The 58,301-nt window shown below is 40.0% G+C and overlaps 6 protein-coding genes and 1 long non-coding RNA gene across 15 annotated transcripts in view; 4 read left to right on the top strand and 3 right to left on the bottom strand.

Moving 5' to 3' along the window:
- Window positions 1–2,383: 2,383 nt before the first annotated feature.
- On the top strand, window positions 2,384–11,348 carry atp1b1a (ATPase Na+/K+ transporting subunit beta 1a). Its single transcript, XM_031311865.2, has 6 exons — window positions 2,384–2,741; window positions 6,592–6,720; window positions 8,079–8,234; window positions 8,480–8,664; window positions 9,799–9,882; window positions 10,000–11,348. Exons 1-6 carry the CDS (start codon window positions 2,648–2,650, stop codon window positions 10,255–10,257), a joined length of 906 nt encoding a protein of 301 aa, XP_031167725.1. The 5' UTR covers window positions 2,384–2,647; the 3' UTR covers window positions 10,258–11,348.
- Window positions 8,671–9,626, top strand: LOC116058907. Its single transcript, XR_004107147.1, has 2 exons — window positions 8,671–9,345; window positions 9,377–9,626. It is a non-coding gene; the product is annotated as an uncharacterized LOC116058907 (long non-coding RNA).
- On the bottom strand, window positions 11,151–30,670 carry nme7 (NME/NM23 family member 7). 2 transcript variants are annotated; one of them, XM_031311860.2, is made up of 12 exons: window positions 30,398–30,670; window positions 28,775–28,876; window positions 28,273–28,439; window positions 26,703–26,813; window positions 25,560–25,610; window positions 25,142–25,349; window positions 24,911–25,016; window positions 20,781–20,845; window positions 19,713–19,781; window positions 19,410–19,511; window positions 11,982–12,089; window positions 11,151–11,428 (listed from the first exon to the last, which is right to left on the bottom strand). In XM_031311860.2, exons 1-12 carry the CDS (start codon window positions 30,398–30,400, stop codon window positions 11,396–11,398), a joined length of 1,125 nt encoding a protein of 374 aa, XP_031167720.1. In that variant the 5' UTR covers window positions 30,401–30,670; the 3' UTR covers window positions 11,151–11,395. The 2 variants fall into 2 exon arrangements, with proteins under 2 accessions (XP_031167720.1, XP_031167721.1); XM_031311861.1 differs by lacking the exon at window positions 30,398–30,670 and adding an exon at window positions 30,198–30,217.
- A 144-nt stretch (window positions 30,671–30,814) lies between these two features.
- Window positions 30,815–35,498, top strand: zgc:172121 (uncharacterized protein LOC337599 homolog). The gene is made up of 8 exons (XM_031311864.2): window positions 30,815–31,048; window positions 31,799–31,866; window positions 32,212–32,384; window positions 32,486–32,589; window positions 33,168–33,329; window positions 33,429–33,634; window positions 34,532–34,611; window positions 34,698–35,498. Exons 1-8 carry the CDS (start codon window positions 30,944–30,946, stop codon window positions 34,784–34,786), a joined length of 987 nt encoding a protein of 328 aa, XP_031167724.1. The 5' UTR covers window positions 30,815–30,943; the 3' UTR covers window positions 34,787–35,498.
- Window positions 35,499–36,202: 704 nt separating this feature from the next.
- On the bottom strand, window positions 36,203–43,400 carry LOC116058901 (basic immunoglobulin-like variable motif-containing protein). Of its 5 annotated transcripts, none has more exons than XM_031311854.2 (10): window positions 43,199–43,400; window positions 41,797–42,357; window positions 41,133–41,262; window positions 39,184–39,279; window positions 38,986–39,090; window positions 38,802–38,896; window positions 38,591–38,723; window positions 38,202–38,285; window positions 38,013–38,109; window positions 36,203–37,547 (listed from the first exon to the last, which is right to left on the bottom strand). In XM_031311854.2, the coding sequence occupies exons 1-10, from the start codon at window positions 43,236–43,238 to the stop codon at window positions 37,245–37,247; spliced, it is 1,644 nt and encodes a 547-aa protein (XP_031167714.1). In that variant the 5' UTR covers window positions 43,239–43,400; the 3' UTR covers window positions 36,203–37,244. The 5 variants fall into 5 exon arrangements, with proteins under 5 accessions (XP_031167714.1, XP_031167718.1, XP_031167715.1 ...); XM_031311858.2 differs by having other exon boundaries at window positions 43,028–43,214; XM_031311855.2 differs by lacking the exon at window positions 43,199–43,400 and adding an exon at window positions 42,882–42,950.
- si:ch211-201h21.5 (uncharacterized protein LOC555526 homolog) lies at window positions 42,937–52,684 on the top strand. 3 transcript variants are annotated; one of them, XM_031311863.2, is made up of 6 exons: window positions 42,937–43,034; window positions 49,769–49,957; window positions 51,054–51,236; window positions 51,582–51,693; window positions 51,771–51,907; window positions 51,984–52,346. In XM_031311863.2, exons 2-6 carry the CDS (start codon window positions 49,775–49,777, stop codon window positions 52,344–52,346), a joined length of 978 nt encoding a protein of 325 aa, XP_031167723.1. In that variant the 5' UTR covers window positions 42,937–43,034; window positions 49,769–49,774. The 3 variants fall into 3 exon arrangements, with proteins under 3 accessions (XP_031167723.1, XP_035863216.1, XP_031167722.1); XM_036007323.1 differs by having other exon boundaries at window positions 43,005–43,129; XM_031311862.2 differs by lacking the exon at window positions 42,937–43,034 and adding an exon at window positions 43,324–43,492 and having other exon boundaries at window positions 51,984–52,684.
- A 1,830-nt stretch (window positions 52,685–54,514) lies between these two features.
- The window catches only part of tmem131 (transmembrane protein 131), a 36,000-nt gene continuing 32,213 nt past the window's right edge, over window positions 54,515–58,301 (bottom strand). Inside the window, exons 35-41 of one of the 2 annotated variants that reach the window (XM_036007321.1) lie at window positions 58,049–58,201; window positions 57,795–57,945; window positions 56,839–56,954; window positions 56,674–56,755; window positions 56,480–56,583; window positions 56,182–56,330; window positions 54,515–55,384 (exon numbers count right to left, since the gene is read on the bottom strand). In XM_036007321.1, the coding sequence (XP_035863214.1) occupies window positions 55,118–55,384; window positions 56,182–56,330; window positions 56,480–56,583; window positions 56,674–56,755; window positions 56,839–56,954; window positions 57,795–57,945; window positions 58,049–58,201 (1,022 nt within the window). In that variant the 3' untranslated portion in view covers window positions 54,515–55,117. Of the gene's footprint in view, window positions 55,385–55,913; window positions 55,925–56,181; window positions 56,331–56,479; window positions 56,584–56,673; window positions 56,756–56,838; window positions 56,955–57,794; window positions 57,946–58,023; window positions 58,202–58,301 lie in introns of those variants that run through there. The other variant, XM_036007322.1, reaches the window with a different exon arrangement.

The following is a 58,301-nucleotide window of genomic DNA, read 5'->3' as shown; positions in this document are numbered from 1 at the left end:
CATCCTAAAAAAATGTTGATATTTTTCAATTAAAAAAAATGCAATTTGACATAATTCTGGACTGTTATTATCACCATATCTGTGTCTAAAACATTGGAAAAGCTAGAGCAGATGATAAATAAAAAACACTCAAAAAGTGTTGTGCTGCCAAAAACAGCTTGGGTGCTGCACCTAAGATTTATAATGGTAGGGAAACCCAGGCATAACACTGGCACTTTTACTCAGGATGCTCAGACGAAGGAAAAAAGTTGTGGTTGACTCCATTTTGAAATGCGTCCCATTTGCAAATCAAAGAGGAATTTAGACCAGAGGTGCTCTTTTTATGTAATAGAAGGAAATCTGGTTGATATCATTTTTTGTCTCACAGCAGCCATGGGTGCTCATGGTGACAGCTGGTACTTTTATATACTTTATCAAGCAAACTACTGTTGCTGTCTATTGCTGCAGAAGCATTAAAGCACTTCCTGTGAGCTAGATGATTTGGATATACCTGTTGTAAAACCTTGTACGAGATATATGTTCAGTCAATGCTGTGTTTTAACAACTGGCAAAATAGTGTAACAAAACATAAATGCATCTATGCGTACATTTACACAATACACTTGTAGTGAATTTGCTTGACTTCCCTCACAGAGTGGAGAGAAAGTAAACTCAGAGAGTCAATAACTCATTTATATGATGTCTTTTTCAACTCCATAACTTACAATGGTGAGTTCATGACTTTAAACTATGAGCTGACAGGAGACTTGTTAATACTTACTGGGCACTGATTCCACTGATGATATCACAGTTTAATAAGAAACACTGTTAGTGTAACAGCATATTTTGTTCTTGGGCTGCGCTACATTTGAAGCAACTCTCCAGAAACCCTCCCTTCACTCTCCTAGCATGGATAAAGTTACTTTAACTTGTATTTATTTATATAGCACTGTTCATGCAAGCATGCAGCCCAAAGTGCTTCACAGAACAAAATTACAAAATTAAAACGCAGATGAGAAGAAAAAAAGCAAGACTAAAATTGACAACAATAAGACAATGACATGTTAAAACCAACAGAATAAAATGAACACAAGGGGTAAAAAATGATTTAAAAAAAACAATTATTAACACTTATAAAATAATGCAATAACATTACTCCAAATTGAAAAGACACGTTTTTAGAGCTTGCCATTCTTATATCCAAAGGCAGTGAGTTCCACAGTTTAGGGGCGTAAAAACAGAAAGCACTTTCCCCGGTATTTTTATGGGACACCTAAGGATAGACGTATTCTGTACTGACTATGCCATTACCATTGACTCATGAGATCATTTATGTTAATAGGAATGGAATGGCTATGATGAACAGTAGTATTATGCAGTTCAATTCAATCCTCTGTGAATGTTTTAATCTTATACAAGGTGAAGTATTCACACAGTCAGCGGTGGTAAGCACCTCCTCTGTGTCTCATCACTTTGTGACTCATGACCAAGAGACACTGAGCTAGAGTACCAGAATACACTTAACCAAATTCAACTAGATTCAACTAAATATGGACTACTAATCACAACAAATCAAGACTTTCCTGATGGTTTTAAAACAGAAAATACTCTATAACCTCCCTTCCTGTTTAGCTTTAACTTTTGCCATGAAAGTTTGTTTCAGTTTGAATTTGATAACAGGCTGTTCATGTTAAATAAAAAAACAACCTGCTGGACAGTAATATTTGAACACCTCCTAATTTAGCCCATTTTGCAAGCATTTAGCAATGGCATTAGCTAGGTGCAGTATCAAAATGTATATGCTAAGTGCTCAACAAATTATTATTTTATTTTATTCAAGATCTTCTTCCTTCGTGCAGTTAATTTACATTTGACTACACTATGTTCCAGTCAGTTCCCCATATTAAATACATGTTCAGTGTATCTATAGTTTGGCTTCTTTGTAAACATTTTGTTTGGTATGACCATCCTTTGTAGCAATGTTTAAAATAAGTTCCTTTAGAGTTGAAGTAGACTACTTTTAGATGCCATACAGGTGGGTCTGAATGTACAGTAGCCAATAACAAACTTCTGTTTATTAAGTCGTATTAAGCTACTTATCGGCACACCTGTGGTTAAGGCTAATCATAGCTAAAAATCTGTTTATGCCCTTTTTTAGAAGAAATAAGTTTATCCACCTTTCCATACATCATTATAAACACTTAATGTATTTCGGGAAATGCTATTTTTCTTAGCTTTGTCCTATAATTATTACTGACAGCACATTTTTTGCTTAATTTGTCACCAAATAGAGTTGAGAGACTTAAGGGACCGCAGTGGTTACCATGACGCTGGCATCATATGAAACTGCTCTGTAAGTCATTATTGTGCTAGCCTGTTAGCAAACCCCTCCGTTTACCTCTTACGCAAAAAGCATAGCAAGATTGTGATTTGCTAGACTGAGCCCTCCCTCTTCGAGGGGTAACTTATTACGGGAGTTTGCAGGCGGAGCTGGTTTCCATGAGAGATAGATTGTGCGTGGTATTATTGGAGGAGTCTGGTACGAAGCTGTCCTTTCGCGTTTCCTGAGGGGGACAGTTAACAGTCGGAGCTACAAGTAACGTTACCTGAACCAAACCGTTAAATCAAGCCCACCGAAAAACGGGGATATCACCGGGGAGTTGTTAATATGTCGGGAAACAAAGACAGCGACGGTGGATGGAAGTCATTTGTGTGGAATTCAGAGAAAAGGGAGTTTCTAGGACGAACAGGGAGCAGTTGGTGTAAGTATTTATTTCCTTATTTTACAGAACTTAGAAGCTAGCTACCGTTTAGAGACGGCAGTACAATGTCAAATAAACAGTGATGGAGGTTAAGTTAGCACGTTTGGCCGAGAGAGTGGAAACTGTTGGGTTTTTTCCCTCTTATTTTCTGCAGCACCTGTTAGATCTGACTGGCTTTGACATGGTGCGTCGTGACTTCGGTTTTCAATGGAGGCTGTGTGTGAGTGTAACGTTAGAAGTTGGTCTGTCAAATCTGGATATACAGTCATTTGTGAAACACGAAACGGGCGTATGACTTAGCCTTTTAGACACGCTACAGGTCGAATATAGTTTAAAAAATAACTAATTACGTTTTGTTTTTCTTAACAATTAACTCGCTATAAATGAATTGTATGTGTCCCCTTACATGCGTACTTTGACTGTTTAACGTTAACGTTAGCTCATATGAGTTTGATAAGATTTAAAGTAGACAATTGGTTTTATGGTTAAAACATTGTGAAAGGGAAATGATTACCAAAGGCGTCGGCCATAACGTTACCGGGCCATTAATTAATAAACGTCCTTTATGAAAAGGTCATGTTGAAGGACAGTGTGTGTGTGGTGGGCCAGGACTTTCCACTAATCCAAATGTTAAAAGTTGGGTTGGGTTGTTGTGTGCCTCATTGGTCCACCTCTTGTGTTAGCCTCCTAATGAGAGTAGAAGAGAACAGGACATTTTATTCATATCAATAATAAGCCGAATAGCTAATCTCTGGCTCCTGTGCAGGCCCGGCTATTCTGCCCCCCCCCTCCCTTTTACTCAAACCCAAGATTAATGGATCCAGCTCTAATCCTTTTACCCGTTTTCAATACTTTAAGACGGGGGAAGGCTCGCCTAATACGGTCAGGAGTGGTTGTTGATTAGATAGGATAACTACACGCCATTATACAGTACCCAATAAGCTCGCTAAACCGTTTAACAAATTATAAATTACATTTCCCCCCGTGTGAAACACAGCCGTGTTCGGCTTGGTAACACGGTGCTGAACCGATCACGACTCACATGTCTCAGGGGCCGCCCCCTCCCCATCTACTGAAAGAAATGAGACATTGGTCTGCATGTCTTTGCCAGTTTACAGCGCTCATTCATCAAAGCTTCATGAAAGCTCAAATACGAAAAATCACGGTAATGCTGCAGTACTATGTCGTCACAACTGGTCTGTAGTAACAAAAGTCAATGGCGAGTTTTTAGCGAACTTACAGGAGTTATAACTTGTTATTATTAGTGTAGCAGGTAATAATACCACTCGTGTGGTTATACTGTCAGTGTGCATCTATCACAGGCTGTTGGTCTCTGTCGTGATGGAGGGAGAGTGATGTCGCACTAACTAAAAGCGAGCGAGGTTGCTCTAAAAGCAACAGGTATGTCTGGACTGTGCCCTTGAGTTGCTGAAACCAGCGCGGTCTGTCATTTAGAAAAGGTGCATTACTAATGCTAGACGATCTTTCAATGAACTTCGGTGTTTGAATGAATTTCTGTTGTTTGTCAATATGTGAAATATAGGAAATGATGAGCTTCAGTGTCATACAGGTGACCGTGGCTCATTTCTCCGCTACCAGTGTTTTCGTGACATTTAAGTCCGCTGAATGTGTCAGAAAATGCACTAAAGCGTTGATGAGGCTGCAATAAAACCGTCAGTAGAGGTGGAGAGACATCAGTATGGTGTGAATGTGGTGACGGTTTCTGCAGCAGTCTGGTGGGGGAGGTGCTCTCCATTCAACCTCTGCCTGTCACCACCAGTAGGCCACTTTCTGAGCTACACATGTCTGGGTAACTAACAGTGTTCACATCCGGCATTTCTGCCTACAAAATGGTGTTGTGAACTTCTGTCACGTGCACTCACAAAGAATTGATGTCCTGTCTTTTCAATAAAGTTCAGGTTATTGGCTATAACTATAATCATGCCCCTTTGATGCCAACATAACTGCTTTTAACCAGCTAGGAAATGTTATTGATAGTAAAAGAAATAGTCACAGGGCCACAAAGGGTTAACTCAATGAAACAATGGCTGTAACTTCATACCATCTGACACGCCTGTTTGCCTCCGTCTCACACGTATCCATGAGAAAAAATTAATTTGTTTTGCAAATACTTCTCACCGACTAAACAGGTGCTGATTGCATCATTTTTATTTCTTATATGGCCATTTCACAAGAAATGAATGCACAAAATCCTACACAACTCGCCAGCACAATTGTCAGTGTATAGTTTTCCTTCTCAACAGGTGCGTCTCACAGCGTGCTTTGGTTGCAGACACCTCACCATGCATTTACGCTGGTAGCAGGTGCTGTGACAACCAGCAGCCATTTAGGAATGCAAGGCTGTCTGTCTCCATTGTACATTCAACATTTTTCTGATCTTGATCACATGTGCTGCAAACACTACTTCTATGTTCTTAGTGTGCTTTATGCCAAAACTCACAGGCATGGGGAGGGCGAGCCCAGTAAGCCAGAGGAGTCTCCTGCAGACTTGTCAGTTAACAGTCTGTAGCAGGAGATAAGGCTGTGGAGTAGGCCTAGTTGATGCTGGATGTTATCATCCCACCAGACTGGTTTCACAGTGGCTAATTTGTACATGCAACTGGAAGTGGGAAGACATTTTGGGAAGGTGCCACAACAACGGCAAATACACGAGGAATGGGAACATTGATGGCTGTCTGTCGGTTTTCAGGAACCCAAAATCTGAAACAATATTAAGCCAGAAGATTGGCTGTTACTGTATGTCAGTGGTAGAAAAAGATCTGGCATCAAATACAGAATAATATTTGATATCCAAAGGCTTGTGGTGTATACAGTAGGTAGCCTAAAGATGTTTTGTTTCAGGTTTTCAAGGCCCTATGTTCTCAACGGTCCCATTCCATTCCAGAAACATACACATGCAAACATTTTAAATCTTTCAATGAACTCAAAATGTATGTTAATATATGAAATAGTAAAATTACTCCCAGAGGTGCATTGGAGATCAGATGAACCTGGAGTAGGATCAAACTAGGAATACAAGAAATGCTAATAACAAGTTTGTGTCTTCAACAATGGAATGAATAAAGCCAGAGAAAGAAAAAGTGCCGTCTTTTTGTTCAGTTATGTGAGGACTGTGTTTATAAGACAAACCTGTTGTAAGTGGAGAAACAATGGGGGAAGGGTCTGAGCGACTGTGAATGACTAGTGACTCATCCTGTTGAACTGAGGCTGCAGCCCTCCTGCTGCTGCATAATTGGAGTAAATTTTAAGTTAGTTTGAAAAAAAACCCCACATGCAGTCATTGTTGTTCTGAAATGGCTTCCCTAATGAGAAGAGAAAGGTGGTGGCAGATTATGGAGGGGAGGTGTTTCTTACCTCCTGACAGCCCTTGAATGCTAACAGTTGTTTATTGTTTGTATTATGTTGTAAATTTAGCCGGCACATTCACCTATTACTCTACGGTGTTTAATCAAGATAACCTTTACTTATTTTATGTTAATTGGTCATTGAATCAAAACGTGTTTCTCTACTGTAACATTGAAAAAAGTTAATAAATTTCTCGATTGTGATTAATGTGATTTTGGTTGAAGGTCTTCAAATGTCTTGTTTTGTCTGAGCAACAGTCCAAAGCCTAAATCTATTCAGTTCACAATGATATTAAACAGAGGAAAAAATGCAAATCCTTACATTAAACGAGCTTAAGTCAGAGATTGTTTGAAAATGTTCCTGCATAAATTACTGAAACTATAAATGATCAAAATGGTTCGCCGATTAATCGGTTAATCTACTTTTTGTTGCAGTTCTAATCCTTTTCCATTATTATTAATGAAGTGTATCTTTTCCCCTACAGTTAAGATCCTCCTGTTCTACTTGATATTCTATGGATGCTTGGCTGGGATTTTCATTGGGACCATTCAGGCGTTGCTGCTCACGTTAAGTAACTACAAACCAACCTACCAGGACAGAGTCGCTCCCCCAGGTAAATAACATACTCTGTACTTTTTTGCCATTTTGAGTGATCTGCTGCAGTAATGGATGTTTCCGTTCTGGCTAAAGCAAGAGTAGTTTTGCTTTGGGCTCTATCACACTGATCAGAAATGGTTTTGGCTAAGCCTCTGGGATGCTGTGGCTGTCTGTGGTTCATGCAGTTAAAAATGACTGTCGGGGGTGCGCCTTTAAGCGGCTACTCAATCAGAGGTCTTTCTGACCTTAGATAGGTTCAGCCATTTTGTCCTTCACTCCTCTCAGCCAGTCAATGTTTCCCCCCTCAGGCTACAGGGGAACTGTTGTAGCTTACACCCATTGTGACTGAAACGATTCATGTGTGCTATGATTGTGTCACCGCCAACGTGTTTACACACACGTGTGTGTGTGTGACAGGCCAAGTTTGTAGTTGATTCTTTGTAAGAAAAAAAAAAGATTTTGTTTTGTCTCAGCTTAGAGGCCTCTAAGCTTGTTTTTTCTGCAGAAAAATTCTAATCTGTAATCTTGTGAGAACATCAACAACACTAGTACAGTCACATTACGAGCGTTTTGAAATTTCCTGAAAGCTTGGAGACGGTGCAGATTTTAATACCCAGCCTTGTCTTGTTGTGCCAGTACTTGTTTGCACCGCACGCGCTGTAGCCTTGGCGGTATTTTTAGCCGTCATTGTTAATGACTGGCTTCATGAACACGGGTTAGTGTGCCTGCCGATTTGTCTGTCAGCCGTCCACGACTGTTGACAATCAAAGAGCAGCCTGGAAGAGAAACAAGTGTGGAGCGCTTTGAGCTGAAGTGAGTTTCCAGTAGTGGCACGATAAAGGAAGCAGTTAGGGAGTAGTTTTTTTTCTTCCCTCAGAGCTTAAGCCCGCCTCTCACTCTGGGGCTAAAAGTTTCCATTGTGAGAGAGACACACGTGAGAGTGTATGGGTGGGGGCAGGGGATCGGTGAACTTTCACAAGCCTCCGCTGAAATTCAGATGACTAAATGTTACTTCTCGGTGTCTGCTTCTCAAATAACTTGAATCTTGCCTAGAACTACTGCAACAAGTAAACCGATCCAGCACGAGGCTGTAAAAAGGCTCATTAATGTCATGTTTCCTTCTCTAAATGCCACGCCTCACTGAGGCCTTGTGCACAAGGTCTGTGGAAAACTACTGCTATAAAGAGCTGACAGGGACCATCAGAGGAAATCCCCAAGACCCTACATTGTGTGTTGTCCTAAGATAATAGACCAGAGACTCTCTCTGGGTTTTACAAAGAATAGCTCACATGATACGCAGTGTAGCTTCTGTTAAGAATCAATATTGCCCCTTTTATTTTATTATCTTCTTATCAAAAACAATTTGTTTTTCAGGTCTATCACACACCCCGCGCTCAGAAAAGTCTGAAATTGCTTACACCAAGTCTGATGAGAGTACGTTCAAGAAATACACCGAGGCCATGATGAGTTTCCTCGAGAAGTATGATATAGAGCGTCAGGCTGATCAGATGCAATTCGAAGACTGTGGAGGCAAGTATAACATTTATATTCATACTGATCCCTGATTAGCATGTAACAATCAAGATTTGTCACTGATATTTATGTATTTAGATCTGTTAACAATTTTCTAATAATAAACATCTAACAACACTTATCTTATTTTCTCTTAATTTGATGTAAATACTCATACGAATGTACTTGAAAAAAGAGTGTGTATAATGTATTCACTTGTAGTTACAGGTCTAATGTGTTTTGTTGTTTTGTACCGTTTGCAGACGTTCCTCATCCATACACGGACCGTGGCTCTCTGGACAGTGACCTTGGACAGAGGAAAGCTTGCCGTTTCCACAGGTCTTTGCTTGGTAGCTGCTCAGGGGAGACCGACCCCCATTTTGGCTTTAAGGACGGAAAGCCCTGCATTATTGTCAAGCTTAACAGGATTGTCAACTTCAGACCAAGGGTAGGTTTACTGCACACTTGCAACATTATAGCTTTCATTTTCGTAGGGGCATTCACACCGATAGAGGCCACAGGGTTTGGCATTAAATGAATGAAAATGTTGAAAGAAACAAACAAAATAGTCATAAAACCTGTAAATGTGTAAGAAAAAACTATTTAGGGGTAGCATCCCAAAGACTGAGGTTTAACCTAAACTAGTTAACTAGCATGAAATGTCACCCACCAACAACTTGTGTAAAGCAAACTGTTAGCTTAGTCAGCAAAGACCCTTCGTTGTTAGATGCGTTATATTATAACATTTTGGAACTTTCACTACTTTATAGAAATAAACTACTAGGGACGTAAATCAGCCTTATTCAGTAGCAATAAATCAGGCACTGCTCAAAAACATACATGTAGGTAATATGCATACAGTACATGTTTGCCTGTTTTGAAAATGTCATATTTGTTTTTCATTAGTGACAGGCTAGCTTTACATAGGTTGACATACTTTCCATGCATTCAGCTGCAGACTTACTACAAGTTGGATGTGGTGGCTTTTTCAGTTTTGATGTCACTTGAATGCAGCAAAGACTTGCTCCATTTCCAGCAATATTGCATATGACTCATCAAAGCCCGTTTACAGGCTTTAGTGTCTCCAGAGGGAGTGTGTGAATAAATGTCCTCAAGTGATGTCACTTGAGTCAGCATCAGCTGGGACTGAAAACTACAAGTTTGAAAAATGACAAAATCTGGAGGTGTGGAGTTAGGCCACTGTAGCCCGCTCCTTATCTTTGCTCAAGGCTATATTAGCTACTACTAGCGTAACACATGACTAAACTGTCTTCAGTCAGAGTTGCATTGTGGGTAATGTACAGTAGGTGGCAGATTTTAACAAAGGAAGGAGAAGAAAGAAGAATGCGTTGAATAAAAAGGACAATATCTCTGGTTTTGTATCCTTTTTGTTTTAAACTGTCCAAAAACTTTGCTGCATTCAAGGAGGCAACGTGTTCTAAAAAAACCCCCCAAAAAAAAACTCAAATCCCACCAAGATGCACAATGTAAACCGTCTGGTTCTGATGCCAGCCACAATCCAACCTAACATAACCACCAGCTGAGAACGTTGTTCATCAACCAGTCTCTCTCTTTTCTTTAGACTCCTTCTAACAATCAGTCCCTCCCAGAGGCTCTGCAGGCCAAAGTACAGCCCAACCTGATCCCTATTTACTGCAAAAATAAGGTACGTTTGATTTGACAGCATCTGGCCATGATGTATTACTACATATGTACTATTATGTATTTATATATACTGTAAAAATGTTAGATTTTAATTCATATTCAACTGCTGTGTCTGCAGAGAGAAGAGGATGAAAGCAAGATTGGAGAGATCAAGTACTATGGCTTGGGCGAAGGCTTCCCTCTGCAGTACTACCCGTACTACGGCAAACTGCTGCACCCCCAGTACCTGCAGCCTCTGGTGGCCATTCAGTTTACCAACCTCACTCTGGATCAGGAGCTCCGCATCGAGTGCAAAGTGTACGGAGCAAACATCGACTACAGCGAGAAAGACCGCTATCAAGGACGCTTTGACGTTAAGTTCACAATCACCTCGTGACCTCAGCCATGACGAGCACTCTCATTTTGAAAAACAAATAAAATGTAGAGAGAATAAAAAGAGTTCAGATAAACACCACTAGTCTTTGAACATTCATAATATACAGGACCTACACTTAATCTGTGTGCTTTACACTAGCTTTTCTGTGCGTTTGTCGAGGATTAGAATGTAAAATACATGAGTAGCAATAGCAAATATTTATTCTACTGTACATGAAAATATTCCTTGAGCCATGGGATGTGTTCATCTATTACTGTAAAACCGCAATTCCACTACTGACGTGTAGCGAGCTGTGTTTCTGTCCCCAAAGTGTTAAATCCTGACGTGGTTTCGATATATTTTTGGAGTGTCCAGTGCTGTAGTCTAGTCCTGTTGTAATCTCTCCTGTCTTATGTCAGCTTTAGTGGTCCAAGGTGTGTGCGCGTGTGCCCGTCTCTGTGTGCAGGTGTTCCTTTATGTGTGTGTGGAGTGTGTTAATGTGCTTCTCTGACTAACTGAATACTAGCACGGTACTCTGAACCTTTAAGGCCCATGAATGAGTAAATGACTGCGCTCCATAGAATCTGTTTTTGTGTGTGTTTCTTTTACCCAAGTTGACTGTGGAAGGAAGTGATTTGTACACCTTTTATTTGTTCACCTTAGCTGTAGGATATGGTTTGATGACATTTTTGTTTAATACGCTTACATCTTTTCATTCTTAATTCATAGTGTAGAGCTTTGTGGGTCCAGCCTAGAAGACTGTCATCACGGAAACAGTGGCAACTCAGTGCTTTGAAATCTGTTTTGCTGGAGACATTACATGACGTGATGCAACTTACTATTGAATGTTTTAGCCATTTTCATGGTGGAAGAATTTTATATTTATGCAGTTGTACATTTTTTTCAAAGTGTAATGTATGAATCCAATACCAAAGTCGCTGGTCAGAAAGTTAGAGAATATCAGAGGCAATGCAGTATCCCGTGTAATAAGATGTTTAGTTGGTGTGAAAATACTTAATTCAATGTTGAAGATCAAAACACTTGTCAGGAGTCTGCTCTTGTCACTTTATTTAATCTGAATAAGGCTGAAAACAATAAACAGAAACATGAGACAACTGTGAAGTCTTTGAATATGTAGTTACATGTTTTCTTGTTCCATTCACCAGTCCAGAATCTTGAAGAAATATTGCACCTGTAAAAGAAATGACAAATTAATGACTACTAATTACCGACTGTATTAAAACTTAACATAACAATCAGCCAGTCCTTCCACTCTGATATCAGAATAGTGACGTTGTAAAAGTTCAGAGTAAATTTTCCTCTGCACTAGCCCACTTTGTCCCAGTGTTGGGAAATGGCAGCTCAGTCAGTCACAGGCTAATGTTTAACAAGGAGGCATTTGTCCAAGCAACAGATCAGGAGTGAACAATGACGCTCGATGGGTCAGACCCACTCCCTACAAAACAATGGTTTTGTTTCAAATTCCTCTGCCATTCTTGTTCTCCTCAAAACCAGTGCACGCTAAGGTTGCCCCAGCCCACAGAGCAGAGTCATAAGACCCGTTTACAGACACGGCTTCACAGAGTCAGTGGTTTTGTTCTTGGCTAAATGAAAGGTAGTTATTTATGCATGGACTGAAAGACAATGAGGAAACCTATGTGTAGGATCAGAGGAACTACACAGATGAAATAATGTGGGTGAATTCTACAGTCCATGGCAGGTACAATCAGTGACATACCACCCACCTCCAGAACACCGTCTTCAGGCATGTCTGTACAGTGGACTGCGTTTTTCACTTTGTCTTTGCCATAAAGAGCACGTAATGTGGTTGGACGAAGATGCCGTGAAATTTCCTGTTGAATGAAAACATCTTGATTATGATTTATTCGCTCATAAAACAGAAAAATTACCTTATTAGCCTTGAACTCAGTATGATAAACATTATCAACTAAAAGCAATGACATGAAATGTCTAAAAACGAAAGTCATGGGTGGATGATACAGTGGAGTTTGAAACTGAACATCCTGTACTGTTGCATGATGTTACTAAGACAGTGATTACTCAGCAACTGGACATGTGATCTTGTAGAGGAAGTGACAATCCACAGACACTCAGCAACCTTTTATTACATAACTAGTGGGATAGATTACCAGTACTTCCTATTTACATTTCAGAATTTAAGAAATGTTAACTGTAGCATAATCTCCGTATCTTGCTATAATTCTACAACAGGTATTATTATACTTCTCCTTCAGTTCTACTAGGCTTACGACATGATTTCCATGATTAAATTACATTAGTCCAGATAACAGTTTCCATACATTTCGATAGTAATTCTAAAAGCAAATCAAACACAATGTCCTTACCTGTAAATATTGTGTCATTACTGTACACAACAAATACATTACAGAGACACAAAGTTCTCCTTTTCAAATGATAAGCACTTTTTTTTTTTTTCCAGGCAGTAGCTTTATCTTAAGTGTCTGTCTATTTCAACATCAGACACTCCCAGGATCATAGCCGGGCTCTCGTTGCATTATGCTCCTCCTGGTGCCTGCAGGAAATACAACCCTCCCACAGGATCCACCATCACGAGACGGACAATTATGTGAATAATTAATTCACCAAGACAACTATTAACTCTACAGGAATGCACAACGTGCATCACGTATGGTGCTTAGTTGATACATTGGTAGAAGCAAATCATGTGATATTTTATGCTTTCACACAGGTATGTTTGATCTTGTTAGAGCGGTAGGGTCAACATCGGAGCAAATATACTTAAAACTGATCAAAGCCAACCCTGTAACGGAACATCTTTTCTTTTTTTAAATCAGAGAATCAACAATATAACAAGTTACAAATACATTCACATACTGTAACATCATCTAAGATTTGTTTTGTCTCAGATTGTGTCGAGAGAAGAATCGGACTGTGTCTTACAGGAGGGCAACATTTCTTGTGGTTTAAGAGAGCGCACGCAAAAAGGCAGGTACAAGTTTCAAGGTCATAAAGCAACCTAATAAAAAACCTTGTGGAAAACCAGTCTCCTGGTTTAAATGTTTGATTGTACTTAACAACACTGAATTGACTACGAAAGAAGAAGAAGAAAACCCTGCAAGGTTCAAGGTTCACGGGAACTGTAGATCACCGGGGAACTACGGGCTACCTGACTTCTATTTGAGCTCTTTTCCAAAGAGTGTTGCATTTTTACACATTTGCTAAGGATGACATATGTATTTTTCCAAAAAGGCAGGAAAGAAACATCACAAAAAAGTACCACGAAATAAAATATAAAAATACATTTTGTACAACATACAAAGGTTCAAGATCTATAACTATAAAATACTTTATGGTACTGGTTTTATGAAAACTGAAAACTGCTGGTACTCAGACAGTGCTTGCACATATTTCAAGATGGCCGACAAACACAACAGTGGCTGTCTCAAACCGCCTACTTGCACACTTCAAACACTTAGTTTTAAGTATTTAGTGGAGATAACGCAAAAAGTCAGTGTACTGAAAGTACCCGGATGACCCCCTAAAAACGGTCCAAAAGTTCAGTGTGGAACGATGGACACTACGCGCACTAAACGGGCGCCATCTTGACTACAACGCGGAAAGGGGAGGGACCAGGGACGTCGACTGGCAGATTGGACGAACGCGTCACGTGGCTTTGGCTTCTCCCGGATTTCACAACCGAGCATAATGGCGGCTCTTTCAGAATACGATCTCGTATTTTACGAAAATAGTTCACCGAAACGTGTTTCTGAAAACATTTGAAGCGAGAAATAGGCCGTGCAGTTGCTGAATCTGTCTTCATTTCAGATCAACAAAGGTCAGTTTGAAAGATTTTCGTCAGATTTTGAGAGGCGGCGAGCCGAGCCGACCGCTCGTCATTTCCGGTAAGTGTTTTAACGTAAGTGTTCCTTTTGGGACAATACTAACCATCCAAAGTGGGCACTACAGCAGTTAAGTGGTCAGTGACCATTAGCAGTGTACTGACGGAAGTAGGCGGTTTGAGACACAGCCAGTGTCTAGGTAATGATTTTTGGACAAATGGTGGCCATATTTTTCAGTCAATCAACTTGATCTCATCAGGTCAAAGTAACAGGTGAGTGCTTTTGGGGTTATAGTATTTTTAGCCATGCTAGTGGCATGGCTCTAGGGATGGCAATGCTGGTCTGTTGGTCGCTCAACCAGAGACTGACATATCTCAACAACTACTGGCTGGATTTCCATGAGCTTTGGTACAGACATTCAATCAATCAATCAATCAATCAATCTTCTGACTGACACAATCTAATTGATTGATTGAGTGCCTTCTTTCTAGAATGTGAACCAGAAGAAACAATAACAGGACCCCTAATATGGCTGCTCAGCTGTGAAATAATCATTGTCAGTAAGATACGTGTCTGTGTCGAGGGTTTCTGTCTCAGGAAGATAAACACAGCAGCCTGCATACAGTAACTATCTGCAAAATGCAGCAGCCTGTTGTATATGTGTCCCATGCCACATGAGACTAAAGCCAGTTATGGTAAAGGGGAAATTAGGGGGGAGATTTACTTAGTGATAAAAGAAAGCATTGTTCTCTGTAATTGCATTAGTTGCCCATGGGTGACTTACTGTCAGAGTTTAATTTGATTTTAATGAGTCCATAGTGGGCTAGATCGATGTTCACCTAATGACTGCTGGCTTTTGTGGACAGTAAGGGCAGGGGCAGAGTGACCTGGTGGTCACATGACCATCCAGAAATCCAAAAAGTCTCACGTCTTGCACCGCTGACTGTCCAACCCAGTCGCAATGCATATGGCTGCCAGTGGGGTTTGGGCACTTTTTCTTTTTAAAGGCTCACTCCATTTCAGTCACTGTTATCAAAAGGATTCTGCTAACCTTGCTCTAACCACTTACAAACACACAGACTTTTAAAATACTACTCATATCTTTTTAACCACATATAGCTCGGTGAAAAAAAGGCTTTTGGTTGGATTTTCCAATTTGATCAAGATGTGTTTTATCTCTGCACATCACAAAAGATGACATCACAAGGATTATTATCATGTCATTTTAACAATGAAGCAGCAGAATAAAGGTGCCATCTCCATGTTGGACAAACACCTTACCTATGAAAATACAATTTGACATAATACTGTGTGGGGGCGACTTTACATTTAGAGTTTTAGCCTGTTAGAAATAAATGTACTATAAAATCAAATTACTCAGAGTAACACACGTCTTGCCATCACAAATAAAAAAATTAAACTTTGTGCATGTTATTATTAATGACACAGATGTCTAGCATCCTCGACACCAAATAATGGACTTGCTTCTCTGTATATAAAATGGGAATACAAAAAGGCTCCCAATCAGGCACAAATTAAAGTCATACCTTCTTCAAGAGTAGTCATAGTTTCTCTGTAAACTCCACTGATGTTACAGAGCTTGAAAGGAGCAATGCCAATATTTCGTTAAAATGCTCACCATTAGGTTTAATCAACAAAAAAGGGAACAAAGGGAAAATCAAGCATCATTCTATTCTACTCTACTCAGATGGATCTTTTGAGTGCACTACAGTGCACTAAATTTAGCATAGTGGCCACTAAGAAGAGCTGATATCTTTTTCTACAAAAGCATTACACAGATGGGTCAAAAATCAATCAGAAAAGTATATTTTTAACCAACATGATGCACGGATAGTATCTTAGCCTTGTGTAACAGGAAGTTCAGGCCTATTTGATCATCTCTTACACTCATCATCTACTGTAAGACAAAGTGAGGCAACACAGCTTGTTGTGACCACCATGCGCTGCTAAGAGGGGACTGTTAAATAGTAGTAGTAGAAAAAGTAGTTTTGGACAGTCAGTTTTTTTCTTTTCAAGCAGCCCAGACATGGAATATCATACCCACAGAACTAGGGAACATCACATCTATCAAATCCTTCTCCAAATGTGGAGAAATGTGCTGCCATAATCCGGAATAATGTGTTTGTCGATGTAGTAGTGTCTCTATGTGTGTTTATGTGCTTGGTGTTGTTGATGTGTCTTAATGTGCATCTATGCACTTTTACCTGTGTCTACTGTATATGCTACTTGTGTTATGTTTTTCTCATGCCATCAACATGCCAGCTGTCATGATCTGGAATAGTGGTTGTGTCATTTTACTTGTCTATGCTTGTGTTCTTGTTTTATGCTTATGTGTTGTATTGTTGTAGCTTATCTAATGTTTTAAGCCATCAACCTGCTAGGGACTGCATATGAAAATTAGCCTACATGGCTAAATCTGACACAGTTACATTTTAGAATTTGAGCTCATGTTGATTAATGTGCGTTGTCCCTTTAAATCAAGTATGTAGTCAGGGCCCCCCAATGCTTTATTAAGTTACTGATTTAAAGGGAAAGTAATGGAACACTATGGAAGAGGGTAGAGTACAGCCTGGTTCAAGAGGACTTGCTAACAGAGGACCGTTGTGTCTCTCCCCTCTGATATGAGGACACATCACAAGACACAGCACAATCTCGTGACTGAGTTGCTGTAATGCAAGGCAGCTAAGGGTGTGGAGGTGTGAACACATGAGGATCCTTTATGGCAAGATATATGACGCCTAGTTAAAAACATAATATCTTGTATCACATATTTTAATGTTTCCGTTCTTTTCTGTGAGGAAATATCACAATTTAATTTATCTACCATCAACTCTATGATAAAGTGTGTTTGAGGTCACTTATTCAAGCCATTCAGCTGGTCATGTGTTGTTTATGTATTAGTCTTAAGTCAACTGGAATAATCAAAAGCCAGCTCTTACCACAAACAACTAACCCTTATCTATTACAGTATTGGTCCGAATATAAGACGACCCTGATTATAAGACGACCTCCCCCTTTTCAAGACTCATTCATTTTTGGAAAAATACTTTATAAAAGCCAAATATTGTTTTCATAAAGAAAATCATTTTTTTTGAAAATAATTCTAATAAAAACAAATTGAATAAAACAAAGTAGGCTGTTGTTTTTAACATCTTTTCAATAAAATAATATTTTCAATATCTTTCTAGATGAAAGTGTCACATCTAAATTAATGGTAAATATTTCCAAGGCCTTCAGCTGAATGACTGCTCTGGTAATGTGATTACGTAATCACACACTCTCCTGTCAATCTCTTGGAAGCAGCTGCTTTGAGGACCACGGTAAGATTTTCTCTGGCTGTTCAGCCAACATCTCCTCGTTGTACTTCCAGGCTTTTTGTAGCTGGATATTTCATTTGTTTCGTCTATGTATGAATGTGGATAACATTAGTGATAGTGAGATGCTTGCTACAGTTACATTTCTAGAGATGAATCGGCGAAAACACGTTTATTTCCCATTAGTCACGTCTTTGTTCTAATGCCACTGGGCTCTCTCTCTCTTCAGTCACTCTCTATCTCTCTCCACCATTACCGTGTCTAAAACTCTGCTTTTTCGACCAGCTGTTTGTAACATTAAAATAAAATGGCTTATGGATAATTTTATTTCTATAGCTTATAGCTGACTTCTCTATTGGCTGTTGAAACAGGTGACGTCCCTTAGGTTCTGCGACTTGAACAGCTGAAAGTCTAGACCCCGATTATAAGACGACCCCACTTTTTCAGACTTTTTTCTAGGAAAAAAAAAACGTCTTCTATTCGGACCAATACGGTACTTAACATTCCAACCTCTTCACACAGTTTACAGTGTTTGTCCAGTCCAACCTGTCAGCCTGATAATGACGTCTAGAATGTCTTCACATACTGCATTTTGACTGGGACGAGTACTGCACTTTGGTACATAGCAGAACAATGTTACATAGACACACACACAACCTGTCGGTGCCCTCATCAGCTAGCCTCTAACATGCTGATCTAGCCTACAACAGTTTGTCTCTGAGATCTCAGCGCTGCTGTGACTTTCCATTTATCTCGTGTATCAGATGACTGAACACCACTGGAGAGTAGGATTGCTAAATGTTTAGGTTATTTGTCAGATAATACTGAGGTGAGTGTGAGGTTGTGGAGTTATGAAATTGCTTCAACTCCCAGTTAGTCAGTTGAGTCTGAATCAATCAAGGAGGTTACAGAGGCTTTAAGGGAGGAAACAAACCACAGCAGGTGAAGGAGAGAACCTCTGGCAGAAGACTAAACTATATAAAATGTAGTGGGAAATTTAACAGTTAATACTGTATTGATTTCCCCTCATATACACTGATGCCACTTTTGAAATGATGACCCAAGCCATCTAGCAAATATTGTTTCTCTACAAAGAAAATGTATGTTCTCAAGACAACTTAAAAGATGTTACAATCACATAAACATTGTGCACCCAGGGTCTTTAAGTGTTACAAGTAATAAACCGACCGGCGGCAGATCTGAAGAGGGGAACTAATAAAATAACAGAGGGCGGTGGCAAAGGCTTAATTATTTTGGCATCAATGAGCTGTGGTGTCTGTGTCATGGAAATCATTAGCCAATTACCATCCCCTTTCCTGCTCTGTGGCTACAATGTCAGTAACATTTTGACAGTGGTGTTGAAGTACTGATGGTTATGGACAGAAAGCATATAAAAAGAATAAAACAAAATCAGAAAAAATAATCAGAAACAGAGGAAATGACAAGTCATAAAAAAGTGGAATTATTTTAAACAAGATTGCACGCTGAGTCATGGACAACTGCTGAACAAGTTGGGGAATTGTGAAGGTGTGTAGTCACTCATTTTTATGGTGGCAGAGCGACGTCTTATCATTAGATTTCACATCACGCACTAGCACAGCCCTGCACCACTGGTTCCACAGTACACACAAACACACACATGACTGCACGTGTTCACACGCACACACAGACACACACACGCACACACACATGCACACACACATGCACACGCACACACACACATGGGCCAACTCTTTTATCTAGTCACAAAAGCCACACAATCTTTACAATGTACACTGAGCAAGGGCTAAAACTACATTCTCCAATTGATCATGAGTTTATTTGGTCTGATTCAGGAAAAAAGAAAAGGAGGATGATGGATGGATAACCCTTTGCAGATGATATATTCATTTTCACCACATTTAACCAAACGTTTGATGCATTACTTGTCGGACAGGCTTCTAGTATAGAATATAATGAGGAAATGGGAAATAATATTTAATATAGTTTGACTCACAGGATCGACGGGCCCACAGAGTTCCCTGAATGACTGCGGTACGTCAGTGCCATGGATCTCTAGGACCATGCAGGGTCCAGAACACAGCTCAGTCACCATACTCTGCAGGGAGAGAAAAAAAGAAAATTATACTAATAATACGCAACATTTGGTTATTAACACAATATGCGAGCTTTTGCCACTCTTCAAGATCTTTACAAAACGTTGGTAATGTTTGTGTTTTTATTATCAAAAGTAACAATTGACAGAACTGTGATGCAGGCACTTGCTATGATGGCACAACAATGTAGTGTTTATACTCACAGGATACTCTGCGACAACACCTTTGTACACTTCATAAAATTCTTCTGCATTGGCCCGGTCCACATTGAACTGTGAAGAGGAAATATTATTTAAGACAATATGTTTTCAAAATGGAATATGAATAATATACTCCATGAAATGGAGAAAAAGAGTGCAGCCACAATGAAGAAATTCCCCTTAATAAAATGGAAATACTTCACTTAGTGTACGTTACTTTGAATTGTGACAGTGGCTCCATTATCACAAAAGACCTTTTGTAATTTCCATAAAAAGAAATACTAACTAATGTGTTAAGAACATCACGGCTGTGAAATCACATCCTTTGAAAAAAGACACTGCATAAATTGTTAATATCCTACTTACTTTATTCCCATTAATGCACAACACATTCTGCATGTGGCTACAGAGATAAAACCAAGATTGATTTATTTTTGTCCTACGGGCCGGCCCAGAATGTGCATCACTTCTGATGTGGCAAAAATAAATGGAGTGAGAGAGAGGTCACTGTTTGCAGCATTTTGAATTATGAGGCACGGTTGGATCAGAGAAAGTGAGTACAGTGCACATAATGGTTACATGAGTAAAGTTAGGATACATGGGCATATGAGCATAGGGCAAATAACACTATAATATATATCAGTGGTTCCCTAGGTTTGTGGAAGACTTAGGTGCACGTATTTGGCCAAACAAATGCATTTTCACATCATCTTGGACCATTATTATCACCATATCTGTGTCTAAAATGTTGGAAACGCTAGAGCAGATAATAAATAAATAAAACTCAAAAAGCTTAAAGACAAAACTTGCTAAAGAAGTCCACTGGGGACCAACTACAATCATTAGATCTGAGAAAAGTAATTTAGTTAGCTTTGATGCTTTACATTAATTTGACTAAGTGGTGCCCAAAACAGGTGCTGCACCCAAGCCTTATAATGGTACGGGAAACCCTGTATGTATCTCATATACTTCCTATTAGGGTAGTGAAAGGACAGCTTAATTTTTACCACAGAAATGCGAATCTACAAGACCATAGCACACGGAAGGACAGGAGAATCGCTAAAGTTTTACCATCTGAAGGGCTGAGATTTCAAATCCAGCTGCAGATATGGAGTTCAGGATCTTTCCAGTCAGACCTGCGAACACATCAAAGCTGTTCTTATCTACAGGCTTTCATGAGTTTAAAAGAGACTGCGTAGCAAGGTGTTTATTGCTACAATAAACTCTTCAATGTGATCCTTAGCAAATCGTTTCTTCCGCAGCCTTTACGGTTAATTCAAGTAAAACAGTTTAGATCACGCAACATTGTTGTTCATTTTATTAAATGACTAGGGTTAATATCACTGGATGTGCTGTGAAGCCATTATACTGCTCCGCTTCAAACATAAAAATGTTATCTTATGGTGTAGTGACCTTAGCTTGTACTGTCTCCTTTGGACCTAGTACAGGGAGATTGTCTTACTGTCAATAAGTAGAGGAGACCAGACATTCCACGCTTTAGAGAGCGAGATACAGAGCTGTACCTCCTGTCACTGCAGTGCATTATTGTAAAAATGGTACGACCACAGTGACAAAGGTGCAACAGTGACAGTGAAGGTCAGACTGCTGCAGACACACGTAATTGAAAGAGGGCGCCAGTCTCATTATCTCAGTCTGACATCCTGATAAAAAAGCAGACAGAGTACTTGCCAGGCAGGATACCAGGTGTCTACATTTTCCATTAATTGTAAATACTGCTGTGTGTAATCATGACTTTCAGTTTGGATCAGGTGCTACAGCGAGCGCTGATGAATTTCTCTCTAATTTGGGTAATCGTTTGGTCACAGTCCACTCATGTGTGTATTAGGTAAAGTAACCACCTCCCGAGTCCTCTGTGCCCTCCCCTGGCAGCAGCCAGCAGCCTGCCTAGGATAGAGACACACAATCTGCACAGCTCACAAAAGCAGCTGGTGCTGTTGCTAGGAGATCCTTTTCTGGGTGCCTGGCAACAGAGGCTTCTCTATTCCAGTCATGTCTGAGTGCATTTTCAGGCACAACTTCCCTTATCACCACTGTGATTGGCTGTGCCCTGCACACGTAGCTGTAGCGTATATTTTGGCCTCCTAATGGATCTTCAAGAGAAATCAAAGCAAGTTTTTTTTATATTATTTGTTTTTGAACTGACCCAGTTTGGGTTCAGCTGGCCAAACCCTCAGACTGGGTTACTATTTTTTGGCTCAGACCGCAAATATGACCTCACGTCTGAAGGTAAACAATGTGTTGTCACATTGGAACAGTGACAGTACTAAAATTTGAGCAGTTTAGGACCTTTTTTAACAATGCAACTCCAAACCTTTGTAAGCAGGCCAAAATACAAAGCCAGAATTATTCTTATGAGCTAAGTTTTGGCTTTTTTGCTACAATAGCCAGATGAGTCAACAGATTGTTAAGAGCGATGGTGATACCTGCTGCCGCACAAAACGCCTGCAACTTGTGGCCAACTGTTCTACCAAGGTATTGAAGCTTCTCACCTCAAATTTACTCCGCAATTGATATTGTTGGGAAGGAGAACTTTAATATAATTTTTTAAATAAGCCACCATGTCTTTACTACTTGAATATCAGGATACACATGGCAGTCCAGTAGGTGTGGTAAAGAAGGTGTCATACTCAACAAACCCTGCTTGAAATGATGTCTGTAGTAAGCAAATACCTATGATGCAACCAGACCGCTATGAGCACAGAGAAAATTGTGGACAGCCTTTGAAAGATTACATAAACTCCTACTTAGATACAGGCCTGTAGTAGAAATGTTTAAATGACATTGACTTTACCGTCAAGGAGAGAGAGCATGTGTAATTAATAGGTCTATAAGTCAACAATAAAGTGCCGAACGCTCGTGGCTGTTTGCTTTGAACTATCAAGCAAGCCAGTTACAGCTCTTGTTTTTAATGAACGTTAGCAAAACTAAGAGAAACAAAAGTAGAAGAGACATGAGAGAGATTTTGTCATACTTGATAAACTGACACAGCCTAAATCACAACACTACTATATACATATGTATATATGTACAAATGTATACTCTATGTATGTTTTGGAGGAATAAAATTTCGCAGCAGATTGGGAATTCAACAGTTCCTGGATTATGCCCTGCAGTTAAACATAGCATGCCCATGCTTAGGTAGGTGTTTTTAACAGGTCCTCTCTCACGGCAGATATTTCAACTTGTCATAGCAGGAATAGCACAGGTGTAGCTGCAGTAATAACATTTATAATGACGTCATTCTATTTGAGTGTGGCAGTATGTCATGCCAACGAGCAGCATGCACAGTACCAGGATCCTGGCACACTTACATATCATACAGGCACAATTAATGTTATTTTAATGGCTCCTTTCATGAGAAAGGTCTATACACTGGTTATAATACAACCTTAAACCCATGAATACTATTCATGGTAGTATTTCTCCTGAGTTTTTTTAATTTATGTTACTTCCTTTCTAATGTTCTTTGAATAAACATTGCAAGCAAGTATGTGTATCTCCCACACAAAATGTCATCTCAGCTCGCAATGTTCCCATGGTTATCTCAGCTGATTTTTTGTTATGAGGATTCCGTGATGTTATGTTGTCGTCTTGTCAAGTGTTTTTGAACAAGACTGCGTTTAGGGCGTGTACGAATCCACTTAATCCAAAAAGGGTCCGTGCGCCAAGCGCATGGTTCAAAAGGATTGTACTTAGTGTCTTAATTAATCATAGGTGTGTTTTGGGCGTAACATGCAATCAACCAATCAGTTTCATCTCCCATTCCCTTTAAAAGCCAGGCGTGTTTGGACCTTGGAGCATTGCTGTTATGATGGAGGATTTGCTGAGCAGGAAGGAGAGGTTGTTTAGGAGAAGAAACTGATCTGCTCTTGCGTGAAGTGAAAGTGCACGAGCAGATCATGTCATAATACTATTTCACATTGTAATATTTTTTTCATCTTTGTGTGCTGCTGCGCTTACCCTTTGTGTGTGTAACAAGCATAGTGTGCGCGCGCTGTGCACGAGCCTAGGTGCATTTTACTAATGCGCTGTTAAAACAGTTAAAAAATAGCAATGAAATGCTGCGTTATTGACTTTAGACCAGGTTTTTGTTGGTCAATGGCACGATCACTTCCCGCTGCCTCAAGATAGCAATACGCCCAGAATGCACCTGAACACACCTCCCTGTAAGACCAGCACGCCCATGGGCACACAGATGGGTGCAGGTGCATTTGCTATTTAAACGTGGGCGCTGGACGGGAAACTGACAACTGCGTCGGTCTTAAACTAGCAAAGACACTTGCGTCGGGCTTTGTGCTGCGCCGCGCCGGGTGCAAGATAGGGCCCCTAGAGTCTACAGCAATACTAACGGGGATGCGAGGCTGTGCTTTGAGCTAAATGCTAACGTCAGCATGCTTACATGCTCACAATGACAATGCTAACATGCTGATGCTAACTAAGCAAGTGTTATGTTTACCATGATCACCATCTTTATTGTCATTAGTTGAATGCCATTACTTTTGAAGGCATTTGTTCATAAACTATATAAAAGTATTGGACAAATAAAAACGTTTGAACATATGGTGGCGCTAGAGAAGAGTCAGAGGATCACCAAAGTCAGTCACTGACTGTTACGGCTGGCCGACATTGCCATCCCTAAAAACAGAAAAAGAACACAGCACAGAGAGCCCAAGTACATCCATGGAAACTAGATAAAAACCTGGTCTAAATCAGATACCAACCAAATATCCACTAAAGGATAAGGACTTGAGATCAAATCAAAAGTAAAGATTCAATTAATTGGTGAGCTTGTTTATTCTAATGGGCTGTGTGTGGGCTTATATGTCCAGAACAACTAGTCCTCTCCCTTCAGTCAACAACTTTCTGTGTGCATACTTCAGCTCTGTCCAGAGAATTTCACATTTCACAGGTCAGAGCTCCAGTGGCATGCTCCATGAACAGGGATCAGGGCAGGGATTTGGAAAAATCCAAAGCCAAATGCAGTAACCATGTAGCGCCTTTGTGTGACGCAAACACATTAACAGCCATAGGTGGAAGGGGAGTGAAATTGTAGACAAGTCGGTGGACTTGTAACTGCATAGTTTAGGAATGTATCAACAGACATACAAGGACCAAGATAGACACATCATTAATAATAAACACATCTGTTGGCTGCAAATAGATACGTATATGTGCCCTACCTTCTGATATGGCATGAGTTTTGATGATGCAGCATGTGCAGTCTGTTAAGATGGCTGTATTAGAGGGGCCGTGGCCAATTGTGGATGGGAAAAAAAATTCAAGCTCCTAATAAAACAAGCAGAATAAAAAAACACTTTAGAGTGCATAGTCATTTCTGGGAATGTGGAGCACAGGGTAAAAGGCCACATATGAGCATGAATAAAGCTAACAGGCTAGCTTCACATCCTTACTCTTGCTGCTGCAGCAAATGAGTCGGAGCCATGACCAACATTTTTTATGCCATCTGTTCCAAACTGGGCACGGATACTCTGCGGTGCCTCCTTCCGCGCCACAGCAGAGTCTGCAGGTCCCAGGAGCCTCCTCCAGGTAGACATGGCCTCATCACCCATCAGCTCCATGGCAACCACAGGGCCCGAGGACACAAACTGCACCAGGTTACTGCAAAATGGAGCAGTGGCGGAATAACTCATTCATATAAGTGACATTCCTACCAGCAGAAGGTCATCTGTGTTCAATATGTTCAAATGTCCCTACAATGTCATTAGGATCATGGCCACAGGTTCTGTTAATGATAGTGGCTAGCCACCATAAATGTGCCCTTTTGGTTCACACCTGCTTAAAACTGGCAAATCATTTACAGGGACTCACTTGAAGAAAGGCTTTGACTGATGTTCCACGTAAAAGTCTGCTGCTTGCTTCCTGTAATGTAAGAAAACCATAAACCATGGAGTTAATGAGTGGCGAAATTAGATATTCTATGTGAACTCTAAGTACCAAACTACTGACAAAGACATTTACAGAGGTCAATAATATATCTGGCAACTGTGCAGGATTTGTCCTTTTTGGTGTGTACGATTTTAGCTTCTTGGGTCAGGAACCAAGTCAACTTTCCTGCACTTTATTAATGAATTTCAGCAATATAGCACCATTTTACTGAAAGCCATTAAGACCTTTAAGTTATTAAATGATTATAATATGAAATGAAATGGCATGAACTCCTATTCTATAAGTTTGTACCTTTGAATATGAACTTCTGTACAATAAATAATTAGAAATTAAAAAAAAAGTAGCTTCTTAATCGTTTGGGGAAAAAGCAGAAATTCTGAGGTGACAATATTGAAATAAAACAACATTTAACCACAAATACAATTATGTCCTGTCCTTGGAATTCCATTTGAAATTCATTTTCATTGTTTTTAACCTTGGGAGAGTTTCCTTTCAGAAGTTAATTATGTACACATTTTGAGAGCCATTATATTTCCACCAGGGTTTTATTACTGGCAGTGTGGAGAAGACTTTGAAACAGCAGTTGACCTTCATACTGGGTAATAAAAATGGTAACACTGTTTTACGGGTGTGTAACATCCCAATGACTCCTACAGTTTTTACTTAGAATTTAGTTAGCTGTGCTGAGGAACGTCCTTGAATGAACTGCTCAATTTTGTGATCTCAGTATTTATGAAACCCTGCCTGCAGCCCGGAATTCAATCGATCCTTCACTTTCAAATACGTGTCAGATCCTTTAAAATACCACAATGTACAAACACTATTACACGTAAAAGTCCTGCATTCAGAATGAATAAGCACCTGATCAAACTGTAATGAAATGGCGACCTTGCCTGCTCCTTGAAACGCCATATGTTCCTAATGTGTGAGAAAGCAGGGCCATCCATCTGTTTATGTGTGAATACTGGCAGAAATAAGCCTGTGCCTCTCTCATTGTCTGATACATTTCCACAGTATGACTTGCAGTTTTATTAGACAGTCTCACCGGTGAGGCTTTGACCTTACCATGTAAGCGTTACCATTTTGGCTTTGGTCACGATCAGGTTGGAGGAGTATATCAACTCAAGGACATCTCCGATCTTGGTGATTACATCTGGCTTTATCACAGCAAGAGTTCTGGAAAAGTGGAGAGAGAAAAATATATAATAGATCATGTCTGACGACAATAGGAGGCAACTCATCAAGATCAGACACCATAACAGAAACACTTTCAATACAATACTTACAATAACTACTTAAAATAACGCTTTATAATGTGTAGGGTTGGGTATTGTGCCCTAAAGCTATAGTGTGTAGTTTCTGTCTCCCCCATGAGGAATTCTAAGTAATGACAATAAAACTGTCGGCGCGTCCACATGATACAAGCCTTCCGTAATCGCGCATCGCCCCCACCCCTCCTCCTCCACGCAGTTGCTTGTAATCAAGCAGGACACGGAGGATTAAAAAAACATGAGAGACTCTTCAGAAGAGGTAATTATCTTCACCACTCAAATTTCTGAGCGCAAAAGTTGCCAGACGACACCAATTTCTAAACACAGCCATACTGAGAAATCCAGAGAGAGTTGTGTGGAGCTGATAATCTTAATTAGCTTTGTAGCAACTCGTTTGGCAATGGCTTGAATGTAACGGACGTTCATTAATATCAAAAAGTTACACACTAAAGCTTTAATGTATTGGGAACAAAACTGTAGGCTGGAAAAACTTATGGTTGGCGTGCTTGGTCAGTCTTACATACTTACTTGCATACTCCTACTGATTTAGTTTTATTTATGTGGGTATAGTTCTTGAGTTTGTGATGGAAATGTTTTTGAAGGAAAACAAAGTAATATACTTTTTTTTGTGTATTGTTTTGGTATCCGTGCAAAAAATAAATATATCACAAATAAAATCACAAATAAAATGTGATTTATTATTCATATTATTATTTGTCTCTTCTAAGTTTAAGCACATACAATTAATTTGCTTTGAAAATCTGACAGCTGTTTAACAGCAGATGCAACTGGACAAGCATCCAATTACTAACAATATATTATTTAAGATTATATTTTTTTAAGATTTGTTTTGGGCTTTTGGGCCTTTTATTGGATAGGAAAGATGAAGACAGGACAGGGAAAGAGAGGGTGACGACATGCAGCAAAGGGTCGCGGGTCGGAATCGAATCCTGGCCGCTACGGTAAGGACTGAGCCTTTGTACATGGGGTGCACGCTCAACCAGGGCGCCCAATAACAATACTTAAGAATCTAAAAGGAACTTCCTTTAAATGATGACAATAAATGCAGATAACATAGATAACAGCAGTTTCCACAACATGCTACAGAAAATGCAGCAAAATCTAAATAGAATACATTGCAACACATTAACTTTACCATAATATTTACTATACTGAGGATTAAGTACAATGTGCGGGAGTTTATAATGTCTGTGAGCAGTCCAGCACAAAATAATGCTAAAATAAAGATTATAAATCACAGTTACAGGGAATACGGTAATGTAAAGTTCTGAGGCATGTAACTGGAGAGGATCAAGCAGACCTATCACACAACCGTATTACAAAGACTTATTACACAATCATACCTTTCTTTTTTGCTGCCAAGTTTGTTTGCTGTGTACTGATCTCCATATTCAATCAGATTAAGCTGTCGTGAGAAGACATTCACTCGATTCCCAACGAACAGGTCCTCTTGATGGAGGTCCTCATATTTGGTCCTTCTCAAAAATATCCGCTGGTTTTTTACATCAAACTGCAAATAAAGAAAAACATGTTGATAGTTTAGTAAAATTAAATAGTTGCAGACGTAAGACTTTTGTAATTACTATGAAAAATATACCAGAGAGAATATAACCTGTGCTGGAAACAATTTTTCCAGATGTCAACAGGGAAAAAACATCTGTTCTTGCATCAAAATTCTATTGACATTAAACAGAATAAGCATCTCCTTAAATATTCAAATTTTGAGACTAAAAAGCTTGATACATTGTAATTACAGTATCCTTCCATTAACAAGTAGCTAGCCTGGAAGCTGAAACAATGTAACAGCAAATTTAAAGAATAGTGACTGCAGCAGTAACTGCTTACCATTTCCACTGAGCTATCTTTGGGGTAGTAGAACAGTTGGTAGCGCCGCAGGAGAGCTGCAGTAGGGTCATACCACTCAGTAAGAAAGGCATAGCGTTCCTCCTGATAATATCAAAGAACAGAACAAATTAGTAATAAGGAGGCACCAAACAACAAATACTGAGCTTTAAAAAGGTCATATCATGTTGCGCCAAACCATGAGGCTATGATATTGTTTTTTTTGGTCAAAGATATTTTTGTAGGTCTTAGTCCCAGATATAGACCCAACTTGTTTTAATCTTTAATGAGAAAAGAAAAAAAACTGAGCTAGGTTTAAATTATTAAAGTTAAAGTAGCATCTCTGTCCGTGCTAGCAGCTCCATAGGCCTATTTGTTGCAGTAGACATACTGTACCCATCCTTTAAGATTGTAAAGGGGCCATATCAGAGGTTTTTATATCACTGTTAACTATGTTCCAATGCATGCTTTAGTGTTTCAGATTTTTGATTGCGTCACCTCACATTCTATGAGGGTTTGGATTATAATAATAAATGTGCAGAGATGTGCAACATGCTTGAGTTAGGTAATGTAATACAGTGTCAAAGTTATGCTGTTGTTGTAAAGTAATGCAGTGCTGAATTTTCAAATGTGACTACAGCAAATAAGTGCATTAAATAGCAATCAGTTCAAATTTACTAAGAATTAAAAGTGACTTAGAATGAAGTCATATCAACACTTAAGCGATGACAGATCTGATTCTATTCATCTTGTCAACCGAAAAGGGTAAAAAGCAGTGGACACTTATAAATACAAATGATTGCCTCAAATTATGTTGTCAGTAAGGTTCAAACTTAGTTTGAGGTTGACTGCAGTGCCAGCTCATAGCAACATGTTTGACTTCCAGCACTTTGTGTGCAGACGGTCCAGTTTCCTCCCACAGTCTAAAGTCAAGGTGAATGAAAGACTTTATCCTGAACCTAGTGTGTACTGTATATGTGTTTCTGTGTGTGTGTGTGTGTGTGTGTGTGTGTGTGTGAAGGACATCATATCCAAAGTGTTTCCTTGTCTTCTGTCCATTGTTAACTTGAGAAAGCTCCAGCCCCTGACCCTTGACTCTGATTGAGTAGGCAAATAATATAAACAATCTCTCTCTGATATAATTCTGATATCAATCTTATTTCATTGGTAAACGAACTTTAGTATGTGAACGTAGAAACTATTGGCACTGTAACGTTAACTTGGAAAGTACAAATGTTAACGTTACAGCTTTAGCTAGCTAGCTAACTAGCTAAAGTTAGTCAATGCTCATCTACTGGACATTTGCTAGTTAACGTAAGTGAACTGTTACCACCAATTGCTGTTGTAAAACTGGCTTTAAGTTGTAACGTTACATTCATTATTTGACTAAAAACGTTACTCCAAAATGCCAACATTAATACAATACCTTTAGTTAGTCTAAAGTTGTTGGCTAACGGTAGGTTAGCTAACTGTTATGCTAACGTTAACTGCTAGCCTATGTTTGCTATGCTTAGCAAACAGTTTTCTGTTTGGTCCGTTGAAGCGTTATAGTTAAATGAATTGAATCTCTAACCAACAACTAGTGCGTTCGCATCATTGTTTTTGAATGGGGAAATGTTAACTTACCATTCTTGACAAATTAATAAATTACTGTCCCAATATTTTTATCAGCTACAAAATGTGAGCCTTAACAGGCAATGCTCCGTTTCTATAGCAACTGTAGTTCGCTGAATTGTATGCAAATTTGCATTTCCTAGGATGGTGAAGGCACGATCCACCCTACTCTGGCTTTGATTGGCTCGTGGTTGTTGCCTTCGTTGGTTTTATTGGTTAAATTAAGCAATTAGTACAGGGTAAGCCAATCAGACGCAGAGTAAGGCGGGTCATGTGTGAACTGCCAGTGACAAATCGACAACCGAACACTATCTTCTAGCTCTACCTAATTGCACTGTCATGCTTTCATGCGCCATCTTGTGGTGGCCTGGTGGTATGGTGGATGTCGGGAGGTTGGAATCGCCTCAATTATTTAAATTTCGAGCGGAACGCAACCTTTGAACCTTTATTTTTACCCGGAACAACAACAGTCTGTAAAGTATTTTCTCCGAATATTTTACCGACATTCATGTAGACGTTTGATTTTTAAAAGCAAAGACTTAATTAAAGTGTTTCTCCATGGGTTCTTCTGCTCGTCTAAGACTTTACATGAATGATAATGGACCATTAATATTGGATGGCGGACTAGCGACTGAACTAGAAGCGCAAGGAGCCAATTTACAGGTAAAACGTCACAGATAAATCAAAAATACAGTTAGCTGCTTCACTGCATTATTATTAGGTCTCTACTCTATCAGTCAGCATTATACTATACTATTGCATTGTCTTATCTTGTATAATAAGCGACTGTATAAATAGGTAAATAATAAGTAAGACATTGGAAGTTAGACAGGTCATTTTGACCTTGTAGAGTTAGCCAGCCTCCAGGTCCAAGAGCTGTGTTTCCATGGTAACAACCAATGACAGTGGTTGGCACGCAGATGGAACTGATAAAAAAAAAGGCAAACTTACAAATTATTAAAAATTATCAACTAAAATGTTAGAGTATATAGTAGTAGTAGTAGTAGTAATATCAAAGTAAAGTACTTACCATGCATGCATATTATAGGCTACTTTTGGATTATTTTGTGAATGCTGATTCAGCAGAATTCACAGTATTGTTATCCAATTAACTAGTAACTACAGCTGCCAAATAAAGGTACTGGAGTAAAAGTATTAAGAGGCATACATTGAAAACCTCAGACTCGGAGTACACTAGAGTAATTTAGTAGTACTACTATTTGTTAGGGTGGTGCCATTGGCCCTGTGTGAATTGCCTCTGTCTGAGGGTTGTTGACACCTTATTCAACACTCTTAGCTTCTGCTATATGATCTGTAGCAAGTATGCTTTTATGTCGATCAATTTATCAATAAATAGCAAATATAATATTAATATACCATTCATATTTCATGTGTATATTTTGGAACACCTAGGGAGATCCTTTGTGGAGTGCCAGGCTTCTCCATACTAATCCCCAGGCCATAAGAGATGCTCATTACAGGTAGGTCCATGCTAAATCACAGCTGCAACCAAAACAGTCTCTTGTTGGCTGCTTTTTTTGGTCTTACATTATAGTAAATGGAATATTTGGGTGAGAAAACAAGACATTTAATAATGATATCACTTTGTGCTCTATGATATTGTGTATATGGGTATTTTTCACTGATTCTCTATAGACCAAACCATTAATCGTGAAAATAATCAGCATATTAATCAAAAATGATAATAATCATTAGTTTCAGCAGCCCTACAAAATATTGAGCCTTGATGCACAGAAATGATAAACAATTGAAGAAAGGAGTTGTTAAACTGTGACAATAGTTGATGGCGTAATGAATATCGACAGGTTTCTCATCAGTGGAGCTGATGTTATCACATCAGCAACATACCAGGCAAGTATTCCAGGATTCATCAGTCACCTGGACGTGAGCCCTGAACGCGCCAGAGAGCTGCTGATGTCTGGAGTTCAACTGGCCAAAGAGACTGTCGAGAGATTTGTCTCCGACACTCGCCCAACAGGTATTAAACTGTATGTCTTTGATATATTTTAAGATGGGAAACACTGCGTCTCTGTGAGCTGTGATGCTATGTCATTGTGTTTTATTTTTGGATCTCTTAAGGGCAGAGATGTCCCCTGGTGGCAGGCTCTGTTGGACCGTACGGGGCCTTTCTGCTCAACGGCGCCGAGTACACCGGGGCTTATGCAGAGGAGATGAGTATTGAAGTGAGTGGCTCTTAGCTGCTTATACAAGTTACATAAGAACCAAATATCCATGCTGTGTGAAAGTGACACACAGAAATTAAAAACTGGAAAGATGACTTACATTTTGACTTACTTATTACTGAATAATTTGTTAACTTGTTCAGAGTTGGTTATGGCGTATCTCTGGATAAATGACCCTTTTATAGAACAATTTCTTATTAATTCTATGATAAATCATGCACAAATTGAAGGAGCTGATGGGATTACACTTCACTGGAATTGTACCTCGTACCATTTTATGTGACAAATAAAAAAAATTGTGAAGAAATCAACGCTTACACGTTTCGGCACAAAGCCTTCTTCAGAGCGTTTGGCTTTGTGCCGAAACACGTCCGCGTTGGTCTATTGTGACGTGATTCTAATTAAACAAGTCAAATGACAATATTTTGCCCTCCTCAACTTGGGAACTTTAGATGTGCTACCTTTTCTTCACTTTTAGGAACATTCCTATTGGATTTTGGGTTTAGCACTAGCACTTTAGATTGATTTAGAATTAAATCATAATCAATGGTCTCGGGTGTCTTTTTTTCTCTTCCAAGGAGCTTAAAATTTGGCATCGGCCGCAGGTCGACTGTGTAACAGCAGCGGGAGCGGACCTCATTGCTTTTGAGACAATCCCAAGTATCAAAGAGGCGGAGGCTCTGGTTGAGCTGCTCAAGGAGTTCCCAAACTCTAAAGCCTGGCTCTCCTTCTCTTGTAAGGTAATCATTGCTGATAAACAGTATAACCAGTGTCCATTCATTGTTAACTGTTGTGCAGTGTGTCAAAACAACTCACGTTTTGTCCACAAACACTGTCAGGATGGGAAGTGTATATCGGACGGCAGCCCGTTCACAGACGCCGTGCAGATGGCTAACAGATCCACGCAGCTGGTTGCTGTAGGAGTCAACTGCTGCTCAGCAGCGCTGGTGGAGCCACTGCTGGACTCTGCCAGATCCCTGCTGGGCCCAGACATGAGCTGGGTGGTGTACCCCAACAGTGGAGAAGACTGGGACACTAAGCATGGGTGAGTCTATAGTCAAGGAGTTTTAATAGTTAGGTCACAGCACAACAACAGATGTGACATGTCAAAGTCTCCTTCAACAGAATACCAAACATCCTTTGATCACTTATTTTAAGTCACCATGAAAAGGACGGCCAAAAATCTGATTCTTCTTACTCCACCACAATTATCTAACAGCTATAGTTACTTTAAAGTCACTTTGCAGATTTAGAGCATAAAGATTATATGATGCATTTATAGATTAAATTGCCCACGGCATATTAAGTAATACAAATAATGCATTCATAATAACAAATAGGGATGTAACGATGCTTTGTGAATCAGTTAAAAATCAATATGAATGTGTAAAGAATATAACCGGTTGAGATAAAAAATGAATCGCCATGCAAGTTTTAAACAGCCTAGGGTGTAGTCTAATTTTAATATCGCTTCTTTCTATTTATTTAGTCATTTGGATGTGGGATTTGTTTTTTGTTTTTATTTAAGATGAAATACAATTTCAGTTACACATTTAGTGAGGACACATCTGTTGTTTTGCAGTTTATATGAACAAAGGAATGTTTGTCAGTCATGTGTCTGCAGCTGTTCAGTTGTTCTGTGAGTGTTGTAAAATAAAATAAATCGTATTGTGAACTTAAATAGTATCGAATTGGGAGTTAAGTGTATCGTTACAGCCATAATAATAAAACAATACATAACACTCTGAGAAGAGGCATTTTGCATAATCACTACTTTAACTTTTTTATATTGTAAGTACATTTTGTTGATAATACTTTTGTACTTTTACTTGTAATGGAGTATTTTCACAATGTGGTAATGCTACTTTTACTGTGGTAAAGGATCGGAGTACTTTTTCTGCCACTGCTGACTGTTTGATGTTTTGTGTTTCTCCTCCCAAAGGTGGCTAACATCGGGGAACACATCAGCATCAATACCCAAACTAAGTCGCACATGGATGAAGCAAGGTGCTGCTTTGATTGGTACGGTGGACTGTTTTCTCTTCTTTTTTAAGTTTAGATCCTGTTTTTCTGTACTCTCTGACAAATGTCTGTTGTCTGTTCATTAGGGGGTTGCTGTCGTATCGGTCCCGCTCACATAGCAGAGTTACGACAAGAGTTAAAAGGAAGTTGCACGTCTGCAGCCTCTGCAGTGTGACTGGACTGAAAATGTAACGGGGATTGTTGAGAAGAAAGATGTCGGTTTGTTCCAAGAGTTTATAAAAATGTTTTAATTTATTGGAAAATAAATAATAAATAAACCACTACATCAAATCACACAATGACATCTGTGTTGGGTCAAAGACAAATGGCACCGCACAGCTCCGACCAAACTGTGGCTGTACATGAACATAAAAATAAACCATGCAGTCTTCACTCTCTGTGGTTTCACATTTTGGATCATTTTGAGGGATTCCACTATCACTTCTGTACAGTTTTTAAAACTGGGATCATCTACGCAACAGGACTGGATGTTACTGGGTGTTTCACAAAGCACAACAAAATGTCAGCTCCTTTACAACACTTGAACTGGACAGCGTTTCCACTGAAATAACCACAGCCACAAGCCCCCTTACCTGTACAATGAATTATGGAAGTGTGTCATCTTTGAACAGAATTTACAGCAGTTTCCCAGACAGCACTAATTACATATATTGTGCACTCTTACAGTATCACTGCAGTGAGTTAACATGATATAATAAAAACATAAAATCTGAGAAATCTGCATGTGATTACTAGTAGAATCCCGTTATGTGAACACCTAATCTCCCTCTTCTAGTATAACACAGGGTTAGACAAAATAACTAACGCCTAACAATGCAGTGGCCATGAAGTTCATAACGCTCAATAAAACTTATGTTGCAAATCAAGTTCATTTCTGAGGCAGTAGCTTGATGTTCTGTTAAGAACAGTGTATATTTTTGTGTGTAGCCATGTCATCATGATTTTTCAGACTTTTTCCCTTTCTTTCACATAACATATTGTTACCTTGTTTGCAACGGGATGCGTTAGCAGCTCAGACAGCGACAATCTGTGTCGTAGTTTTCTGCCTTAATATGCTGTATAGGTTCAATTAAAAACTGCCAATGAAAGGAGGAGTTAATGTGCTTACTATATAGGTACCTGTCTAATGTATATGAGAGCATGTTTTGTGTTGCATGAGACTATGTGTTGAGAGATGCTTATTTTCTGTATTTTGTGTTGTCTTTGTAAAGCTGCGGAACGGACAGAGTCCAAAACAAAAAAGTATATCTTATCTTATCTGTATGGAAACATAGACAGTAAAACAGTAATATCCAGGCCTCTATTGTCTGACACACACTGCTCAATGGTCATTTAATGGGGCTCACATGTGTAGCTGCCATTGTTTTTGATTTAAAGAAGTTGTTGCTGTATCATTCACAGTCACTGGCAGAGACAGAAAAGTGAGAAAAGAAAATGTGTCAAAAATCATGAAGACAAAGAGGTACAGTAGTTTGGTTAAAAGCACTAAAAAACAACAAAAATAACAGTTGAGTTGAATCCACATCTGATTGTCTTAAAAAACATGAATTAAGTACAGATATTTTTTTCTTCTTATTTTCAACAAATCCCACAAAAAGACCAAAGCCAACAATGAATTGATCCTATTAACAAGCGTGTGTGTATTCAGAGCCTGATATATCTTACTCCTCTGTGCCGTAGAGCTCCATTGTTCCAAAAACACCATCAAAACACATCAATGAGCCACACTGTGGCACTGGGTTCCTTCATTACAATCAACATGGGCACTGTAGTTTAGAAAATAGTCCCAAACAAATGCACCATTTACTCCGATAAGCGATATGTTTTATAATCACACTGTATTAAATGACAATGTGAAAGGGGTTGCTCCTAGTGATGAACATACAGACAATTATCGCTCAAATCAGCTAGTCCCCTCAGCTTTAAGGAGTTTTATAGTGAGTTTCAGCTCATTGTTTAACTGTCCGGCCGCAACTTTACTGTTTTGGTTCACTCTCACTGCTTTCACAGCGTGGCTTTCAGGCATCTGCTCTCAGTAAAAGAGTAAAATCTCGAAAAATCCCACTATACACTACCTGCTCAGCACCAACAACAGACACAGTGGCGAGCTGGCCAACTCGTTGAGCATTTAGCACCTGAAGAGACAGGTATTTGCCTATTGAATATTGGACTTACTGTACATTCATCAAATGAACAAGCTCTAATGCTAATGTTGCTCCGTATCTGCTGGATATGTAAATAACTGTTTGCCAAAAACTCAAAAGGTGATATGGTCAATGTTGTGTTCACGTGTTTCTGCTGCCCCCTGCTGGCAAAAAAAAACCCCATCAACAATTATTGCAGGTTTAACAATGAAACTATACATTTAAAGGATTTACAATTTACGTCTTCAGTAGTACTAAATGGGCTCTGGGCTGAGTGCCAGAGACAGGGTACGGAAGTCAGGGAGTATTAAGAGACATACTAACACATTGTTGGTTTTAGTCTTTGCATGGGAAATATAAGTAATATAAGAGTAACACCAGAACTATCTTTTTAAAGGGGAACTTCTGTACTTGTATTGTCTGTTATTTAACCGCCCCCCCTCCCCGTTTGTGTCCCAATAAACCTTTTCAGTCCGTGATGTCTTCTTCGAGATCGCTGTCAGGGGAGCTCCTCTGTCTGTACTCTGTAGCGTTGGACAGGCGTTTCCAGCTGCTGTCTTTCTGACTGCCCATACTGTGCGAGCGTCCCAGGAAGGCCAGGCGCTTGGATGCCGCTCTCTCCTCGGCTTCCTCAGCGACGCTTCCGTGCGCCCGCTCCGTGCCGTGGTAGTGGAAGTCGTGGCGTAGGTTCTCCAGGTTCAGAGCCCAGGGGCCGAGCTTCTGCCAGTTCACCCTCTGGAAGGCCATGATGCAGTGCAGGTTGCCGCCCACCTGTGAGCCACCCAACATTCACTCAGTTAGGCTCTGACCCATACATGTTAAAGGGTAACTACCGTTTTTTTCAACCTGGACCCTATTTTCCTATGTCTTTGTGTCTAAGTGACTGATGGGAACAACAATCTTTGACATTGGTCCAGTATTAAGAGAGATCTCTGCAGTCGGCAGTGGAGAAACAAGCTACAATGTAAGTTAATAGGACAACAGCTTGTATTTACCTTCACAAAAGTGCTTGTTTTGACAGGCTCAGATTAATATTCTAAGTGTCTGACAACATTAAAGCTTGTTTCTCCGCTGCCGACTGCAGAGATCTCTCTTAATACTGGACCAATGTCAAAGATTGTTGTTCCCATCAGTCACTTAGACACAAAAAACATAGGAAAATGGTTGAAAAAAACAGTAGTTACTCTTTAACATAATCAGAAACATTTTAAATAACAGGTGTGAGAAGGGGGGAACCTTTTTGGTTTTGCGGCGCTGGATCCCCCTCTCTGTGTGACGAATGTCCAGGTATTCTGGATTCTGTGTGTTGAGGTCCGTCACAATGTCCTGCCATCTGAAAAGAGGCTTCATGTTGAACAGCTGAAACATACATAATAATACAGTACAGGATCAAATAAGGAGACCGAAGACAGACAGAGAGCTTACTTTTTACAGTGAATAGCTGGGTGTTTCCTGCTGGGCTCGCCAATAAGGATCCAGTGCTCCATTTCGTTTGCGGGGAGAGGGCCCCTTTGCACAAAAAAACACCACTCATCAGTTTCAACAGAAAAATCAGCAACTGATTTTAAGCAAAAAATGGTGAAAAAACTCGTTTCAGCTTCTCTTATATTCTTCTATCGTGATGATTTTCTACTTCTCTCTGTTTTATATAATTCCAAACTGAATATCTTTAGATTTTAAACTTTAGGTTGATTATTTCTGCTGATTTTTTTTAAATTATTACTTAGTCTATGATATGTCAGAAGTCAGTCCAAGGTGACATTTGCAAAAGTTGTCTTGTTTTGTCCAACTATAACTGCAGCGATGTGACCTACCTGTAAGCCTTTGCTGCTTTGAGTGGCGTAGCTTCAAAGCCCACCGGGCAGAAGTAGTGGTTCTGGCAGTGGTAGATGTAGGCCATGGACTCGTCGTTCAGCCCTTGCGTCAGTTTCATCAACGCTCCTTCAGCTAAAAAAAAAGAAGGTATTGAGTGGTTATCCCTTTATGAGTAGACATGGCGCTGAGTTGGACAGCTGCAGGACTCACCCGTCTCTCCTGCTGTCTTGTTTTTTCCATGTGGTTTGTACAGAATGTAGGAGCAACCTCGCACCCGGAAATTGTCATTGATTTGTCTGAACCACCTGAAAAGAAAAATGCATTGATTATCGTGCTGCATAAATTTCCTAAAATGTAGTGGTTGTTTAAAAAGACTAGAAGCAGCTTTGTGTACCGCATGAGTGTAGCATTGCCAGTGAAAGGGCCAAACTTGATTTCCTCAAAAGGCGGCTGAAAACCCAGAATATGCAGAGCCTCCTCCTGAGAGATGGGTGGTAGACTAGCAATGCAAATACATATACACTTAGCTTGCGAGGAGCTGTATTTTTTTTTAAAAAAAGAAGTCTGATGGACGTCGTTACGTGCTGCTCACCTCCCTGCACCCAGAGTGCTGTACAAGAAGTTCCAGCAGGAAACCAGGGAAGAGATTCCACATGAAGTCTTGTACTGTGGCCGACTGATGCAGTACCTGAAGTAAACAAAATAATCCCCAGAATATACAAAACAAATCCCCAGAATATATCATATTGCAATAGTAATTTCTCGATAGAGTCAATACTAAGCTCACTTCTTCAAAACTCTTCACACAGTCAGCACAACAGAGGTCATTTGGGATTAAACTGGATCATTTTCCATCAGGATCAGGTCCAGGGCCTTGGTATGAGGCTGACTGCAGAGGCGTGAGGTTTTGGTCCTGATGGACCGCAACCTTCTATCATCAGAGGGGAGAGGTTCCAACAGTTTGTGTCCAGGGTGAGAAGGATCGGCCACAATCTTTCCCACCTGCATTGCTTTGACACTGGGCCTGCACAATAGATCGCTTTTTTATCAACTGGCTGCGACATATCGCGAAACTCCGAGATTTTTTTGTGTTAGTTGAAAGGACATATCAGTAGAAAACTGCACTTTAAAATGTAACTGTTATTCTTTTTTAGTGCTGCCTTTTATATTCAATTCAATGTTCAATTTGTTCCATAAAAGAATGTTGGAAATTATTTCCTCTCATTAGTTTTAAATTCAACAAGAAATTTGTTGTATTTTAGCAGAATACTGAACGCAGAAGAAATGAGTACACTTTAACATCTGTTTATTTATCGCAAGTAATATCGTTATCGCGATATTAACAATGTTATCACATATTTGCCTCATATCGTGCAGCCCATTTGACCCAAAATGCATTCAATGACCACATCTTTTTAAAACTCGTGAACTGTTTTCTCACTCCCACCACCACCAAATCTGTGGATTCACACTATATTTTGCAAATGTTTACATGCTATTGTAAAAACAGTTCAATTTATGCTCAAAACACAACACAAAATAACTGAAAATTAGACTACAACTTGCTACATTCTGTTACATCTACATCTATATAGTAGTAATGTAATAATTGTAAGGGGATGATGTGTTGTTTCAAGACTTTCTTTTAGGCACCTGGATCCATCTTTTCCTTCCACCTTACTTTCCATTCCTCAACCTCACAGAGGAATTCTTTTCCTCAGGGGAGGGGGAAAGGTTATGATCAGCAGCCACATGATCAGATGTCCATCTTGGACACAGCGAATACTGGATGTCTGAACAAAAGATCCTTTTCCTGGGTGCGTTGCAAGAGAGGATACATAAGGTGTGATGCAGACGATGCAGAAGACAGGGTTGACTACCACTGCAGGTATCTCTATGTCTGTAACTATCCTAAACATGTGTGTACAGTGGATATGTACAGGTTTGTATTGCATTACTGGAATTACTTTATTTGATTTTGTGCACTTGGAATTACTCCTAAAAATACACTGAAGTGCACCTTCTTTTTGCTGTAGTGGACTCTTGATTTATGCAAAATAAATAAAAAACAATAGTGATACATAATGTAGTGCTACCTGTTGTTGGTGTTTTTCTAGATCATTCTGTAATGAGTGATAAAGTGTTCTGGTTGGAGCATAAATGTCAGTATTCTGGTAGTCTCGCATTGCCAGACCTATCTCCACAGTGGAGATATTCTGGCTACACCACACATATATTCCAGGATAGGGGAAAAAAAAACCTCTTGGTTGTTTGTAGTTCTTTAAAAAAACCAATCACAATCGTCTTGGGCGGTGCTAAGCTCCGGACGCAGCGACGCTGGCTCTGCTAAATGGTCTCAGGAAGGAAGCTGCATGTCGGTTAGAATAACTGCCTAAACAGTTTTTAGAAAGTGAACTCAGTTTAGAGAAATGTGTGTAATAAACTATAAATGTAAACGTTTTGGAACTAAGAGCACTCTTACAGCCTGATGTATGGGTTTCTCTGGTTTAAAAACAGTTGGGGCACTAAATAGAACTTTACCATCTTCTGAGGTCGAGGACTTTTCTGTCTTTGATCTCGTCCAGCGAGGCGTGAGGAGGGACGTCCTGCAGATTCCGGCTGGGTCGGTCTGATGACTTCATCTTCTTGGTGCTGCATTTCTTCACATTGCCTGAAACACAGCATCAGTCAATGGAGACTAAACCATGGTTTAAATGTAGGGCTGGGCAATATATCCATAATATATCGACATCAATATCTGAGGCTAGATATCGTTATAAATTCTGGATATCGTCATATCGTGATATGACACAAGTGTTGTCTTTTCCTGGTTTTAAACGCTGCGTTACAGTAAAGTGATGTCATTGTCTGAACTTACCAGACTGTTCCAGCTGTTTTATTATTTGCCTTTACCACCTTAGTCATATCTACATTACAGATGATTATTTATCAAAACTCTCATTGTGTTAATATTTTATGAAAGCACCAATACTCAACCCAACAATATCGCCGCAATATCGACTTCAAAGTATTTGGTCAAAAATACTGCAATATTTGATTTTCTACATATCGCCCAGCTCTATTTAATTGTTCAACAAAATGTTTCATGGTATTTAAAACAGGAGAGGCAGCTTTGGGTGATGGCAAGCCAGACCAATTGTGTACATCATTTTTACGACAGGCTTCTATCTAATATGTTTCTTACTTGTTCTTATTTTTCTAGTGAGCACAGCGTTGAAGTCTGTGGTATCAATCTCCCAGGCCAAGATAGGTTTAGTGTGGCCAGAGGACCCTTCCACCATGTCACAGTCCCCATCTGATCCCACATGGGCCCCTCCAGACTGGCCAGCGCAGAAGTCAGCGGTGTGTTTGGGCTTCACAGGTGACGGCCCCTCATCCTGCTTGTTCGGGACAACATCCCTGGCTGCATTTGGGGGACAGTACACTGAGGCAGCCTGGTTGAGAAGAGCATAATCTGAGCAGACGGTGTAGAACTTCTCACGGGAGTGTGTGACCGGGCAGGTCCACGGCAAGTGGAGTTCTGCACTCGAAGCCCTCCTGACTCTTGCAGCGTCCCGGGCAAGGGAGCTGATCAGACCGCGTTCCTCCTCCCCATCAGTGGGCCTTTGCAGCTCCGACGGTTCCGCTGGCCCAGATAGGTTTGCTCCTTGACCTTCTGACGTATTAGGCATCGGACAGCCACTTCTATGACCGATGGCAGAATTAGCTGAGGCTGACTGGGATGTTGAAGTGATGGCTGTCTTTTCTGATGATGAAAGGACAATCATTTTTAGAAACACTATAGAGATACAAAAGGAAGATGGAGCTAATGCAATAGAGACCCAACACTGTGCACTCAGGGAACATCTGATCCTTTTTTCTTTTCTTTTTCTTTTTTATTATTGAAGAACTTACAAACATAAGCTTAATGTCTCGTAGAGGATGTATTCAATCAAATACACACAAGGGAATATAATATTAGATCTTGAGAAGACAATAAAATATATAGATAAATAAATTAAAAAAACTAAAATAAAAAGGACTAGGGGGGAGGGGGTTATGTAGAAATTAAATATCAGAAAAAATAAACTCATAAATAAGACACCAAGCACTTACACAATTTCAAAGAGGAAGCAAAGGCATTATAATCTTCTCATATACTGTCTATGATTATAATCCAAAGCTAAGGACCAAATTCAAACCAGCAATAACCCTGAATGTCATTGCTTAACTCACAGCCACTTTAGACAGCATCGTGCATTATATTACCTTTAAACTATAATAAGTCACCTATTATGAAAACAGCCTGCAGTGTCTCTTATCACCCGTATGTAGCTAGCTGCGGGGTTATTGGACATGAACGTAACATTGAACATGTGACGCCGCTGTAGTCTAGCAGCTAGCAGTGCTGTAGTAGTTAGCAGATGTAAACACACCCAGTTGTTACGTTATTTCTTCCACCATACTACGTGCAATGGCTTAGTACCGAGCGGGCCTGGGAATTAGCAAAGCGTCGAGCTAACCACATATCACTAAACGTAGGTGCACATTACACTGCTACATTTAAAAAAATAACGATAATAATTACGACACATCGCCCTCCTTACCCGTATCCTCTTCCCGTGCAGGTTTAAAGGACTGTACCATTCTGAGTAGCAACCGCGGTGTCCAAAAAATAATCAAAGCTAGATTATACAATTAAAACACTCAAGTAAACGATGAGGTCAGATCCAAACGTAATTTGCCGTATTGAAGACCGTATCTTATTGTTTTATATAAAATGTACTTCAAATATTATATACATATCACTGTCTTAGTGCTTACATCCCGTGTTAGTAAACCTTGGAATGATCCTACATTTTAAACCAATCACAGGAGCGACTGACTTTCCATCAAAGAAGGTAAGTCTGTCTATTCATTTTCACTGGATAGCGGGCTTAAATCGTTTAAAAGCTAAAACAATCAAAGTGGGAAAGCGAGGGAAAACTTTGTATTATCAATAGAGAAGTGGGACAACTTAAACGATCAAGCAATGGCCGTTGGCCAACTCCCTGTCATGGAGAGAGTTCAAGTGGAAAGTACTGGTCAGATGCTTCCTTAGGGTGAGGCAGACAGGATGCTGGAGAAGAGCAAATCACTACCATGTGTTTTGGGAATGCTCTGGGAAACTGCAAGACGATCAGACATAGCATGGGAAAAGTTCAAAAAAATTAAGATTGACCTAAATAGGATGCCATAACAGCTTCTTGGCTTTCCTAAAACGTAGGCTGTTTAGAATAATGCTGGTCACCAGTAAAAGTGAAATATTATACTAATTTTTTCATACTTTTTGGGTTTCTCCTGGAACATTTTAAATATTTTTCTCATACTGTCCATCTGAATATACATGTATTCTCTCTCTCTGTCTGAAACACTCCGTTTTAGCGCCTGTCTCTTTAAGCCCCCTTATCGAAAAAGCCCAGTCTGCTCTGATTGGCCAGCGTTTCAGGGTGTTCTGCATCTGCGCTCTCTGCGCCTCAGCACCATCATTGCAGCCGGGGAATGACTGTATCAGCACTTTAACGACACTTTCTACCTATATATATAGTGACGTCACTAGGATTGAAAGACAGGGGGGGCTTAGCCCCGAGGCTATGCAAAACGTTCCCTTGCAAAATCTTACTTCCAAACTCTAAATTTAGCTTTTAGATCCATCAAAGCTGCATGGGGGGGGGGGGATTTACTAGGCCAGAGTGTGCTCCTGCTGAGTTCTTCTTTAGGCTAAGACTTAACCGCTTATCTATCTGCCTGTGTAAATGTGTGGTAAAGTAATACCATACCTAATTCCTCTCTCTATTAGATCAGTTGCAGGTCAAAATAAGACTATCTAATTACTAGGGGTGTAATGATACACGTATTCGTATTGAAACAAACGGAACGATTCGTTGGACTAATCCTATTTCATTTTTTAAAAAAGAGCTTCAATTATGTGAAATATAATGTTCTCAGTGCCGCTGCACTCAACAAGGCAGCCCAAATGATGAAACAGGCAACATGCTGTCTGCCCGTCCCACTCCTAAAGAAAAACACACTACTCCAGTCAGGCATGATACGCTGAACTAGCTCGGTGCAATATGGTTGACCAGGATTTAAAGTATGTCTGAATTTAATAACCTGATGGCAAGATGAATAAAAGTTCTAGTATGTATGTATGCATCTATCTATGTATCTATGTATGCTCATATATAGCCTAGTCTACATTTAGGCAATCTACATACTTGTTTAATTTATTACAGCAAAGGAATGCAGAAAGTTAAGTTGGTCAGAATCAAGCAAATATAATAAATATCATGAAATAATTTAGTTTAGGCTATGCCTTGGTGCCTCTCTTTCTCTCTCTCCTAAAATATCTTCCAGTATCCATGTGTTCAATGAATTGAAGGATATACTGGTACAATAGCATTAACAGTGACACTATGATATTTAGGGACTGATATTGATTTTAATACTATAGAGAAAGCAGGCTATATTAATGGTAAAGAATAGAGAGCTTTGGATACCTTACTAGGCAAGCTATTTCTTGTATTTCACTCGTTTACACTAGCTAGACTATTGGTTTCTATAGTCAACTAAAATATTCCTTTATCTTTACCTCAAGTAAATGTAGCTGAAGTGAAGCAAGTAAAAGTCATTAACAACAACTTACAATTTAACTCTGTATCACTCACTGTGTGTGTGGTAGCAAGTCCAGACCAGAGATTAGCGATGAGACAAGATAAATCCTGCAGCTACTGCAACACAGCGGTCTGCAGCGTTCTGAAAGCTGCCAGTTTAAACCAATGAGAAGAGACCAGACGGTGGATCATCTTCATAGCCATTGACTCTTTGTACTTCTGTCTAACCTTCGACTTTACGGCTTTTTTGTAGCTGGATATATTATTTGTTGTTTCTAATTATGAATTTGGATAACGTTGATGATAGTGAGATACTTGCTACAGTTGCATTTTGAGTCATAAATCAACATTTAATTTCTCTGATTTGCTGCTTTGTTGTAATGCTGCCTGGCGCTCTCTCTCTCTTCAGTAACTCTCTAGGTCCGTGTACTTGGTGGCCAACGGATTTTCGTTTTGAAAGGAAAAAAACAAAAACGAAAAACGGCCAGTTTCCCAATTACCATTAGTAAATAGGAAAACAAAAAACGGAAAACAACCCATTATTCGTTTTTTGTTTTGATATTAAAAAACGGAAAACGAAAAACAATCTCGTTATCCGATTGTCTTTGATGTATTTGTAGATGGAACTCGGAAATTAAAATGTGTATAAATCTTATTCCTTTGTCAGTACCAGATCCGTACCGCCTGTAAAATCCGTTCTGTGCACTGCCTGATCAGTTCTACGCTTGCGCGAACACCGGCAAACTTCACAGCTCTATGCACGCATTGGCGTAAGGATGTTTGGACATTCCCGGTTACCGGAAGAAAACATTAGACAGTGACAGTAGACCGTTATGATGGCAGAGATGAAGTTTACAAGGTGTTTGCTGGAGTTGCCTCAAGTATCTGTTAATGATATACGGAGCGTCGTCCGGCCATCCAGTACAACACCATGTAGCAAATTAAATAAAGGCTTCAAATTTTACGTTTCATCATTTCTTTGCAACTTTGAAGGTAATTTGCTAACGCTAGCTAGCCTGAGCTAGAACCCTTGCTTTGGTGTTTTAAGTCATGACTCCGTCCTGCTTCAGGTTAACCATGCTTTTAATAAAGTTTAAGCATGTGTATACCTCTCACTTCATGTGTTTGTACTTTTATGAAAGTATCGGGTAAAACAGGGCTACAAATGAGATCTCTGTGAGAGACCAGCTAACTCCTAGCTAACTATTATGTAGCTCAATGCTGGACATTTCACCCCTAATTCCGGTCACTTTACTGTATTTGTATTTGTTTAGTATTTGGTTTAGAAGCCTTTATTGGTGATTTTTACGGTACAAAGTCCTGCTACATACGTACATAGCTAGCTATATATGCTCCGCTATGTCGCGTTAGCATGCAGCTACAATAGTTATGAGTATGCTAATGTTAGATTGTAGTGGAACGAAGCAGCACTTTCTAATGTCAAAAATCACAGATAAAGGCTTCTGAACCAAACACTACACAATCGGACATGTTTCAGCAGGAATTGGGGAGAATTTAACAACATTGCCAGCTAAGATGACCGTTAGCATGTAGCTACTATAGTGTTTACTGCCGTTAGCATGTAGCTACTATAGTGGTTACTGCCGTTAGCATGTAGCTACTATAGTGGTTACTGCCGTTAGCATGTAGCTACTATAGTGGTGTACAGCAGTGGTGGCTGGGAGAGCTGTCATCCCATCTTCAAAAGGACACTTATGTACGTTTACACTTCATCGCATTAATAATAGACAGTCTATGGTTATTAGTCAAGACGAAGTATTAAAGGTAAAAACATTAACGTAAACAACACAACAACGATGTCGCTACACGGTTTTGGATCAGTGACAAGTTTCGAATGTTTGTAGCTATGACTATTGTATAATAAAGATTTAATAAAAAAAGATTTAATAAAAAAGTTGTAATGTTTGGTCGTAGTTGACACATGGTACTGTCGGTACACGATCCGTTCTGCCTGCACGATCCGTTCTGCACATGCGCAAAATGTTCGCGCATGCGCGGTTGTACGAGGATTTACGACACTGCACGATCTGTTCCACGCTTCCGGTCGACAGCCAAGCTAACGTTAGTTTAGCTAACAGCTAATTCGGCTAACTGCTAGCTGATTGTAGCGGTCTGCAGTTAGCCTCCACAGCCAAGCTAACGTTAGTTTAGCTAACAGCTAATTCGGCTAACTGCTAGCTGAGACAGCATGTAATAACTTTAAAAGACCCTCAAAATAAAACTTGAAAATAAACGTTGACATATATAACAAACACCTAACATATATAACAGCTGTTACGTCAGTTCTACTTTACTTGTGCTCATTTAAAATACAATCACTCAATACTTGTCTTTATTGTTATTACTGTGAAGTCTTAATTTAGCTGTAGCCTGCTTTTCCCATTACGTTTGAGTTAACGTTATTTTAGACTGAATCTAGCTGTCAGCTAGCGGTTAGCCGAATTAGCTGTTAGCTAAACTAACGTTAGCTTCCTGGTGGAGGCTAGCCATAGGCTAGCGTGGAACAGATCGTGCAGGTCGTATGGATACGTAAAACAGTATTATCTTGCACATGTGCAGAACGGATCGTGCAGGCAGAACGGATCGTGTACCGACAAATACGACTTATACACACGTATTTTAATTTCCGAGTTCCATCTACAAATACATCAAAGACAATCGGATAACGAGATTGTTTTCCGTTTTTTAATATCAAAACAAAAAACGAATAATGGGTTGTTTTCCGTTTTTTGTTTTCCTATTTACAATGGTAATTGGGAAACTGGCCGTTTTTCGTTTTTGTTTTTTTCCTTTCAAAACGAAAATCCGTTGGCCACCAAGTACACGGACCTCTCTACCTCCCTCGTCCACATACCGTTACCGTGCCAGCGGCCGCTGTGAGCCTCTCTCTAAAACAGCCGTTTCCACCAGCTGACAGTTGGTGAAATAAAAAATAAAACAGACTGCAGTGCACGACGACACCAACAGATGAATGGTGAAGAAAGATTGATTCCACGTAGTGAGTGATACAGAGTGCACTGTAAAGAAAAAAAAAAGAATCAAATTATTATTTTTCTTATTATTATTTGGGGGGACTTAGGAACATTTTGGGGTAGCTTCAGCCCCCCTAAAATAGGCCTAACGACGTCCCTGTGACATCACAACCGTACAGAAGTCCTGACGGCTCTTTAAAAAGGCACAGATTCTGAATACAGGCTGTGTGTATTTCTATGTGGATTGAGTGTTTTAATACTTTCCCAGTATTTATAAAGCACCTCGACCTACTTTATAAACAAAAAAAGACATTGAAATTAAGGACCACCCACATTAGCAGACATGCATGATATTTTTGTAATAGAACAGACAGACATATTTGATAAATGTTGGAAAGGATGAATTGAGTTTACCAATACTGTATCTGAAGTCTCTTTTATATAGACCTTAGTGGTCCCCTAATACTGTATCTGAAGTCTCTTTTATATAGACCTTAGTGGTCCCCTAATACTGTATCTGAAGTCTCTTTATATAGACCTTAGTGGTCCCCTAATACTGTATCTGAAGTCTCTTTATATAGACCTTAGTGGTCCCCTAATACTGTATCTGAAGTCTCTTTATATAGACCTTAGTGGTCCCCTAATACTGTATCTGAAGTCTCTTTTATATAGACCTTAGTGGTCTCCTAATACTGTATCTGAAGTCTCTTTATATAGACCTTAGTGGTCCCTAATACTGTATCTGAAGTCTCTTTTATATAGACCTTAGTGGTCCCTAATACTGTATCTGAAGTCTCTTTTATATAGACCTTAGTGGTCCCCTAATACTGTATCTGAAGTCTCTTTTATATAGACCTTAGTGGTCCCCTAATACTGTATCTGAAGTCTCTTTTATATAGACCTTAGTGGTCCCCTAATACTGTATCTGAAGTCTCTTTATATAGACCTTAGTGGTCCCCTAATACTGTATCTGAAGTCTCTTTTATATAGACCTTAGTGGTCCCTAATACTGTATCTGAAGTCTCTTTTATATAGACCTTAGTGGTCTCCAAATACTGTATCTGAAGTCTCTTTATATAGACCTTAGTGGTCCCTAATACTGTATCTGAAGTCTCTTTTATATAGACCTTAGTGGTCCCTAATACTGTATCTGAAGTCTCTTTTATATAGACCTTAGTGGTCCCCTAATACTGTATCTGAAGTCTCTTTATATAGGCCTTAGTGGTCCCCTAATACTGTATCTGAAGTCTCTTTTATATAGACCTTAGTGGTCCCTAATACTGTATCTGAAGTCTCTTTATATAGGCCTTAGTGGTCCCCTAATACTGTATCTGAAGTCTCTTTTATATAGACCTTAGTGGTCCCTAATACTGTATCTGAAGTCTCTTTTCTAATACAGTATTAGGGGACCACTAAGGTCTATATAAAAGATACTTCAGATACAGCTAACTTTCTCCCATGTGCTTCTTCCCTGTAACCAAACAGCCTGAGGGAGTATTTCTGACTGCTTTTGTAAATTGAAATGTTGTAGGTGAACATGGCCAGGAAGCAGGTGATCATCGACACAGACTGCGGCATAGATGATGCTCAGGCTATAATGATGGCCTTAGCAGCACCCAACATCCAGGTTGTGGGCATCACCTGTGTGTTTGGGAACGCAGCAGTTGAGAATGTGTGTCAGAATGTTTTGAGGGTGCTCGCCGTCTGTGAGCGTGAGGGGGTAAGTTTACTGAAGCTTTCTTTAAACAACCAGAACAACAATTGTATACCTGCACATATAAACTCATCCTTGTATCACTCATTGTTTTCCCATTCAGTAGTTTTGACTTTGTACGTTCAACACGTTCTCCAACATAAACAATTAAATAGGTTGGTCATGTCCTTCCAAAACTCTTACTGATCTCTGGCCCCTTTTAGCAGGATGACATTATATGTCTTTGAAAACTGTGACAAAATGATTCATATGACTGTTTTCTGGTCTGCCACATCTTTGTTGAAGCTTTTCTTAGGTTTAGCCACAAAACCTATTTGGTTGTAGTTAGAAGATGGTGGTCATTGTTAAAAAGGCTGTAGATAGGAGATGGGTGCTGTGCTTTGGAATTATTATGTGTGCTCACTAGCCTGAGACTTGGAAGATGCCCAGTACACAAATTTGCGTTTCCTAGTTTGGCGAAGGAATGTCCCGCCCTACTCTGCCAGATATGTACACCTTACAACTATCAAATAAATGTAAAATTACTGACAAAATTAAATGATATATTACAGACATACAAATTTTTTTGACAAGCTTAATTTATGTTTTTAATAGAGATGTTCAGATACCAATACCAGGATCGGAAAAGCCTCCGATACCGCCTAAATAACCCCATTTATCAGTATCAGTAATTATCAGTCAGTATGTATCAGTAATTTAGCCCCGAAGAGAATCTACTTTAAAGTAGTTTATTTATGTTCTTTTTCTGTTATGACTGACTGTCAAACTGGATAACAAAAGAAAGTTCTATGGCGTTCATTGTTTGTGTTTGTTCATGTTTCACAAAGTTTAAAACAATGATAGCAAGCATATCACATCCATACAGGGATAGTAGTAGTAGTAGTAGCTGTTAAAACAATATAAAATACTGTATATGTATTTTTTAACACACTAGTATCGGATTGGAACTCTGTATCGGCCGAGAAGCAAGATCAGGTATCGGGAAGGAAAACAATGGTATCATAGCATCTCTAGTTTTTAATGTAACATGCAAGAGGCTTATGTTAGATCTGCATGTCTGCCAACAAATCCCACTGAAAACTGCACACTTTTTTTTCTGCAGATTCCAGTGTTTCGAGGTTCTGGTGGTCCTCTGGTTGGAGCCAGTAACCCAGTCAGAAACCCCTTTGGAACAGATGGACTCGGGGATGTGATTAAAGACAAAGACCCACAGTGGGAGCTGAAGATCCAGAGAGAGCATGCAGTCAATGCAATGATTAGGCTGGTGACCGAGAACCAGAAGCAGGTGAGAAACCTCTCTTTGGTCTGTCTGGAGCTCCTTTCACACATGCACTGCACAGAACTTATCTAGACATTACCCAGAGGAGCTGCATGTGAGAACGCAAATGTCCGAATCAGTTTGAGTGGACATTTAACGAACTTTACCCTGCCAGCTCCGGAGTACAAAGTGTGTTAAATATCCGATTGAGCTCATGTGTGAATAGAGCCGCTCATTGTCCAGAGAATTCACAGCAAGCGTGGGGGCGTTTCGAGGACGTTTCTATCATGTGGCTGGAGTTCACATGTGAAAACGACTTATGTGTGTGAGGCTACTCTCTGGTGTTGTACCATTAAAATGTGCTTCCCACAGGTCTCCTTGGTGGCCCTTGGCCCACTCACTAATCTGGCATTGGCTGTCCGACTGGATCCACGTTTTCCCCAAAAGCTCAAAGATCTGTACATTATGGGGGGCAACATGGAAGGTAATACCACCTGACATGACTACAGTGTTTGATTTTTGTACATGTAGGCTTGTTGAACTGGATTTTGTCTTTTGTAGGAAAAGGAAATATGACACTATGTGCAGAGTTTAACTTTGCAATGGATCCAGAGTCTGCCTATATTGTTCTTGAAGAATTCCTCTGCCCTACATACCTGGCATCATGGGAATACTCGTGCAGAAATGCCCTGACATGGGTAAGATGTTTAATAAAGAACTACTGTACGTAACGCTGCACGGCTGTTCCACTTCAAACTGATTTCTTTTGTACAGGAGTTCTTTGAAGAGTTGATCAATCAGGATGCAGCCGCTGCAGTCTTTATGAAGATGATAACATCGAAATGCTGGGCTTACTCCAAAGATGCTATGAGGAGCAAGAGAGACGTGTACTTTGGACCTGGCTTCGTCTCTTACGATGCCTATGCAATGGCCGCCTGTATTGACGGCAGTGTGGTAACAGAGAGGATGGAGTGTCCTGTCCGCGTGGAGCTGCAGGGTTCCATGTCTCGTGGCATGATGGCACTGGATCGCACAAATGACCTGAAGAAGAGCCACAGGGTATTTGTTCTGACTAAGTGTGATGTTGTCAAGCTTGGTCAGTTACTCATGGCGTCTCTTAGACAACCTAAGAAGTAATCATTGATGAAATACATCAGAAGGAAAAAAAAGAGAATGTGCCACCCTGAATAAAATTATTTTTGAGTATATTGAATAAAAAAAGCTGAAAAGCTTAGACGTGACTTACAATACAAACCTATTCTCTCTTCTGTTCTTAGTTTGACCTAAAACAACAAAAATTACAAGGCCGCCTTCATCAAGTGTTAGTTCATTGTTACATAGTTACCCCTTCGACATAATCAACAGCTACAGAAGCAAACGTGGGTCCCATTTTTGTCCGGGAGGGGGCAGGAATTTCATGGGGGCTATGAGGGCCATGGCCACTGTGCCCCCTCAGTTTGGCCTTATACCCCTTAACCCTTGTGTTGTCTTCCAGTCAACCATGAAAAAAACACTTTTGTTGTCCCTATCTCAATGTTTCAGTCACTTTTTCAAAGTTTTGTATTTTACATTTTAGTTTTTTTTTTTTTTTCATTGTTTTTGTCACTTTTTGGGTGCTTATTTTTGACGGGGTTTTTTTAAAATCCATTTTTGTTGTTGGTTTTTTAATGTTTTGTCGTGTTTTTTGTTTGTTTTTGTTTTACATTTTCGGCGTCCCATATTTCCTGATATAAAAAAAACTTTGAAAACGGGTCAAATTTGACCCGAGGACAACATGACGGTTTAAAAATGTCTATGCCCTATTGCCACAGTGGCCTTGATGCCTTGGCTGCAATGCCCCAGCTGATTTAGCCTTTTAGACACAGGTGTCTTTTGTTCAGATTCAGAATTCTTATTGGGCAACACCAAGTAAAACACTGTGCACATGGGTTTGATTTCGAGCCTGGTATGAACCCCTGAAAACCAAGCTATTTAAAAAAACGATAGTTTGACACAGATCTAGTAGCACCGGCCAATCAGTAGACTTAATCCGACAGACTCATTCTGATGTACAATGCCGCAAAGCTGTGACTGAGTGAATTTCTGAGAAAAGAAGCTTGACTGAGCTGAGGTAAGAAAGTTTGACAAATGAGTGAATTGATAAGACAAGAAACTGACATGATAAGCATTTCTTGTTTATTGCTACAAATCGCTGACCAATTCACCTAAGAAGTTTTATGTGCCTGACTAGTATTACAGCCAAACGTGTAACATTAATGGTAACAAACCCAACGTTACCCACAAGTGAAATTCATTATTGTTTTATATGATGGCCTCGCCATGGCATTTGGCCTTTAGACCCTCAAAAAATAGACAACACCAAAAGCTAAGAGGCCTTGCCCCTAAATGTTGGAAGTCCAGGTCTGGGGGTGGCTGCAGACTATATGTCCTGGGGTCTTTTTTTGCAACATGATTTTGGATATTGTTTAGCATTCATTGCTGAAAACGTTTTAATTCTGTATTGGAGAGCATCAGAGAGACTGTTAAATTGTCATTCATTTTCTGAACCAGCTGTAAAATAAAAGCACAGATTATTTGGCTTTGTGTACTAATTAGAGTAGCATTGCCAGTGAAATGTGGAGGATTTAAACCGCCTAAATTAAAACAAATCAAACATTACTTACTTACTTAATCAAACACATTATTTCATAAAATCTTCTATCAGACTTCATGTTAAAATGCAGCTCATGAAACACAATGATCACATAAGGTGCATGCAGTGCTTACACTCCTTCCAAAAAAACAAGGTTGAGAAAAAGCCAGTAGCAGTGGACCCAGAAGCAGCACAGGTAGCAGTGGAGAAAACACACCAGCAAGTAAACCCTGGGCTGACATCTGAGGAAACCCACCTCCAAAAGGGAAATCAGACCATGCAGGAGCTCGTTGTGATTGAGTTTTGCTTCACTCTCACACACACTCAACAAAATACCGTTCACTCCAATACTGTACACTACCAGTGCAGCAGACAGACACAGACTAGCAGGTGAACCAAGTGAAGTATTTGGCAGCAAAATAGCCAGATACTTCCCTCAAGGGTTGGTAGAGACAAAAAGAGAAAGAATATTAGACTTGAATCAGGTGGACTCCAAAATGAGCTAATGCTGCCCCGTAACAGCTGGATGTGTCAAAAAGCGACGGTTTGCTAACAAGTTTGCCATATCGACATAAAAGGTGATATGTTAATGTGTTCACGTGTTTCCAACTCCTCCATGTGGCTAAAAATAAATCAGATCTTGTAGGATTAAATGGATAAAATAAAATGAAGATGTTCTGCTGAAATCCTTTATTTCAATTTGCTGACAAATAGAGGCGATGTACAATACAAACCTCAAACTCGGAGTTCTGAAGAATCACATTTCATATAATGAAAGATTCCTGCTTCCAAATAAAAGCCTAGTGCAATGATTTTAATGCAAATGTATGCAAATTTGACTTGTCAAACCAACTTTAATAAGAAACCAATAAGAACACATGGCTTAAAATAAGATGTCTGTTCCAACATTAATACTGAACATCTGCAACTCTGTGCCATGTACCAAACTTTAAGAAGGAATGCAGCATTACCAGCCTTTCTATAACAGCAAACATGTCTGCACTGGCATTAGCATACCATATCAACATTTTTAATTTAGGGGCACCTGTTAAAACAAATCCAAATAAAAAGTAAGCACTTCTGCCCCCGTGAATAAAAAGCTGCGGAGAACTAAATGGCCGGGTTGGTAACCTACAGCACTGAGCTACCAAACCCATTACACTTCAGGTAACATTGCTTTCTGTTGGGGTTCTCTGATTATAAAATAATTAGATTGAGCGTACAGAGTACATCAAATCCGTTGACGTGCTTCTGTTAAGTGCCGCCATGATCAGTTTTAATTGCCGTTGTCCGAGGAGCTAGGCCAGGGCTCAGAGCTGCGCCTGCTCAGGGTGGGGCGCCACATGCTCCACGGGTTGTAGGTCCGACTCATCTCGGTGGAAGCTGGCGGCGACGGGGCGGGACTGCTGACCAGATCAGTCAGCGTTGTCGAGTTGGTCGTTGGAGGAAAAGGGTGTAAGGCTGAGTCTGCGCTTGTTGACCAAATGGAGCTGCCGAAGGGCGTGGTGGCAGACCAGGGGCTGCGGGTGTTTCCCAGGAGGGACTGAAAAAAAGAGAAGAGAAGCTACACAATAGTATCATGAGCAGCAGCGAGCTACGTTAAAAACAACTAATGCCGATCTTACACCAAATGACTTTTCAAGCAATTCCACTGTCACAGACTAATATAATATATAATAATATAATATCCAACATCGCAATGAAACCCTGAGAGTCTTGCTGGAGTCGGGGGGGGGGCTCCCATCGTCTCCATCGTTTAGTGTAAGATGGTCTTAAAACTCAGTCCCAGTCAGTTTTTTCCTATCTTGACGTTCCGACTAAATCAAAAGGTGTTTGATATTATATATTATATTGATATTAAGTTTTAAGTCAAATCACGTGACGATTGTCAACAACCAATGGGACATGAAGTCAGACTCAGTGGTGAGTGAAACTGAAGCAGAGGGACAGACACAGAGCTGTAGCCGAGCCAAAGTACAACACTTTTTAATTCATTAACTTATCGGTTATCAGGCAAATAAAACGCTGATACAGATCATCTGCAAACTGCCAAGAAACGGCCTGATAATCGGTCTATCCCTACCTCCGGGTACCGCCGCCATTCATTTGCTTGTACGGCAGAACAGAAAATCAGCAAACTTTCCCTTAAGTTACCAGCTACCGATAGCAATAGCTAGCTAGGTTGGTTACATTTTTCAAAACCAATCTAGTTGTAGTCTTGCAATGTGTGACCTTGCAAGATCCCCAGTATTTACATATTATGACAGTCTTTAACGTTAGATGTGAGATGATTATCTTTAGATGTGAGACGGTGTGTACGGTAGGCATAAGGGATCTTACTGCAGTTGGGGCGGTCGGGGAGCTGGAGCTGCGCGGCCAGGAGTGCAGAGAGTCACTGCTCGGGATGTCCCAGATGGACGGGGCAGGGGTGAACTCAGGCCAGCTTTGCTGAGGCTCCGATGACTTTGGGAGATTCATTCCACTGAAAACTACACACACACACACACACACACACACACACACACACACACACACACACACACACACACACAAGTTTGAATGCAGCCAGTCAACCATAAACTGTTACACCAGTTACTCTACTTTCTTATTTGTTGGTTGACGGAGCCATACAGGTTACCTCCTGTCAGGTTGAAGGAATTGTTGGGTCCAAAAGCAGAGAATGAGTTGGCAGAATGGAAGTTGGGACTACTGACTGTGTCAATGGGGCTCCATAATCCAGAGCTATGGGAGGAAAACAAATGCAGAATATTAAACTGGGATTACATCTTGCTGTCATGTCTGGATGTAAATGTTGTCATTTTCTCACACTACCTGTCAGAGCTGTCACTTTCCACTGATGTCATGTGCGGCAGAGTCTTTCCTTGGCTGTCAGTTTTACCTGGGCCAGAGCCACCTGAAGAGAACAGGAAACATCAGTGGTCTCTCTTGTAAACCAACCATCATAGCCCAGGCGTTAGTTCATGGTTACATACGTACCTGGGCTTTTATCATAACCAGCAGCTACAGCAGCAAAGGTGGGGTTCCCATTTTTGCCCAGGAGTGGAGTGGCTGCAGACAATTTATTTCCTGGGGCCTTCTTTTGGTTTCCCTCACTGCAAAAGTGTCAAAAATTCACCAAGAATCTGGATTAGATTTAGGTAAAAACTAAAAATTCAGTACCAAAATAGCATGCTTTATTATGATAATAAATACATAGTTAACTATTTATGAAGCATTTTTTTAAAAGGAGTTACACGGTGCTCTATTTATTTTCACTTAGCTGGAGACATCCAGCACTTGATTTCTGATAAGACAAGACATTAGGCGGGGTAGGTTGCCTTCCTCACTGCTTTTTAACAGGACGTAGATCTAAGTATAATCCACTATAACAACTAACCCAGTATTTCTAAAATCTTTGATAAAAATGCTAATTTCATCATCAATCAAGAGGGTCAAAGCTGGGCTTCTTGGGAAGCTTGGCTGCACTGCACTGTACTGTACTGTACTGTATGTTTAAGGCAGGCAGCCAGTGGAAAGAGAGCTGTTCAAAGGTTAAAATAGCAGGACCGAAAACCTCCTTTGGAAATCTAACAGGCACCTTTTAAAGTGCAGAGTAAGGCGGGGGGTCATGGTGTACAGAATGGGCATCAGTGACAAATCTGGAGCTGGTTATCATTCATTTAGTTGGTGAAAAAGTTGGAAAGATTTTGACAAATGAAAGGAGAGGCTTCTGTTTGTTGGCTGGGAGGCGGGTTGGTACATAATTGATAGTTTTTTTTAAATAACCATGGAGCCACGTTGTGACAATTGCAGGTAATGATGCTGGAGAAACAGGAGGACCAGGCATCAGCGACAGCTTTTTGGTAAGTGGACATAAGTTCTTCCAGAATTTTTAAATGGCATGAGCTAAAATGGTGTTGTTTTATTCCCTTCACATCTGACCATGTGGATACCTGTTACTGTTAAGCACACTGCTGTAGGAGCCCCGGGACAATAAGCTGGGGGAGGTGGGTGGAGGGGAGCTGGTCCCTGCCGTGATGGATCTCTTCAGGAAAGGGTCCGCGTTTATCGTCTGGAGGGAGATCTGCTGGAGACTATCTGCTTCTGCATGTGGGGAAAAGAAGACAATGGGATCTTTAGAAGGCTGATGGGTGAGTGTTTGAAGCAGGACCGACGCTGGACATGACGGTTTCAGATCTTGACTTACGGATGCTGTTTTTGGAAAGTGGTACATCCCACTCTGGGGCAGCAAACTCCTTCTCCCCCTCAGAGCTGCTGCTGTGGCCCAGCTCTGGCACTGGGACGCTGGACAACAATTTGGCCAACAGAGAGGGGCGCCCTTCTTCCAGCTTCCCATCAACTGCCAAAACAAACATGTCACAAACACATCTGGTATAAAAGCAAATGGCAAAGAGACAACATTTAAGTAAGGCTGTGCAATTAATAGAATTTTAATTAAA

This window comes from Sander lucioperca, chromosome 11 (assembly GCF_008315115.2).
Source record: "Sander lucioperca isolate FBNREF2018 chromosome 11, SLUC_FBN_1.2, whole genome shotgun sequence".
Taxonomy (NCBI): Eukaryota; Metazoa; Chordata; class Actinopteri; order Perciformes; family Percidae; genus Sander; species Sander lucioperca.
The sequence above is the reverse complement of the archived record's forward strand: the minus strand, read 5'-3'. Positions and strand labels throughout refer to the sequence as shown.

Coding starts and splice junctions, on each gene's coding strand:
- atp1b1a (XM_031311865.2), top strand. CDS start 2,648: ATGTCGGGAAACAAAGACAGCGACGGTGGATGGAAGTCATTTGTGTGG. Junction 6,721..8,078: donor GGACAGAGTCGCTCCCCCAG/GTAAATAACATA, acceptor TTTGTTTTTCAG/GTCTATCACACACCCCGCGC. Junction 9,883..9,999: donor CTATTTACTGCAAAAATAAG/GTACGTTTGATT, acceptor CTGTGTCTGCAG/AGAGAAGAGGATGAAAGCAA.
- nme7 (XM_031311860.2), bottom strand. Junction 25,350..25,559: donor CAGTCAAAGCCTTTCTTCAA/GTGAGTCCCTGT, acceptor TCCATTTTGCAG/TAACCTGGTGCAGTTTGTGT. Junction 19,782..20,780: donor AAATCTCAGCCCTTCAGATG/GTAAAACTTTAG, acceptor TCCTCTTCACAG/TTCAATGTGGACCGGGCCAA.
- zgc:172121 (XM_031311864.2), top strand. CDS start 30,944: ATGGGTTCTTCTGCTCGTCTAAGACTTTACATGAATGATAATGGACCA. Junction 31,867..32,211: donor ATAAGAGATGCTCATTACAG/GTAGGTCCATGC, acceptor GAATATCGACAG/GTTTCTCATCAGTGGAGCTG. Junction 33,635..34,531: donor GACTGGGACACTAAGCATGG/GTGAGTCTATAG, acceptor CTCCTCCCAAAG/GTGGCTAACATCGGGGAACA.
- LOC116058901 (XM_031311854.2), bottom strand. CDS start 43,238: ATGGTACAGTCCTTTAAACCTGCACGGGAAGAGGATACGG. Junction 42,358..43,198: donor TGCACGGGAAGAGGATACGG/GTAAGGAGGGCG, acceptor TTTCATCATCAG/AAAAGACAGCCATCACTTCA. Junction 38,110..38,201: donor CCAGCTATTCACTGTAAAAA/GTAAGCTCTCTG, acceptor GCCTCTTTTCAG/ATGGCAGGACATTGTGACGG.
- si:ch211-201h21.5 (XM_031311862.2), top strand. CDS start 43,439: ATGATCCTACATTTTAAACCAATCACAGGAGCGACTGACTTTCCATCA. Junction 51,237..51,581: donor TGACCGAGAACCAGAAGCAG/GTGAGAAACCTC, acceptor TGCTTCCCACAG/GTCTCCTTGGTGGCCCTTGG. Junction 51,908..51,983: donor GCAGAAATGCCCTGACATGG/GTAAGATGTTTA, acceptor TCTTTTGTACAG/GAGTTCTTTGAAGAGTTGAT.